The sequence below is a fragment of the Zingiber officinale genome, chromosome 7B, assembly GCF_018446385.1.
Source record: "Zingiber officinale cultivar Zhangliang chromosome 7B, Zo_v1.1, whole genome shotgun sequence".
In the NCBI taxonomy this organism is placed as follows: domain Eukaryota; kingdom Viridiplantae; phylum Streptophyta; class Magnoliopsida; order Zingiberales; family Zingiberaceae; genus Zingiber; species Zingiber officinale.
In genome coordinates, this window is record NC_055999.1 from 58,056,002 (window position 1) to 58,107,745 (window position 51,744).

Genomic DNA, 51,744 nt, shown 5'->3' on the forward strand with positions numbered 1-51,744 from the left:
AAAGTACGCTTAATTTTCCAAACCTACTCTTGAACTAAAATTTTCAAATCTCACCTCCATAGTTATTTAAGGATTTTTTTTTTTCTTTTTTTGTTTTTTTGAAGTGTTTTGATTTTACAAACTTTTGACCAGGTTAGAGATGCTCTTACTCTTATTTGTTTCTCTCATTTACATGCAACATTTAATCTTTTTTATTTCCTCTCTTCTAATTTTTCTCTCTTCTCTTTCCTCTAACATTAAGTTTAATTTTAAAAGTTTAATAAAAAATTTTAAAAATATAAAATAAAATTAATAAATATCAAAAATAATTTCTATTTTTTAATATCTAATTATAAAAGAATAATAAAATAATATTAATAAAGCTAATTTTATTAATAAACATAATAAAATAATAAAATAAAGATGACTGGTGTAGATCTTTAGAAACCATCACTACATCTTAAATATTAACATCTCATTGGTGCAGTAGTGTTGGTTTTTGAAGACCAACACCGCAGTGTCATAAAAGTTTTAAATTATTTTGAGCATTATTGGGAGGATCTTAAAATAATAAATGAGAGATTATTTGGATTTGTTGGTGCAATCTTATTTTTGTTGGAATGTATACTGAAAGTCTAGCTTTTGTATAAATATTTACTTAGAAATAGGAATCATATTGGTCAAATATCTACATTTATAAGCTAAGTGTAGTTGTTCAATTAATTTATATTGTAGATAACATAGTGTGTGGTGTCACACACAGAAGATAATGTTATCAATTCCTTATAAATTATAAATAGTAGCTCACGACTGAGATGGAAAGGAACAAACCATTGGAATAGTCGTAGTGTAATTAGGTATTAGTTTATCTTGACTGATAAATTACACTAGTACATTCTGAGTGTATTGAGCAGGACCATTTAAGGTAAGTTCTTTTTATACTGACTTAATAAAAGAACAAGACCCTAGTTATTATGGAAGTATGTGTTCTTAATCCTAATATAATAACAAGCACATATATTTAGTATTTATTTCTTTGACTTATCAAAGGGTGAGATTTAGTTCGATAAATCAAAATGCCCGATAAGTTGGGAAATGATATTACTTATGGTGTGTGTTGTTGATTATAGAAGGAAACTATGTCCTAGTAATCTAGGTTGAGAATATCCCCAAGAGGAGCTCATAAGGATTGTCATGTTAAACCCTGCAGGTGGACTTAGTCCGACATGACGATGAGGTTGAGTGGTACTACTCTTGGACTAAGACATTAATTAAAATGAGTTGTCAGCAACTCAATTAATTAGTGGATATTCGATATCTTAAACACAGATAGATTAACACACTCATGATAAGAAGGAGCCCATAATTTAATTTGGGATTGGTGCGGTAGTGCAATAATAACTTTCTAGTGGAATGAGTTGTTATTGATGAACTTGAGTTGTGTGTTTGGGGTGAACACGGGATACTCAAGCTCGTCGGGAGGCCAAAACCAATTTCTCCTCTAGGTCCCTGTCGTAGCCTCATTAATGCCTCATATACACTCATGAAAAGTCCAACATGATGTCCAAGAGGGGGCCGACCCAAGGCTTGGTGACCAAGCCAAGGGTCGGCCACTATGTTCTCTAAAGGGGTCGGCCATAAGTTTTGCAAAGGGGGTCGACCACTAATTCAAATTATGAGGGGTGTTTTAAATTTTTAAAATATTCTCTTTGTAGATATCTACAAGTTTTAAAAGAGATATTTTAAATTATAAAACTTTCCTTATTTGAATTAGGCCACATGGTTTAAAAGAAAGTTTAAAAGTTTTAAAATTTTCCTTTTTTAACCATCCTCATGGTTTTTAAAAAAGGAGTTTTAAATTTGAAACTTTCCTTTTTTGTCACCATGTTAAAAAATGAAATTTTAAATGAGAAGTTTAAAATTTTAAAACTTGTTTTAAAATAAAGAAAACTTTCCTTTTTTAAATATTCACATTAGGAGATTAAAAGAGAGCTTGTAAAATTTTATAAGAGCTTTCCTTCTTTGCTTATAAAATTTTTACAAAATTTTTATTTCCTTCCTCTTAGGGTCGACCACCCTTGCTTGGTGTCCAAGCAAGGGGTCGGCCAATCAATTGAATCAATCAAAGAGGAGAAAAAGGAATTAAAAAGAAGAAAAGGAAAAACAAGAGGGAGATTTTAATTTTTTGTAAAAATCTTTCCTTGTATGTCTTGGGCAAGTATTATAAAAGAAGAGGAGGAGAGACCTCATGATGTAACAATTCTTATTCTCTTGCTTATGATTTCTATTGTGGCCAACCCTCTCCCTTTCCCTTTCCTCTTGCTCTCTTTTGTTCCTTGGTGGTGGTGGTGTCCGAAACTTAGAGAAGGAGGAGGAGTTCTTGGGTGGTGTTCATCTTGGAGGATCGTCGCCCACATGACGTCCAAGAGGAGGCGAGGAATACAGCAGAAGATCTCGAGGTTATTAGCATACAAAGAAAATGTATAACTAGTAATTATTTTTCGCATCATGCTAGTTTTTCTTTGTATAAATTTCAAACACAAGAGACATATGATTCTAGAGTTTCGAATTTGTGATTCGAGTTTGTGTTTTTTTTTATTTTTCGAATTTGTGATTCGATTGTTCCTTTTGGTTAAACCTAGAGTTATATAAGGAAATTAAATATTAGCTTTCCTTAAAAGGCTTTGTCTAGGCGGTGGTGGATGATCCCATACCCAAGAAGGACTAGTGCCTCGCCATGCGTCCTGAAAGTCAATTTTAGAAATTAATATTTAATTGAATTTATAACATAGGTGGATTTGGATCAATAATGTTAAACATCGTTTGCGATCCAAATCTAAACCATTAAGAACAGATAAGTTAAATTTGGAATCAATAATGTTAAGTTCCGTTTGTGATTCCTAATTTAATTTCTAAAATACTCAATAAATAATAGAAAATCAGCTAATCTCTTAGTTTTGCAAGAGTCTATGATGAGAAAATACTGTGATGAGCTTGAGGATCTTGAATCCGAGACTTTGATAAAGGAGTGCACCACTTTAATTCCATTATCTCCTAATATCAATGATCTAAAAGAACCTTCCCTTCCTACATCTGAACCAATTTATAGTCATGTTGCACAAGAGTCACAAGGACATGATAGGGTTGAACCTTTGAAGGATAGCTTATTTGTTGAAAAACTGAGAACCCTTGGTAAGAAGGTTCTAAAATATCTTATCCCTCCAAGAGCGAGATTTAGATGAATCTAATGAGGTGGTTGAGCTAATGACCTTAAACAAGCGCTTCTTGGGAGGCAACCCAAGTTCATTTTCTTTGTTTTCATTCATGTCTTTAGTTCTTTCTAGTTTCATTTCTTTATAATAAACATATATCCTCTACTTAATTTTTGTTGTCTACCTTCTTTTATAGGACTTAAAGATTAGGAGTCATGCAACTACGTGATGGAGAAGTTCATGAAATGGATAATTAGCACGCATCATTTGGTAACTTCTTTTACTTTTAATCTCCTACACATTGTTTTTAGTTTTCATTGGGACAATGAAAAGTTTAAGTCTGGGGGGATGCATTAGATGCATTTGGTTTAGTTTGCTTATTTCTTTTGCATAATAAAATTTTTGCTAGTTGCATCTTACATCACATCATGATTGTTTGTCCTTATTGTAAAATACTAGCACGTTTGTTCTAGATTTATGTGGTTTATTGGTTACTTATGGTGCTAGTATGTTTAGTGATCTATCTTTTTTCTATCTATATAGCATGAAGTGAGCAATGTTTTACTGTAAGAGTTTAAGTATTGACCTTATTTTAGGATCTCTATATACTATGCCTATTTTTGATGGTTGATAACTCTAAAATAGTCATGATTTATAGAATTGGACTAGGACTTGTGATTCTATGGTGACCTCTCAATTACATTTTAGTTATTGGATAAACTCAGATCATGTAAGCTCATTTGGAAAAATCAATCCCATGAAAAAAAATGAAAGTTTGTTCAAACTTGATACTTTGAAAACATTCAAAGAAAAAAAATAAGGGATTAAAAAATGGTTGTCGAAAGTGGAAGCTAGTAATTCACCCCTTTGAGGCCGAGTTAGGTTACTGGGGAAATGAATGATATATTTATCTTGATACTGAGTATTCCTTTGAGACCTTGTGTAGACGATGCATAACATTTTTGAGGGGAACGAACCTTGCGTGTGGTAGGTAAGTGCCTATCACCGGAAGCATAAGGAGCACAATTTTATGACGACTTGACTAGACTTAGGGATTGAAACTTGATAAATTTAGGCCACTTTCGCACTGAGCACGGAGGACTACTACTTAGGTCATACTCAAACTACTTTTGTATCTTGCTCACCAATGAAATCATTTGATAGGATTAGATCGATTTGCTAGAGATTATGATGCACTATTTAACCACATGAATCTAGATTGCGGGTTTTGCTTGAGAACAAGCAAAGGTTTAAGTCTGAGGGTGTGATGTGCGTAGATTATATACACTTTTATGAATGTTTTGACGCACATCTACTTGTATTTCATTGGCATATTCTATGTTTATTGCACCCTATTTCATTATAATGTCATACTTCCATTATATTTTATTCATAGATATGCTCTTTGCTTGTTTTGATTGACAGGACACTATTTGAAGAAAAAATGGAGCTAAAACGCACACAGGAGCAGGGGTCATGTAGGACACACGGCCGTGTGGCCATTATCATGCCTTGGTCGTGCCAAATGGCACGGTCGTGCTCCTCCACCAAAGCCAAAGCAAGCCACGGCCGTGTGACCCACACGGCTGTGCCAATATTCGTGGCCAAGCAGCACACGACCGTACCAAATGGCACGATCGTGCCAACATTCCAGTGACCCGGAAGGCCACGGCCTTGTGAATCCACACGACCGTGTGACCCTGGCAGAGAAGAAGAGGGCCACGACCATGTGAGCCACACAGCCATGTGAATCAACCCGGGAGGGAGCCGTGTGAGGCCGTGTGGATTCCACACGGCCGTGTGGCGAAGAACACGGGTCGTGCCACGCCAAAAACAGATCTGTGCTGAATTCTGGCAGATTGCAGACCGTTCGTAAAACGACCATAACTTTGTGTTACATTGGAGTTTTGGGTTGTTCTTTATACCAAAACATAGTTGATTTCAAGATCTACAATTTTCTTCAGGTCCAATAGAGAGAGAGACTTATCTGCCCGTGCTAAATGGCACGGCCGTGCCTCCCAACTGCGGGTTCAACTGGACCTCCGCCCAGACTGCAGACCAAACTTTGAACCACCGTAACTTTCGGCTCGATTGGAGCCAGGGCTCGATCCAAGTATCAGATTAAAGATAATTTCAAGAGATACAACTTTGGTTCTAGGTGAATTATGAGAAAACCTAGTTTAGTGGGTTAAAAAGCTGGTTTACCGGACCCCTATTTTCCTGATTTTCCTGGGCAGTTTGGAGGAGGTATAAATGGGTCAAGATCCTCATTCTTTGACTCATCTTGGGTTTGGGACTTCGTCCCTCTCCTTGGGGAAGGGTTCTCCCCTTAGGGGGAAACCCTAGATCTTCATTCTCCTCCATCCCTTGGCGATCCATCCATTTCCGGAGCAAGGAGGCATCCCCAAGACATCGGAATCATCGGCAAACATCTCTTCTTCCTATTCTTCTCAAATCTAGGGTTGTAAGTATATTTTTCTTTATGTTTTGGGGATGTTCTTCCTTAGCAATGGAGTAGATCTCTAGATCTAGGATATAGGAAGTATTTGTAATGTGATGGTGATGTAAAACTATGTAGATTTGCCATGTTTTCTATTCAATAACTTGTTGATGCCTTGTTCATGTTTGATGTAATGTGTGTGTGAATCTTGTTTATATCTTTTGCATGTTTTATCAAATGGTTGTGTAGAATTGTTAATCTCGTAGGGGGGATACCCTAGATCGATTATCCGAGGGACGTATCGATTATCCGAGGGACGTACGTGACAGACATGCCCGTGTAAGGACGATTTAGGGTATCACCTTGAAAGGAGAAGCAAATCTCCACAAGGAAGTAGGGGATCGGGCATAATCACTATTTCTATTTCTATGTTATTGTGTGTTAGTGTGTTTCTATGTTGATTATCCGAGGGATGCACGTGACAGACAAGCCCGTGTAAGGACAACATAGGAATCATTCCCATTTAGTAGCATAGGACATGGAGTAGGAGATCATGTCGGCTTATCCATTGCAGGGGAGAGTCGGTAATGAATCTAACTTCCTACAAGAGCATGAACATAGAGGATAGGAACTAAGCAATCTATGTAACATCACCTAGCATTACAAAGAAACCGAAATCCTAGAATCCATCATCCACCATCCTCTAAGCTCAATCCCTCTTAAGATCCATTATCTCTCTTTTCTCTTCTCTTTCTCTTACTCTCTTTTCTCACCAATCTTAGGTTTGTCTAGATAATTCGTTGTGCGAAGTTGACTAGTGCTTAATCAACAGTCCCTATGGATATGATATCTTTCTTTATTACTGACGACGTAACCGTACACTTGCGGTTCATAACACCTGTACAAAAATTTATACGAGCACAGAGCCTTTCCTAGCAACCCACATGCTAGATCAGACATATGTTTGACCAATCAAGCAAGTTCTTGATTGATTAAAGCGCACCTTGATCGAAGCACAATATCGCTGGTATCTTGTGTTGGTATTCAAAATCGATATGCAAAATCGATACAAAGAAAAATGAAACTAGTATGCAGTGGAATTAAAGAACTAATTGTACCTTTCTTCGTATCTAAAGACCTCAAGATCTTTTGCCATATTCCTCTCCTTTTCTTGGACGTCGTATGGGTGACGATTTACCAAGACAACACCACCCTCTTTTCTTCTCTTCCAAAACCGCCGACCATAAAAGAATCGCTAGGATGGGGTACCTTCTAATCTCCTTCCTCTCTCTTCTTCTTCCTCTTCTTCCTCTTCTTACTCTTCTTCCCTTTCTTCAAGCCGCCGCCCACAAGTGGATGGGAAGGGGCGCCGACCACCAAGTGAGAAGGGGCTGCCAGCCACCAAGGGAGAAGGTGGGAATAAGGGCGCCGACCCTAAGCAAGGGGAAGGAGACTGAAAGGGGGGAGGAGAATAGGTTTGTGCCGCCGACCCTAGGAGGAGGAGAGGGGGCGGCAACCACAAGGAGAGAAGGGATTACGAAGAATAAGAAAGTTAGGTTTTAGGGGTCACATCCTACTCATTTTTATAGACTTGCCGTCGGTTACAAGGAAAGAAAAATTAACAAAATTTTGTTTAGAAAAAATCTAAACAAACCAAGTTAAGTTAAACTAAACCCGATTATGGAAAGGTGGATGCGAGGCTTTATATATTGAGGCTACAACAGAGACCTAGAGGAGGAATTGATTTTGGCCTCCTGATGGACTTGAGCTTCCTGTGTTCGATCCGAATGTCCAACTCAAGTTCATCAATAATAACTCATACCACTAAAGGGTTATTATTGAACTACCACATCAATCCCATATTACAATATGGGCTCCTACTTATCATGAGTGTGTTAATCTCCCTGTGTTTAAGATATCGTATGTCCGTTAATTAAATGAGTTACTGACAACTCATTTAATTAACATCTAACTCCAAGAGTAGTACCACTCAACTTTATTATTATGTTGGACTAAGTCCACCTGCAGGGTTTATATGACAATCCTTATGAACTCCTCAAGTGGACATCATCAACCTAAATAAATAGGACATAGTTTCCCTTTATAATCAACAACACACCATATAAATGGTACTATCTCCCAACTTATCGGACCTTTTGATTTAACGAATAAATCTCACCTATTGATAAGTTAAAGCAATAAATACTAAGTATATGTGTTTGTTATTATATCGGGATTAAGAGTACGCACATCCATAATAATAATAGAGGTTCTGTTCTTTTATATAGTCAGTATAAATTGAACAACCTCAAATGGTCCTGCTCAAGACACACATAGTGTGTTGGTGCAGTAAGCATCCGACGATCGAACCTCAGTTTTGATAATGGCAAAGGGATTCAAAGTTAAGACTCCTTGTTATCTAACGTGGTTAAATAAGGTTTCAGGAAAGTCCTAACTGCGGTTAGGCAAGGGAAAATCCTAAGGGGGGGGGGGGGGTAACCTTAGGTCCTAGGGGGTGGTAACCCTAGGTGAAGGAAAATCCTAAGGGGGGGTAACCTTAGGTCCTAGGGGGTGGTAACCCTAGGTGAAGGAAAATCCTAAGGGGCGGCAACCTTAGGTCCTAGGGGGCGGTAACCCTAGGTGGAGGAAAACCCTAAGGGGCGGCAACCTTAGGTCCTAGGGGGCGGTAACCCGAGGTGGAGGAAAACCCTAAGGGACGGCAATCTTAGGTCCTAGGGGGCGGTAACCCTAGGTGGAGAAAAATCCTAGGGGGCGGTAACCCTAGGTCCTAGGGGGTGGTAACCCTAGGCGGAAAGTCCAGTCGGTCTGGAGGACCGGACTGGCAACAGGTAAATCTCCTGAGTGGAGTAGGTGAGGACGCGTTCCCCGTAGAGGGAACAATAGGCGTCGAGTCGACCTAGGGTTTCCGGTTGGAAACCTGAAGTCAGACCCGGACAGTTCGAATGCTGTCAAAACCTTTATTATTATCATTCATTATGTTTCTGTGCTAACTTTATTTTGCAGGGTATGTGTTTGGGACTAACACATTTTGCAGGAACAAAGGAGCAAGTTACAACTCGGATGAACAGTGTCCGAGGCGCCTCCATGGAGCTTGGAGGCGCCTCGGGTGCGAACCAGGAAAAGCCAGCGCAGAAGGTTGGAGGCGCCTTAGATGAAGTTCAAGGCGCCTTGGGTCGAAGGTTGAAGGCGCCTTGGGTAGGCTGAAGGCGCCTTGAACTGGATGAAGTTGTACCAAGTCTGTGCTGATCTCCGCGGGTGACTCGGCCTGTTTAAGGTGCCTTGAAGGGCTTCAAGGCACCTTGAACACCCTTTATAAGGGGTCTCGAGCAGCAGCACCACAACAACTTCCAAGCTTCCATTCTGCTGTGTTCTGCTCAAGTGCTGCTTCCAAAGTGCTGTTGCAACATTCCGACGACCAGGAGCTCAGATTTCTTTTCTACTACTGTTGTCGGTATAATTTTAATTGCAGTTACATTTTGTAATTAATCTGTAATATTCATACGAAATTATAGTTGTTGCCCACGGAAAGCGATCAAGGATCGCGGGCCTTCGAGTAGGAGTCGACCTAGGCTCCGAACGAAGTAAACAACTGTGTTCTTGTGTTTGTTTCCTTTATTCCGCTGCTTTAATTACTCTACGAACGCTTTACGATTCCGATAATCGAACAAATAGCCACGAGTGCTATTCACCCCCCCCTCTAGCACGTCTCGATCCAACAATTGGTATCAGAGCGGGGTCGCTTTGAACTGGTGCAACCACCATTCAAGCATTTTTTCGTGGCTTTGTCGTTTGTATAGGTTAAAAACTGCTTTTGAAAAATTAATATTTTCATCTTTTCACCATTGGTTGGAATTAGCGAAATATTGCATTTTCAAAAACTTGTGGTAATATTTTTTTTAATATTATTTTAATAATATTTTATTATTTTTTTTCGAAATTCCTGAATTACTATCTTTATTTCTCTCCCGCACTACTAATCCAAGACTAAGTCTTGGAACAAGTTTTATTGTGTTTATTTTACGAGATTTCTTCTAATGGCCTACGAAGATGGGTACAACTCCACATGCCTACCATTGTTGTCTGACGAGAACTTCAGATACTAGAAAGACCAGGTGGAGCATCAATTAAAGACCGAAGTAGAAATATGGACCATAGTCCATATTGGATTCACTCTCCCCACCAAAGAAGGTGTACTCATCACCTGTGAGAAGTGGGATGCACAAACAATAAGGACATTCGAGGCAAATGCAAAAGCAACTTACATTCTCCTATGCGAACTAACAAATTCAGATCTTGATCGAGTTGGAAAGTTCAACAATGCCAAGGAGCTTTGGGAGAAAGTGCTCAAGCTTTATGAGATCCCTTCAGAGTTAGAAGATCGAATAGAACCTGAGTCCGAATTTGAAATTGAATCCTGAGAGTCAACCTCCGAACCAGACTCAGAAATATCAGAGCAAACCGATATCATAGCACTGATGGCCAAAGACGAGATATCTGAATCTGAGTCAGAATTTGAAATGGCAACGGTCAAGGGGGAGGATCCTATCACAGATCTAAAAGGTAAAATTGTAAATTCAAATTGTAAATCTCTCATAATCTGTTTTAAGTGTAGGGAGAGAGGGCACTATAGAAACGACTGCCCCACTCGTAAGACTCGACCGGCACAATCGGAGGAGAAGGAGAAAATGATCAGGAGAGGGAAGAAATACATCAAATGCTCCAAATGCAAACTAATGGGTCACTGCAAAAGACAATGTCCAGAAAGAAGACCCAAGAATCCAGAGGAAGAAATCAAGGTTAGTACATTTACATTATATGAAAATCCAGTTTTTGCAACACATGATCGCACTAGCTTAACTAATCCTGCTTGCTCTAGTATAGATTTCTCTTCAAAATTAGATATGCATGCTAATAATGTAATGAACAAAATTAATTCAAATAAAAATAAGAAATTAACTCTTAGAAAAGTAGAAATACAAAATAATATTTTAAAAGATAAAGTTGATAAATTAGAGAAGATTGTTAATAATTTAGTCAAATCACGAAATCTAGACTTGGGTTATAAATCTAAAGTAAAACTTAAACAGTACAAACCAAGTTATAATCAAGTACCTTTTATTTACTTAACTTAATAAAACGTAAATCAATAACATAGGAGGAGGCTCCAGAATAGCTGGCACCTCCGAAATTAATCCACCCGATAAGGGTAAACAAGAGTAGATTACCTGGCAGGGTAATTAAGGTTAGATTAAAATGGATTAGGTTTAACTTAACCAACGGTACTGGTGAAATTTTTGGATGATAGTACGTTAGGGAAGCTTGGGCATCGCATGTCTAGGAAGATATGGCTTCGACCTGGTGCATTTGGCCAAGTGGAACTGACCGAAGCTACCCTTAAATGGATCCTAACTAGTTAGACCAAAGTTTAGTATTAAGTTCAATGGGTAGGACTATTTGGGAAACCTCGAAGGCATGGTTACTTTAATGAGTTTCTTGTGACTCACCATAGCCCAGAAGTTTATCCAAAGAATGCTTACTTGTTGAACCCAAAGCTAAACCTGAATCTAACACAAAGTTAAAACCAAACCCTTAAATTGAACCTCAATTCATTTCACAACAATTATAGGATTACCTGATTGAAAACTTAGATGGGGTGAGATGACTAAGAAACTTAAAATTTCTAAATCAAAATTAATTTCAAAATTATTTAAAAATCTTCTCAAAATTAATTTCAAAATTATTTCAAAATCTTTAAAACTTAATTTCAAAATTCTTTTAAAATTTATTTGAAAAATCTTTTCAAAATCATTTCAAAATCTTTAAAACTTAATTTCAAAATTCTTTTAAAATTTATTTGAAAAATCTTTTCAAAATTATTTTAAAATCTTTTCAATATTAATTTCAAAAATATTTAAAAAATCTTTTCAAAATTCTTTTTCAAAATATTTAAAAAATCTTTTCAAAATTATTTAAAAAATCTTTTCAAAATTAATTTCAAAATTATTTAAAAATCTTTTCAAAATTAATTTCAAAATTATTTAAAAATCTTTTCAAAATCTATTTCAAAATTATTTAAAATTTTTTTCAAAATTAATTTCAAAATCTTTCCAAAATCTTTTTCAAAATTATTTAAAATTTTTTTCAAAATTAATTTCAAAATTATTTAAAAATTTTTCTCAAAATCTTTTTCAAAATTATTTAAAAATCTTTAAAACTTAATTTCAAAATTCTTTTAAAATTTATTTGAAAAATTATTTTTAAAATCTTTTCAAAATCAATTTCAAAATTAATTTCAAAATTGTTTAAAAAATCTTTTCAAAATTAATTTCAAAATTGTTTAAAAAATATTTTCAAAATTAATTGTTTAAAAATATTTTCAAAATTAATTTCAAAATTATTTAAAAATCTTTTCAAAATCTTTTTCAAAATTATTTCAAAATCGCTTTCAAATTTATTTAAAAATCTTTTGGAAATATTTGAAAAACTTATTTCAAAATCCTTTGAAAAATATTTGAAAAACTTATTTCAAAATCCTTTGAAAAATATTTCAAAATCCTTTGAAAAATAGTTGGAAAACTTATTCAAAAACCTTTGAAAAATCTTTGAAAAATTTATTCAAAAACCTTTGAAAAATACTTAAAAACTAACTTGAAAATCTTGCTCCCCGAAATTTACTAGACTTACAAGAATATGAAATTAGCGTTGAAGGAAATGGAGATTTGAAGTTTGAGCATGCTCATACTTTAGGGCTCTAATACCTGAACAAAACAATCTGGACAACTTAAAATCTAATTAACCTCATACTTGAACTCCTGAACTCAAAAATTTATTAAGGCATTGATTAAGGGGGAGTGATTTTGAGTCGGTTTTAAAATTAGTTTTTCTTTAAAAATTTTGACTTGACCTTAAAATTAAAAACTATTTTTGGCATATCTTCAAAAATTCAAGCTATTTTTAACTTAGCTTTAAAATTAAAATTATTTATGACCTGACTTTTAAATTATAACTCCTCTATAAGCTAAATGTTTTCAAAGCTGAGTACTTAATTAAGTTTTCTCTAACTAAACTTAGTTAAATTATTTTCTAAACTTAGCTACTTGGCAAGATATTTTCTCAACGCAATCATTTTTATGCTGAAAACATAGCTAAGTATTTTCAAATATAGCTAACTATTTTTTAGCTAAGTACTTTTTAAAGTGTTTAAAACAAAAAAAAAAAAGAGATTTAGCTAAGTACAAAAATTTGTTTAAAGACAAAATAACTTTATCTCAGCTAAGAGTATCTCTCAAACTAAAGGAAGAATTTTGCATTCAAAATTATGATTTCACCTATCTAAAAGTCTTACAAGAAAAACTAAGTGTTTATCAAAAGTAAATTAAAAGATTGGAAGATAAGATTAAAAATTATCTTTGAAAGTTAAGCTAAGGCCCAGATTTTCTTCACTCTCTTGGGTATTTTGATATATGGCAAAGGGGGAGAATAGGAAGAAATTCAAAGAATATTATAAATTAAAACAAAAATTTTGTTGTGAATTTGTGAATGTGCCTATGCTTTATGCCTGTGCTTATTTATGCGTATCTTTATTGCATTTTTACTTAACTTTGAATTTCGGTTGCCATAATCAAAAAGGGGGAGATTGTTGGTGCAGTAAGCATCCGACGATCGAACCTCAGTTTTGATAATGGCAAAGAGATTCAAAGTTAAGACTTCTTGTTATCTAACGTGGTTAAATAAGGTTTCAGGAAAGTCCTAACTGCGGTTAGGCAAGGGAAAATCCTAAGGGGGGGTAACCTTAGGTCCTAGGGGGTGGTAACCCTAAGTGAAGGAAAATCCTAAGGGGGGGTAACCTTAGGTCCTAGGGGGCGGTAACCCTAGGTGAAGGAAAATCCTAAGGGGCGGCAACCTTAGGTCCTAGGGGGCGGTAACCCTAGGTGGAGGAAAACCCTAAGGGGCGGCAACCTTAGGTCCTAGGGGGTGGTAACCCTAGGCGAAAAGTCCAGTCGGTCTGGAGGACCGGACTGACAACAGGTAAATCTCCTGAGTGGAGTAGGTGAGGACGCGTTCCCCGTAGAGGGAACAATAGGCGTCGGGTCGACCTAGGGTTTCCGGTTGGAAACCTGAAGTCAGACCCGGACAGTTCGAATGCTGTCAAAACCTTTATTATTATCATTCATTATGTTTCTGTGCTAACTTTGTTTTGCAGGGTATGTGTTTGGGACTAACACATTTTGCAGGAACAAAGGAGCAAGTTACAACTCGGATGAATAGTGTCCGAGGCGCCTCCATGGAGCTTGGAGGCGCCTCGGGTGCGAACCAGGAAAAGCCAGCGCAGAAGGTTGGAGGCGCCTTAGATGAAGTTCAAGGCGCCTTGGGTCGAAGGTTGAAGGCGCCTTGGGTAGGCTGAAGGCGCCTTGAACTGGATGAAGTTCGACCAAGTCTGTGCTGATCTCCGCGGGTGACTCGGCCTGTTTAAGGCGCCTTGAAGGGCTTCAAGGCGCCTTGAACACCCTTTATAAGGGGTCTCGAGCAGCAGCACCACAACAACTTCCAAGCTTCCATTCTGCTGTGTTCTGCTCAAGTGCTGCTTCCGAAGTGCTGTTGCAACATTCCGACGACCAGGAGCTCAGATTTCTTTTCTACTACTGTTGTCGGTATAATTTTAATTGCAGTTACATTTTGTAATTAATCTGTAATATTCATACAAAATTATAGTTGTTGCCCACGGAAAGCGATCAAGGATCGCGGGCCTTCGAGTAGGAGTCGACCTAGGCTCCGAACGAAGTAAACAACTGTGTTCTTGTGTTTGTTTCCTTTATTCCGCTGCTTTAATTACTCTACGAACGCTTTACGATTCCGATAATCGAACAAATAGCCACGAGCGCTATTCACCCCCCCTCTAGCGCGTCTCGATCCAACATAGTGTACTAGTGTAATTATATAGTCAAGACAAACTAATACTAAATTACACTGCAATCGTTCCAATGGTTTGTCCCTATCCATCTTGGTTGTGAGCTACTATTTATAATTTATAAGGAACCGATAACATGATCTTCTGTGTGGCACCACACACCATGTTATCAACAATATAAATTAAATGGACAACTGCATCGACATATATAAATATAAAATGCAAAAATTTGATCAAAGTGATTCTCATTTCAAAATATCTCAAAACAGATGTTCATACAAAAGCTAGGCTTATAGTATACATCCCAACAAATACCAATCGACTGATGTCTATGGAAAAGTATAAAAGAAGTTGTTAGAGTTTAGAAAAAAATAATTCTTTCATGCTAAAACATCCTTAAGCTCTCCAAGTAATCTCCAAGCTTTCATATTCTCAATCTCTTCTTCCCAAACTTATTCTTTCATCTTGTAAGAGGAAGAGATCATTTTGTAAAGGTTTCTTCACCTTCGTGCTTGATTCGAGAAGGAGAAGATCATAGTGGAAGCTTGATCGTGTGTGGCCTTGGATTAGTCACCTCAAGGAGGTGGAGACCAAGTAAATCAAGGAGTTAGCATTGTATTCTTGTTATTTCATTCTAGTACTTCCATTATATTTGCTTCTACTGACAAGTTGTAGGTAAAAATTGAAGAGAAGTTATTCACCCCATTTAACTTGACACAAAGGTCTTAACAAATAATATCAGAGCTAGGCTCACCTTAGAAGAACTAGCCTTCAACCGACGCTTCAAGATGACATTACAAGAGGGATATAGCACCGCTCGACCACCCTTCTTCAATAGCAATGACTTTGCGTATTGGAAAGGTAGAATGGAGTATTATCTAATGAATGATATTGAAAATACCCATAAAAACTATAAAAATAGGAAATTTATAGAATATTGCAGAACTGCTATTTTTCATAAAAATACAAAATAAACTCGTACAAGACTTCGCACGTGGCTCTGATACCACTGTTGGGATTTTCGTGCTGTGAAAACCGCTTTTTCGCGTCGCGAAAACCCCGAAACCCCTGTCACCGGATCCGTGCGAAGAATAAAATTTCGAAAAACCTTCGAGTACGAGTTTACTAACTCTAGATTTACATTAGAGTTCTAGATGGTTAAGAGTTTTTACCCTTGATGCGCGCCCTTCGCGAATCCCGCTCGTCCAAGGTGCCGGATCTCAAGATTGTCAAAGTAGACAGTCCTCTACACATATCCACACGAACAAAAGAGGAAGAAAACCAAACTAAAGTGTGCTAGCACCTTAGTAGGGTTCGACCAAGGTAGGATGAGAGGGAGAGAAGAAAGAGCTCAAGGAGGAAGAAGATAGAATGAATGCCTTGAGTGAAAAAATTCATTCTCATTCATTTTGAGTGGCCGGCCACAATTGTAACTCCCTTACAATTAATGTGGCCGACCACATTAAATGGAAAGGGGTTTGTAACCTCCATGATGTGGCACACACATGTGCTTGCTTTGATGATGTGGCACATCATCATTGGTTCTCCTAATGCCAACTCACAAATGAGGTGACAAATAGTCAAGTCAAACTTGACTCTTCCTCTTCCTCTCAAGTCAAGTCAAACTTGACATTATAACTCCCATGGTTGATCAAATCCAACCATTTGATTCAAGTCAATTTAATATAATGAATCTAATTCATTTAATTAAATTGATTCAATGAGTCATAATCTAAATTAGACTCATTGAACACATGAATCAACTTGAGTCCAACTCAATTAGCCTAACTTGGATTACTCTTAATCCAATTTGGTTCAATACATGAACCTAATCCTCTTGGTTCATCATATGAACCTAATCTCCATCTAATTGTCCTTAGTGTGTGACCCTATAGGTTCTTGTAACGTTGGTAATGCCTCTAAATCCATTTAGGAGCATAAGTAATGAGCGGTATCTAGCAACACATCATTACTACCCAAGTTACAAGAATGTTGAGATCCAATATCACCTTGTGACTACTAATTGTGACTCCTCACAAAATATAACAAGTGTCCTTCTATCCTAGACATCTAGATTGATCAATGTGAGGCATAGACCGTGTCATCCTCTGACCAATCTAAATCTTGAACTCCAAGTAGACTCACTAAATCAAATGAGCTCAATATCTCATATTGACTCATTTGGGCATGATCATGCACTTTGTGGTCTCACTTTATCAAGAATATCGATGTCGCTCCCGTCATATAGGAGGGATAGATCCCATGTACATCACTCACATCCCTCTGCATAATTCATTACATACCCAGTAATCGCCTTTATAGTCCACCCAGTTACGGGTGACGTTTGACGAAGCCAAAGTACGTAACTCCTTATGTAGGGATCCATGGTGACTTCAGGTCCAAGGAGTAGTAGTCATACTAATAGCTACATGAGAAAGTATATGACAATCATATAACGTTCCATGATACTTTCTCATGGCGGGTCATTCAGTATACATTCTCCAATGCATACCCATGTGTCAACTTGATATCTCTATATCCATGACTTGTGAGATCAAGTCATCGAGTTGACCTACATGCTAGTCTTATTGCATTAACATTGTCCCTGAATGTTAATACTCGACTAGGAATGATTAAGAGTAGTGTTCCCTATATCATCTCACTATCAGTTCAACTAACCGATTGATATAGGTAAGAACTCTCTACTCAAGGACGCTATTATACTTAGTTTATTTGGCACCAATACAAGTAAGCATAATAACAAAAACAAATGCCTTTATATATAAGAATATGATACAATGAGTCCATACAACAATCATCAAATGATTGGCTCTAGGGCTCTAACTAACACGAACCAAGTAACTCTTGGTGTTTGCGATTGTGCTCTTTGTCTCTTTACTTTCCGCTGCATTTCTTACTCTGTGTTTTCCGAAACGAACGTGAAAGCCACGTGTGTTATCCCCCCTAGCACGTCTACGATCCTACATGCATGTCTAGGAAGAATCATATGTATTCGACCTGGTGCATTTGTCTTAGTAGAACTAAGTGAAGCTATCCCTTACTAATCTAAACTGGTTAGATGTTTTGTATTAAGTTCTTTGGACATGACTATTTAAAAATTTTTAAAGTACGTGGTTACTCTAATGATGTCCATATGATTCACCACAACCTAGAAATTTATTCAAAGAATGTCTGCTTAATTAACTCAAAGCTAAATTTGAATCTAACCAAAGTTAAACCAACTCCTAAAAGTTCAACTTAACTCATCTCACAAAATGATAGGATACCTTTGTCTGAAAACTTAGACTCAATGAGATGATTAGAAAATTCAAATTCAAATTAAATCAAAATTAAATTAAATTAAATTAAATTAAATTAAATTAAATTAAATTAAATTTAAATTTAAATTTAAATTTAAATTTAAATTTAATTAAATTAAATTAAATTAAATTAAAATTAATTTAAATTTAAATTTAAATTCAAATTTAAGTTAAATTAAATTACAATTCAAATTCAAATTCAAATTAAATTACAATAAAATAAAACTTAAATTAAAAATTAAAACTTAAAACTTAAATTACACTTAAAATTAAAAATTGAAACTTAAAATAAACTTAAAATTAAAACTTAAATTAAAATTTAAACTCAAAATTAAAATTTAAACTTAAATTTAAACTTAAAGTTAAAACTTAACTAAAAAAAACTTATCAAAGGCGCCTTTCATACAATAGTAGGAGCCCTTGGAAGGGCCACAAAATTCCTGCCCAATAGACTGAAAGTGCCTTCAACGCATTTGAAGGTGCCCTCTATAATGCATGGAAGGTACCTTCTGTTGGCCTGAAGGCTCCTTCAACCCAAATTTCAACAGTGAACAACGAAGATTTTTGTTTGCGAAAAAACCTCCGGAAGGTGCCCTTGAGCCACCTTCTTTCACTTTTTTCTTCACCTTTAAAACCCCAATTATGCCTCCTAGGTACCGTCTAACTCGATCTATCTAGTTATTTTTTCTATATTTATGTGTTTTTTCTTGAATATTTGCATGTATATACTACTTTAGGAAGCGACGGAATGTTATTCCGTCCCCGGCTAGTTCTAGCAGTGTCCCATCTGCCGATGCCAAATTCCCTACTGAGCGTTTTAGGTTAGATTTCCTAGATCGTATATATATTGCATTAAAATCTAGATTCCTAAGTAGGACGTTCTTTACCTGTTATTGTACCCCAATTATAGAAGTTATAGACTTATAAGTTAGATAGATTAGTTTACCGTAGTCATTCAATAAACTTAGACATGTGCCCAATTTTATAACAACTTAGTTAAGGTCGATGACTTGACATACTCCCCCAAAGTAGGTGATAAGGATTTTAGGTTCTCACCCACTCTACTATAAGATAGTTTAGGAGTTAGGCGGTTTGCATGCCCATTTTTGTGTTATCCTATTAGGGATTTGCCATTTGGCAAATTCTAATCTCATATTACATTGGATACTACCTATTTGTATTTTTTTGGGGAGAGAGTACCCATTGTGACTGACTTCAGATCTTTCTCTCTTAGGATTCAAGACTTTGTCCTATATAGAGTTCTTACCACCTGCATTTTGTTGATCACATCTCACGATGTTGCGATGATTTGACCCTCCCACTCTTTCTTCCTTTATGCATTATGCTAGTGACTAGATATCGATATTGCATTACATATGTTTTAGAATATCATTCAAGCATCCAGTCTCATCACTATGAGATAGGCTCATCTACCCTACTGTCACATTTTGACTTTTATATTTTTGACCAGAAGGGTAGATATAACCCAGAGTACACTTACTTCCCTTAGTGCATATGATGATATTGGTCAGCGTCAGCTTACATTATTACATATAGATATTACTGCTCAGGGGCAACTGGCTTAAAGAGTGGGTTCTTAGCTCGATGTTCCAAACGAGGCCAGGGAGGATATCCCACCAATCATTCTAACCGAGGTCAATGAGGCGGCTGTAACCATGAGGGAGGAGCCATCATTTTACTGCTCGACCTTGCTTCACCTCTGGAAATCTGGCACAATCGTGTGAAACCACAAGTCCTGGACTTGCTTCCGCTCTGGTGGAGTGGCACGACCATGTGCTACTTGCCCATGGGTGTGGAGCCACGACCGTGTGAAAACACACGGCTAGGCTCTGCTCTTCTTCTTTGATCTCTCCAAAGCATGTCTTAATACCGTTTTTACTCCAAAAATGCATCATATCAATAGAAAAGCAAATAAAGAGTAAATCTCCAACAAAAAAAATAATTATGCTGAAATATGATAAAGAGGGGTGAAATTGCATAGAACATACACAAAGAAAGTAAGTGAATGTATGTTAAAGCATGCATAAAAGTATATATAATCTACACACATTAAAGATCATAGTAGAAGCTTGATCATGTATGCGGACCCTTGGATTAGTCATCTCAAGGAGGTGGAGATCAAGTAAATCAATGAGTAAATCAATGAGTTAGCATTACATTCTTGTTATTTTATTCTAGTACTTTCATTGTTTTTGCTTCCGCTAATAAGTTGTAGGTAAAAATCGAAGAGAAGTTATTCACCCCCTTTAGCCGGACACAAAGGTCCTAACAGGATTCAGGTTCACCTAATAAATACATACGAGTTAGAATGAGTCTAATCAAAGTTTTATAAGTTCATCAATGAGTTTTGACCAAAACTCATTGATAGACCTAGATGACTTAGATTTCTGAATTTTTTTTAATAAGATGGAAGTGTGGAGTGTATAGAAGGTAGATATGGTGAGAAATTTTGGTTCTGAGTCTCCTATATGAAGTTATAGGCCAATGCCAATTGACACAAAGTCTGAAACTTTCTAAATTTTCTGAGCAATGCTGAGAATTTTTTACGATGATAATGGAGGACACCCTTAGACTCCTAGGAACTATAGAAAGCTACAGGAGTTGGAATGAGTTCAATCAAAGTTATCTAAGTCCATCAATGAGTTTTAATCGAAATCTATTGATGGACCTAGATGACTTGAATTTATGAATGAGATGGAAGTGTGGAGTGTATAGAAGGTATATATAGTGTCCAATCCTGGTCATAATACATGTAGGCTAAGTTATGATCGTGGGTCAACTAGTACAAATTGTAGTGTTGATTTTCTTTTATATATATTTTTTAATTTTTATTAAAATTTTAAAATTAAAATTAAAAATAAATAAATTTAGAGTAAGTTTAAATTAATTTTAGAGTAAAGAGAAGAGAGTACAATTAGGAGAGACAAGAGAAAATTGATTAATAGGATCAAGTAATGTCGAATTTATTGTGATCGGTGAAGCCCCACAGAAGTTTTCCATCGGTTATCAGGATAAATCGGGAAGCGTTTGTGACGGGCAGTCTAAAAGCCCAACATCCTTTGATTACGCGTCTCATTTGAAGGAAAATCTATGGAAAAATGTATCACAACTAGGAATCAATCATGAATATCTAGATGATAACTGGACACCCTTAACTGAGGGCAAGAGAAGAGTAAAGAGATTATATGTTGGATGAAAATGAGAGAGGAAAGAAAAGAAGAGAAATCAATAACTTTTGGGGAATAATGGAACTTGGGTACGTGTTTTTGGATAAAACCAAACTTGAATTATGTCCTTTTGAATTTGCCGCTTTCCTTTCGTTGGCATTCTCCTGTTGCTAGCTCTTTTGTTTTCTTCCCAGTTTGAATTTTAGTAAGTGCGTTCGATTGATGCTTAGTTGTAAATTAGCGAAGAAGGTTCAGTGTCACTTTCGATTTGAAAGATTAGGAAGTTGTAATGTGTGCCACTTATTTGAGATCACCGACACTTGTGTTGATATCGCTCTGCTAAATAGGAAAGGTTTAGAGACGTGTTCAGAATAAATTTCTGTTTTTGTTGCGATATGAAAAAAAGATTAGGAAAGTCGTGTCGTTGCAAAACACTGAAAGAGTGCAAACTGTTTGAGCCCTCTAGCACTTGTTGATATTGCACCACTAATTTGCATCCCTAATGGTTTCGACACCTTTTTAATGTAAAGGGAACAACTTTTTCTTTGTGTAAAGAGAAATGAATGGCGAAGAGACTAGAGAATTAGGTTCTTCCTAGAAAGTGCCTTTTTAAATACCACGGCACCTACTAGCTTTGCTTTGCCACCTATGAAGAGTAATGCAAAGAAAGGTGTGGTCTTAGGCTTTTCTAGGACGACATTTGTTTGTTAGAATCGATATCTTGTAGTGGGGAAAAAGAAAGCTAGATACGATGTAGTTTGATTCATAAACAAAGCCAAGGAGGAGGCTAAGTTTGTGGTATATCGACATTTAAACTTAGCAAATGTCAAGTGGCTTTAAAACCTTCTATTTAGTAAGAAACAGTACTCAATTGATGTGGCATGAGTCGATAATCATAGTCAATATAAGGTATAGTACTTGTCCCCTCTAACATTTGCTAGCTAGCTTACTAGCACCGGACTCTTGCGTTAATTCTGAACCTATTGGGGCTGAATTTGACTCTTTTCGTGTTTTCTTAATTAATTGTCTGTAATGTTCTTTTAGCTTCTTTAGTTGGGCCATGAGTGGATTTGGTGGCTAGCAGCGGATGATGACAACTATTCCAGTGTATATACAAAAATGATTGACAAGTGAAAGGGATGTATTATATTTTCTTACTTCACTTTAACACTAATTTGTTGCTGTTGCTGGCCTCTTAAGTTATTAGGCCTCGTCGATATGATCAGTGTAGATATGAGCCATAACAGTTATCTTTCTCAAGGAGTAATATTATGCTACAAGAATATTTCCTACTCAAACCACCAATTTGAGTCATGAAAAATGTTGAGGAATGGTGATGTTAGGTAAAAGGGTGATTGATATCTGCTGCTGGTATTTAAGACAGCTAAAGGCCATATATAGAGATCATAAAGAGCTTTACAAAGAAGGGGTTTGAAAGAGCCACCTCAGTGAATGAATAATTCAGAAATAATTACCTCTATACTCCGAGTTGAGTGGTGTATTAGATCTTGACAGACAACGCCAAAATCTTGTGAGCATGCGTCTTAATCGTATCCTCAATGGTCGTTGTGTTGTGAAAAACAATGCAAGCAGCAATAATTAATGAATGGTGAAGTTAAAGCTGCATGTGTGATTCTTGCATTGAATAATTTAGCAAGCAGATATATAGTCGGTGAAGATTCATCACATTTAGGCTTGCCACATATTATTGACTAGTTGGTCCATCACCTTTGCGTACATTGTTTTTTAAACTAGGATTTTTTTTTTTTATTTATTTTTGTTAAATGAAGAGTTGCTGCATCTATAAAGATAGCCCTTTTCCACCCTAAATTTTCAGGGTAGTTCCACAACTTGCAAGACATGGGTGAGAAAGAGCCCAAGGTACTCCATTTCCCATTTCCCATTTCCCATATCCCTTATTATGCTGATTTTTCAACAATTCAATTTACTATGTTGTTCTGTAAAAGATAGTTTTCTCTTCTTTATTATGTAATCTGCATTTCTGAATTGTCTCTCACAGATCGCCACAGTCATCATCAAGGTTGATCTCGAATGCTGTTGCTGCTCCAAGAAGATCAAGAGCACTCTGTGCAAGCTCCAGAGTTAGAATTTATTTCTTTAGTTACTACTTTTTTAAGTTTCGGAGTAGAGTAGAGTTAGATAGTAACAGGTTTTGTTGTGTGTTTTAGAGCGATTCAAGGTCAATTCCATCGTTTTCGATGATAAGAAGGGCACGGTCACCGTCTCCGGCGCTTTCAATCCGGACTGCTTCATCAAGAAGCTCTGCTGCATGGCGCACAAGGTGATTAAGGACATCCAAATCAAAAAACCAGACCCACCTCCGCCGCCGCCGCCGCCCGAGCCAAAACCAGCTCCTCCCCCGCCCGAACCCACCCCGCCGCCCGCACCCGATCCGCCACCGCCACCCGCGCCGGAACCACCTCCGCCGGCCCCAGAGCCGCCGCCCCCTCCCGCACCGGAACCCCCGCCAAAGCCGAAGCCGAAGCCGAAGCCAGAGCCGGCGCCTCCGCCGGAGGTGCTGCTTAAGTTTCCGATGTGGGCGTTCCCGACCCCGGTATGGCCCTGCTGCTACCAGCCGTGTCCCTGCTACGAGCCGCGCCACGGTTGCTGCCGCTGCTGCTCCTGCGGCCACGTCTCCGACGGCCAACCTCCACCGGCGGCCGTTCCTCCTCCGCAGCCAGTGTATTACGGCGGCTTCCCCTGCTTCGAAGAGCAAGGCTACAAGATAGTGTGCGAAGACGAGCCTTCCTATGGCTGCTCCGTCATGTAATCTAATAATTCTCTAGCGATCGACAACAATAAGAATAACAAGCGAGCGCATGTTTTCATTTACAAATGCATCGACTTTGTGTGGCCCATCCATCGCCGGCGGTGGATGCTACGCCGATTCGCCGAAGGTGCCGATGCGCCGTGGTGGTGCACGAGTGGGATGGGTTACCTACCGGTTGGCGACGACAAACGTGAATGACGCATGGGGTCCCACTAAGTAGTTGTGCTGTGGACTGTGGCATGTGGTCTAGTCACCGGTATGGGAAGGAAATGGAAGATTCCTCTATTCTTACGCTATTAGACTTTTTACACCTTGATAATTATAATTTTGGATTTAGTAGTTCAAGGTCAACTTTTCTCCATCCCTAAGTAGAATCGACATTGAGATAATAGTTCACCATGTTTGAGAATTAGTTTAGGGCGCAAGTTAAAGGCTTTGCTTAAGGCTCAAATTGATTCCATAAAAAAAAATCAAAGAAGGAAAGTAGATTCTCTCGGCTAAAGTTTATCCTTTTGGCTTTATGTCAAAGGAATATATATATTCCTTATCACATTCAAAGACTATTTTTATTTCATTTTTCACTCTAATCAATATATACTCAAATATCAAAAGCATATCAAGTCAATTAATTGAATGGGTTATGCTTAAAATGAGCCCAATGACCCAAGTCATCTGGGAAAGCTAATTGAGCGATGTCAAGTGGGAAATACTCATTAGCCTCATTTGAATAATTTAAATATAGTTTCCACATGAATTGGACCACTATGTCAATGGGTCGACAACTATAGAGACGTATATAAATGGGATGTTATTATAATATTAAATAAATAAAAATAAGATTTTATCGGGTCAGCATCTATCTATTTTGTTCGCTGAGATTAAGACCATTAAAATAATTAATTCTTTTTAAAATAAATAATTTTGAAACTAATTCAAAGTTTTATGAACATCCATGCTCGACCCACTTGCCGCGTCTCAACCAATCGACCCCACAAAATCCAAAACAAGTATGTGTACTCGACCAAAACTGACCCCTATGCCCACCGTCCATTTAACCGGAGTACTTGCGCATTCCGGGCGGGACCCGCAACAGGGAGTTTCGATTTATAAAAGGTGGCTCCCAGCTGGTGCGGCGGGGTGGACTCGCCACGTCGGCTGAGGCAACGAGAAGCCGCCCGGCGTTGGTGGTGCCCGCGGCTGAGCTGGCTTTATTGGCCTCCTCCAAAAAAAAAGTTGGAAAAAAAGAAACATCGCCATTTCTGCACGACCTTTTTTGTTTTCCCCACCTCTATTCCCGGCGACGCGCTCACTGCTCCGGCGAAACGCCTTCGATCTCCCCGTCGCGTCGCACGCTGGACGCGCTGGTCCCGCCTCCCGGTCCCCTAGTCGGCACTGGAACATTCGTAGCTCCAGGGATTTGGATCGGAAGGCAGGAACCACGGCCGCCGGTGGCGGCGCCGGCGGATGGCGCTCTTTAGGAGGCTCTTCTACCGGAAGCCGCCCGATCGACTTCTGGAGATCACCGATAGGGTCTACGGTAATTCATCTTCCTCAGTCTTTCTCGAATCTTCTTGGTCGTCTTCTTCTTCTTCGTCTGTTACTTACGATCGATTTGGGGGTGGGTTTCAGTGTTCGATTGTTGTTTTTCTTCGGAAACGATGGAAGAAGACGATTACCACAAGTATGTAGAGGAGATCGTTTTCCAACTCCGCGAGCATTTCCCCGACGCTTCCTTCCTGGTCATCAATTTCGAGGGCGAGGTGGAGAGCAACATCTCCCACATCTTGTCCCACTACGACATCACCACCCGGAGCTACCCTCGCCATTACGAAGGCTGCCCGGTTCTTCCCCTGGAGATCATCCACCACTTCCTGCGGTTGTGCGAGAGCTGGCTGCCCTTCGAACGGCAGCAAAATGTGCTGATGATGCATTGCGAGCGAGGCGGGTGGCCGATTCTCGCCTTCATGCTCGCCAGCCTCCTGCTTTACCGGCGGCAGTACAGTGGCGAACAGAGGACGCTGGAGATGGTGTACAAGCAGGCGCCCAAGGAATTGCTTCAACTATTGTCTCCGTTGAACCCTCAGCCTTCCCATATCAGATACCTGCAATACATTTCCAAGATTGGTAGCGATTCATGGCCTCCTCAGGATACTCCCTTCACCTTGGATTGCTTGATTCTGAGAGTCGTGCCCAATTTTGATGGACGAGGAGGTTGCAGGCCCATCGTCCGTGTCTATGGTCAGGATCCTCTCTTCCCTGCCGACAGAAGTTCCAAGCTTCTTTTCTCCACGGCCAAGACAAGGAAGCATGTTCGCCATTATAGACAGGTCAAAATGCTTGGAGAAATAATGCCATTGTTCTTACTTAATTCCATATCATTACCTTCTCTTTTTTTTGTTGTTTTTTTAAATTGAATCGCAGGCTGAAGATGCACCAATAAAGTTAAATGTCCGCTGTTGTGTTCAAGGAGATTTGGTCCTCGAATGCATCAACGTGGATGAGTATCTGGAAGAAGAGGTGATAATGTTCAGGGTGATGTTCAACACGACCTTCGTTCAATCTTATATTTTGATGCTAACTCTTGAGGATATTGACATCGCTTGGGATGCTAAGGAGCGCTTTCCAAAGGACTTCAATGCAGAGGTACGATCGATCATCTTTGTTTTTTGACTAGTGTGATGGGCACTCTTTTGCCTTTGCTTAGTATTTTGGGGTTGAAAGCAATTCATCCCTGAATCAGGTACTCTTTTCAGAGTTTGAAGCCGGTTCCGATAGTTCCACCGAAATGGGAGTTATAGTTGAGGATGAGATGGAAGTTGGCTCGGCAGAAGAGTTCTTTGAGGCAGAAGAGATCTTTAGTAGTCCTGAATGGCACGATGGGCAAAGGGATCTTGATATGCAGTCAGCTATTTTTTCAAACACATTAGAGGCTTTAGTTCCTGACAGAAACCAGTTGGAATCTTTTACTCCTGAACAATTTAGTCTTTTGGACGATGGGATTATTCTGCCTGGAGAGGGATCTATAGAAGGAAACATGGATAGAGCCTATGCCAAACAAGGGAAAATTCTCATGGATAAGTTGATCCACAAAACAAACTCCAAAAATTTCTCATTTGAAGAGAAAAGGAGATCAGAAAAGTCAAGAAAGAATTCAGAAAGTTTTGAATTAAGAAAGACTTGCGGGGATGCGAATGAAAACGAGAAAATGGAACTACTTCTTGTCCATAACAAACAATCGCTGTCTTCTTCTTTATCTGATGACGAGATTGGCAAGCAGGGAAGTATGGGGAATGCCATTGAATTTCTAAAATCAAAGCCACACTTGTTCCATTCCAACCAAAGCAGTGATTCAAATTTGGTACATGAGCCATCACAATCTCACATGCTGTCCAAAACTCGTGGATTTTTTGAGAAGGAAGATGCCGAAGAAGCTATACGTGCAGTTACTGCTTCTACAGGCACCACTGTAACTTGTGGATCTCAGCTAGTGCCATCATCATCGCTTAAAACGAAGCAAGTTTCAGAGGCAATGCATACATATGGACGGCCTGCTATTTCAGATGCTTTGCCTCGCTCATCCCCACCACCTCCTCCACTGCCACCACGGCCACCACCTCCACCTCCATCACCATCCTTATCTCTTGCCAAATCTAATATATCTTCAACAAGTGAGAAGATAGTTCCTTCCCCAACACTGCAGTTTACAAACTCTCGAACATCATCATCTGTATTCTCTACATCTCCACAGAATATTGAAACATTGGAAGCTTCTCCTCCCCCAGTTCCAGATCCTCAGATGCTATGTAATTCTATTGCTCTGATCGCGGCTTTATCTTCACAATTGTCTGATCAACTTCGGTCTATGAAAATGGATCCTCTATTGCAATCTTCAGCTTTAAATTCATTACCTTTGAATTTAAATCTACCTTCAGTAGGCTCATCCTTCTCATCCCAACCACATACTTTTCAATCTCTTATTCCTTCACATGCCCGACCCTCTTCTTCTATTCATTCTGCTGCAGCTCCCATTTCTAATGCATTTTTGTCAGCACCATCTCATCCTTCTGATTCTAAACTTACTAAACCTTCTTATACATCATCAGTAGGTGGAAGAGGGTTAAGTAACATTCCCAAGGCCTCTTCATCTCCTCTGGGAGAGAGTGTTTATCATTCTCTACCTTTGAATTTACCTGTAGAGAAGGATACATTTGATAAAGAATATATTGGACTTGTCAATTCCTCATCACATCCAGGTGACCCATCTCTACTTTCTCCTCCAACAAATATAGGAGTTAAAATTTCACCTCCACCTCCACCTCCACCCCCACCTCCATGGATAAAATATACTAACAAGCATATTGCAGACACATTACCATCTTCTTGTGTTGAAGTTGACAATGCATCATCACATTTACCTCTGATGCCACAGATAGTGCAACCATCCTCTTCCCCAAGAACACATAATGTGTGTTTAACATCATCTCCATTAGGTTCTCCACCACCTCCGTCACCTCCACTTCCGATGTCACCTTCTGAAAGTGTTCAGAGAACATCTCTACCAATTTTATGTAGCAAGATAGATGAAGCTTCACATTCAGTGCAATCTATTGGAGTAATTGAAAAAGACCTAAGTCCACCTCCTCCTATAAGTAATTTGAAAGAATCTCAACCATCACCAACACCAACACCTCCTCCTCCTCTTCTTGGATTTTGTGGGTTACCTTCATCTTTGCCACCAGCAGTCCAAAGTTGTAAAACCCCACCTCCATCAACTCTCCTTGGAAATTATGAGGAACCTTCATCCTCCTCACCATCCTCCCCTAAAAATTCCACACAACCTCCAATGTCATTTCCACCACCACCACCTCCACCTCTGCCTGTTTCCCATCAAGGACGTGTAGAACTAGCTGATTCTCTTTTATATGGAGGAAATGATAAAGTTTTATTTTCAAAACAATCAGAAGCATTTGGAAAAGCTTCTAGTCCACCACCTCCTCCTCCTTCTACAAATTATGTACAAGTTTCAGCATCATCATCCTCACCACTATTGCCATTACCGTCGGTTACAAGTTGTGTAAAAAGTTCACCATTAACTCCACCACCACCACCACCACCACCACCTCCTCCTCCTCCTCCTCCTCCTCCAACTGCTACTACGATTTGTGTGCAAAATTTGCCACCACAATTGCCTTTACTTCCTCTTATAAGTTGTGTACAAGATTTACAGCTAGTGCCTACACCGCAGCTACTACCATCTCCTTCTACAAATTATGTGCAAGGTCCACCACCACAGCCATCGCCACAGCTTCCTCCAACAAGTAGTGAGCTAGGTCCCCAATCAACATCTGTCCCACCACCTCCCCCTCCAAATTTTGCACAAGATTTGCCGTCACAGACCCCACCATTGCCGCCACCACTACCACCTATAAGTTGTGTGCAAAGTTTACTAGTACCTCCATCGCCACCTCCGCCACCAATGCCGCCGCCACCTCCTACAAATTGTGTGCAATATTCACCACCACCACCATATAATTGTTGTGAGCAAGCTCAACCACTATTTCTATTTTCAAATACACCTCTAGCACCTCCACCTCCACCTCCACCTCTTATGTATGGAGGTTGTGCTCAATCTTATCCTCCACCTCCTCTATTAGAAGGTTGTGTTCAACCTCCCCCTCCCCCTCCACCAAGAAGCTATGAAGGATCTTCTCTACTCATTGATAGTTCTGGGGAAACTCCAGCTCTAGTTTCATCTCTTGGAGGATTAGAGCAAGTCTCACTTCCCCCATCAACCACAAGTGATCTTGGGCATGTTGCACCTCTACTACCACTTCCTAAAAGTTCTCAACAAGCCCCACCATCATCACCTCCTAAAGAATTTGGGTGCCCTCCTACACCACCACCACCACCTCCTCCTAAAGAATTTGGGTGCCCTCCTACACCACCACCACCACCTCCTCCTAAAGAATTTGGGTGCCCTCCTACACCACCACCACCTCCTCTTAAAGAATTTGGGTGTCCTCCTACACCACCACCTCGTCCTGGATGTTTTGGGCAAGTTGCACCACCACCACCACCACCACCACCACCTCCACCACACTCAATAGATTTTGAGGGCTCTCGTGCTCCGCCACCACCATTCGGAGGTTCAGAAGCTCCTCCTTTACTGCCGCTGCCGCCCCCTGGAAATTTTGGAGGAGCTCCCCCTCCCCCTCCCCCTTCACCCATTGGAGATTTTGGAGGAGCTCCTCCTCCACCACCACCACCACCACCTGTTGGTTTTGGCGGAGACCCACCTCCTCCTCCACCCATTGGAGGTTTTGGAGGAGCTCCTCCTCCACCACCACCACCCGTTGGTTTTGGAGGAGCCCCACCTCCTCCTCCACCCATTGGATGTTTCGGAGGAGCTCCTACGCCACCACCACCACCTGGAGGTTTTGGAGGAGCTCCACCTCCTCCTCCACCCATTGGATGTTTCGGAGGAGCTCCTACGCCACCACCACCACCTGGAGGTTTTGGAGGAGCTCCACCTCCACCACCACCCATTGGATGCTTCGGAGGAGCTCCTACGCCACCACCACCACCTGGAGGTTTTGGAGGAGCTCCACCTCCTCCTCCACCCATTGGATGTTTCGGAGGAGCTCCTGCTCCACCACCACCACCCGGTGGTTTTGGACGAGCTCCACCTCCCCCACTACCAGGTGGGGCTCCACTTCCACCGCCTATCCCTGGAGGTGGCCCTCCACCTCCACCAGGAGGCCCTGGGGCTCCACCACCTCCTCCAGGTTCACAAGGAATGAGAGGTTCGGCACCAAATCCCTTGGCGGGAGGAAGGGGACGCCCTATGGGACCCGGTGCAGCAGCTCGAAAGTCACCATTTAAGCCATTGCATTGGGTGAAAGTTACTAAAGCAATGCAGGGTAGCTTATGGGCTGAACTACAAAAGCATGCTGACGCTCAAAGGTATACATTTTTTTCTCTTTTAAAATACTATAATCTCTGATTTATTTTTATATAGATTTGCATATATATTTTCTTAAAACTTAGAATGAATGACTTTTAAATGCAGCACTTCTGGGTTTGATGTATCAGAACTTGAAACTCTTTTCTCTGCTGTTGCTCCGAAGCCAAATGGAAAATCTGAAGGAAAAAACAAAGCCGCTGCCAAGAGCGACAAAGTTCACTTGGTAATTTAATTATGTTTCAATTGACACATTATCTCTATTATAAGAAATGAGTGTTTATAAATTGGAAATTTCCTTACTACTTTCTATATCATAATTAAAAATTTGTAGGTTGACCTAAGGCGAGCCAATAATACTGAAATCATGCTAACCAAAATCAAGATGCCATTGCCCGAGATGATGGTAGGTTCATCCTTTGTTGACAAATTTTGTAATTATCATATTATTATTATTTGTTAGGCCAATGTGGGGATGGAACAATTGTTCTTATATTATTTTCCATCCAGGAAACAAAAGAAAATAATAGATATATAAATGTATCATCCACGTATACACAACATAGTATGCGGAGTGGACCTTGTAGTTAACTAATCTTTTTCAAATTCATCAGAAAAAATTAAACTTATTTTTCCTATATGTTTCCAATTTTTAGAATGCTGTTCTAGAATTGAATGAATCACTTCTTGATGGCGATCAAGTAGAAAACTTAATAAAGTTTTGTCCCACAAAGGAAGAAATGGAGCTTCTTAAGGCATGTATATATCGTTGTGCCCTTTCTATCTATTCTTGTACATTGTTGTGGCAGAAAAAAATGTTTTTTTTTAATAATTTGAATGTGGCTTATTTGAGAGAAACCTCATTAAAATTGTTATTGCAATTCTTTGGTTGTTAGGGTTACACCGGCAATATTGAAAGTCTTGGAAAATGCGAACAGGTATATATATACATACCCATCTTTCATTGATAATTTTTTAATTCATAAATTCCATGATGTTTGCTAACTGATTGAAGATAGTTTGAATTGCATGCGTTTCTATTATCAGTTACAGCTAAATTGTTTGATGACAATATTCTAAAGAAATTATTTGTGTATTTTCGTGACTTCTAATAGGAAACTATAATAAATCAAAACTCTTCCCTAGAGCCTTAAATTTGGAGGAAATAGCTTCCCATCTTAGAAGAACAATATGTATATCTGTGCAAATTTGCTGAAGTTCCCTTATCTGAAACTCTAGGTTTTTAATGGAAGCACACACTATCTATGCATATCTAGGTAACCCATCCCACATAAATAGATCACACATCTATGAGGTGCTTTCCTCTATGCATTATAGCTCATTCAAAACTCCACTGTTCATGAATATTTATCTAATCTCTATCCAATAATATAACTTTAGATGATATATATTTTGAATTAGAAAATAATTAATGCTCAATTGTAATGCAGTTCTTTTTAGAGTTGATGACAGTGCCACGAGTTGAATCCAAGTTGAGAGTATTCGCATTCAAGATTCAGTTCAATGCACAGGTCCATATATAATTTCTTTATTTCTCTAATCTCTTTGCATATCTAAAAAATTCTTAATATTATTTTGAAAATTTTCCCTATCATTTTTCTTTTCAGATGACAGATATAAAGAAGAGTTTGAACACTGTTGATTCTGCTTGTGACGAGGTAAATCCTTTGAAAATGTTTGCATTTTCAAGTGCACCTGATGGATAACTCTTTTTTTCTTTATGGTGTTTCAGGTTCGCAACTCCGATAAGCTCAAGGAAATCATGAAAAAGATTTTATATCTCGGAAACACACTAAACCAGGGAACTGCAAGAGGTATACTTTCTTGTTTGTTTTTGAGGATTTTAATGTTAATTTTTTTTCTCATGGATTGTTGTTATCAATGTTGTATAGGATCTGCAGTTGGTTTCAAATTGGATAGCCTTCTAAAGCTTACGGATACTCGTGCAACTAATAACAAGATGACCTTGATGCATTACCTATGTAAGGTGTGGTCTTTTGTTAAAAAAGGATGAGGATTCAATATGCTCTCCGAGATTGTTACTACTTGATTTCAGATTGGAACTTTAAAGTTACATTTCATGCATTATTAATGAGTTCCAGGTCCTTGCTGAGAAGTTCCCACAACTTCTGGATTTCCACGAAGCTTTTGTCAGCTTGGAAGCTGCATCAAAGGTTTCTAAATTTCGATACAAGTTTCTTACTCTCTCAAAGCTCTTGGTTCTCATGATACTAAAGGGCTATATTTGTGTTTGCAGATACCATTGAAATCGGTGGCAGAAGAACAGCAGCAGATAGTTAAGGGGTTAGAAAAGGTTGAAGTGGAATTAAAAGCTTCAGAAAACGATGGCCCAGTATCAGAAACTTTTTGCAAGGTACGCGCTCCTACTTTCTGAATTCAAGCTGCAGTTGATTCACACTTGAGTTGCTGGTATCACTGAAGAAATTTGTGTCTAGACTTTGAAGGAGTTCACTTCGGTTGCTGCAGCACAAGTCGCATCCTTGACAGCACTAAATACTGCAGTTGTATGCCTCTGAAACGTGGACTATATGTTCATTGTAATATCCTATTACTTCAAATTTCTGATATGAACTATAAGATTTATCAATGTCTTTAAAATTCTGACAGGCTAAAAATGCTGATTCACTTGCGCTATATTTCGGTGAAGACCCTACGCGCTGCCCGTTCGAACAAGGTACTTTATTTTTAAACCAGAATCTCTATAGCTACTTTGATAAACCAAGGAGGATTTGTGAGAATTCCATCAATACATTGAACATGTAGTCGTCACTACTATTCTGAATTTTGTACGATTGTTTCGGCGGGCACATGAGGAGAACTGCAAGCAGGCTGAGCTCGAGAAGAAAAAAGCTGAGGACAAGTCAAAAGAGGCAAAGTGAAACACAGGAAAGAGACTCTGAAGCTGACATATCCACATCCAGGCATTGCTTTTTCAGCCCTGCCTACTGTTGTGTCCGAGATGTACATACACGATTTGGCCAGCGAGCAATCTGAGATCTTTGCACGGTCAGATGACTAAGAAAATTGCAGACTGGACTCCACCTCCTGCACAACCCCTTAGTGGTAAACTGCTTTCAGTTCATCTTGTTTAAGAGGGGCAGTATTTTTGAAATCCCCTTTGGGTTCACACTTTTTTCTGGGAAATTTACACATACAGTTTTGGGTAGGGAGATAGGGTAGCCTCTCCTCGGTTCGCCCAACCGGTTGAATTGACTAATCCAGTCCGATCTATAAACCACTGAAGGCGACTTACTAAACTTCTTGGCTAAAACAGCCTCCAGGCCTAAAATCCCACATTGTGAAGAGCTAACCTGAAACGTCACATGATTTATTATGTACAGTTTAGCTTTATGCCATTGTAATATTTTTTTTTTAAATTTTTCTAATCAAATAGTAGGTAGTAGATATGAGTGTAGATAAAGAAGTGTTAATTATATATTGAGGGTGAAACAGGCCTAAGATTCAGAAATTTGTATCATCTTGCTCTTCTACTCTTTTTAGGAATTCTTGTGAAAAAATTTTGTAATTAAAGTCCTATTTAAAGAGACAGGTTTTGTTGGGTAGAAAATATGTTCTAAATGCATGATAGACGAATTAATTAAATGTGATAAAAACTTACGGCGATCTCTCGCAGATCCGTAATTGACAATGACGAAACTCGCTGTCGGAAGAGCGATCACAGGATCGGAAAGCCCTCCGTAATTCCACAAACCAAATCCCGCCGCCTTGGATGTTCTCCTCTTACTCTCGTCGCACACTCGCAATTTCACACACCCTGAGCCTTGGACGGACCCCCTTTATATAGGGAAATACATTAAAGGCATAATGGACTTTTCCATTATGAGTAGTGGGGAACATGGGCCACGTTCCCCACTATCCCCATTTCTAACATCTCCCACTCGTCCAAGGTAAGTCACTAAGACTAGTTCATTCAGGTAAGTCACAAAGACTTAATAAGTCACATAGACTATTAGAGAGTTTGGTCACATAGACCATATGAGAACATCCAATCCATACTTAGAGAAAATGGTTCGTGCGACAGCAAGCACACTGAGCGATAGTTGCTAAGAAGATTGTTACACCTTGACTTAGCCGCTCGTTGAGCAATCAATGCTAATAAAGTTGTTACACTTTGCTTAGCTGCTCAAATAAATTAGAGACACACTCTTCATGGCACATAGCCTCTTTCCTGGTGGCACATAGCCTTTATCCAGAATCCATCCAATCTTCAAGTGACACACAGGCATTATCTTGAAGATATCCATGTCTTGCTATTTACCCAGATTAAATAATTTTCATTTACATCGATATGAACATCTCTAATCCCTTATAATGATCATTATGTCATGAGCATGTTCCTTATCCAATATTCACATTCATTTCCGTACATAACAGAAATGGGTCGACCAGTGAATAACAACAAAAGATGTAAATATATTTAATCTTCCTTTTTAGCTAGAATCAATTCATTTTAATCAGTCACTTTCTTAGTTATGCTCCATAGACCGAATCATCCATAGCCATAGGATACACGCTAAAGTAGCAGACACTGATTAAAACTTCAAGTAAACAGCTAAATAGTCACTAAGGCAAAAATTGAGATTAACATATAATCTCAAAGGTCTCACATAGTAGAGAAACAGAGATTCATTCTCCTACTACCTTTATTGTCGCATTAGTGTTAGGTTTTTTCGGGCCGAAAAAACCACTTTTCGCGTCGCAAAAACCGCTTTTCGCATCGCGGAAACCCCGAATCACCCATGCCACTGGATCCGTGCAAAGGAAAAATTCGAAAAATTTCGAGTACGAGTTAGAAAACTTCGATTTACACTAAATCTACAAAGGTTAAGATGTATATACCCTTGATGCGCGCCCTACGCGAATCCCGCTCGTCCTGCCGGATCTCTAGACCGTCAAGCGTACGGTCCTCTAGAAGTATCCACACGGACAACTTAGGTGGAGAAGACCTAAACAGGTGTGCTAGCACCTTGATAGGCCACGGCAAGAAGAGGAGAGGGAGAGAGCAAGAAGAACTCAAGGAGGAAGAAGAAGGAATGAATGAGAGAATAATTTTCAAAATAAAAAGTTATTCTTCTCATTCAAGTGGTCGGCCACCATCATGTGTGTAACTCTCCACATTAATGCATTAAGTGTCATTAATGTGAAGTCATTAAAGAGAATGACTTTGTAACTTCCATGAGGTGGCACCCAATGATGATGTGGAGTAACATCATTAGTCCACATCAATGCCAACTCACCAATGAGGTGGCATAAAGTCAAGTCTAACTTGACTTTTCATCTTCCTCTCAAGTCAAGTCAAACTTGACCAAATCTCTTCCATGGTTGATCTAATCTAACCATTTGATTCAAGCCAACTTAATATAATGAATCTAATTCATTAAATTAAATTGATCTAATAAGTCATAATCTAAATTAGACTCATTGTATACATGAATCAACTTGAGTCTAACTCAATTAGCCCAATTGGATCCATCAAATGAATCAAGTCCTCTTGGTTCATCATATGAACCTAATCTCCATCTAATTGTCCTTAGTGTGTGACTCTATAGGTTCTTGTAACGTTGGCAATGCCCCTAAACTCATTTAGGAGCATAAGTAATGAGCGGTATCTAGCAACACATCATTACTACCCAAGTTACAAGAATATTGAGATCCAACATCACCTTGTGACTACTAGTTGTGACTCCTCACAATATATGACATTGTCCTTCTATCATAGACATCTAGATTGATCAATGTGAGGCATAGACCGTGTCATCCTCTAATCAATCTAAATCTTGAACTCCAAGTAGACTCACTCGATCAAATGAGCTCAACATCTCATGTTGACTCATTTGGGCATGGTCATGCACTTCGTGGTCTAACTCTATCAAGAATACCGATGTCGCTCCCGTCATATGGGAGGGATAGATCCCATCTACATCACTCACATCCCTCTGCATACTTCGTTATATACCCAGTAATCGCCTTTATAGTCCACCCAGTTACGGGTGACGTTTGACGAAACCAAAGTACATAACTCCTTATGTAGGGAACCATGGTGACTTTAGGTCTAAGGGCCAATAGTCATACTAATAGTCACATGAGAAAGTATATGACACTCATATAACGATCCATGATACTTTCTCATGGCGGGTCATTCAGTATACATTCTCCAATGCATACCCATGTGTCAACTTGATATCTCCATATCCATGACTTGTGAGATCAAGTCATCAAGTTGACCTACATGCTAGTCTTATTGCATTAACATTGTCCCTGAATGTTAATACTCGACTATGAATGATTAAGAGTAGTGTTCCCTATATCATCTCACTATCGGTTCAACTAACCGATTGATATAGGTGAGAACCGTCTACTCAAGAACGTTATTATACTTAGTTTATTTGGCACCAATACAAGTAAGTATAATAACCAAAAACAAAATGCATTTATTTATATATAATATGATACAACAAGTCCAAAATACAATCATCAAATGATTGGCTCTAGTGCTCTAGCTAACAATCTCCCACTAGCACTAGTGCCAATCAGTGTAGGCTCTAAGCCCAAATGACCTAGTGTGACCATCATGCTTCTTCTGTGCCAAAGCCTTGGTCAAGGGATCTGCGATGTTAGCCTCTGTAGGTACTCTGCAAATCTTCACATCTCCTCTCTCGATGATCTCTCGAATGAGATGGAAGCGCCGTAATATGTGTTTGGTCCGCTGGTGTGAGCGAGGTTCCTTCGCTTGTGCTATAGCTCCATTGTTGTCACAATAGAGCTCAATGGGGTCAGCAATGCTAGGAACCACCCCAAGTTCAGTGATGAACTTGCGAATCCAAACTGCCTCCTTTGCTGCCTCTGATGCAGCAATATACTCGGCCTCTGTCGTAGAATCAGCTACTATGTCCTGCTTCGAACTCTTCCAGCTCACAGCACCACCATTAATGCAAAATACGAACCCCGACTGTGATCTATAGTCATCCTGATCGGTCTGGAAGCTAATATCACTGTAACCCTTTACAGCTAGCACATCATTGCCTCCATATATCAAGAAATATTCTTTAGTCCTTCTTAAGTACTTAAGAATATTCTTGACCGCTATCCAGTGACTTTCACCTGGATCTGACTGGTATCTGCTCGTCATGCTCAAAGCGTACGAGACATCAGGTCGAGTACATAACATGACATACATGATCGATCCTATGGCTGAGGCATAAGGGATCTGATCCATACGGTCTCTCTCCTCTCTAGAAGAGGGATCTTGAGTCTTCGAAAGACTCACGCCATGTGACATCGGCAGAAATCCCTTCTTGGAGTTCTGCATGGAAAACTGAAGGAGTACCTTGTCAATGTATATACTCTGACTTAGGCCAAGCAATCTCTTAGATCTATCTCTATAGATCTGTATTCCTAGAATGCGGGATGTCTCACCTAAGTCCTTCATTGAGAAGCAACTCCCTAGCCAGGTCTTGACAGACTGAAGCATAGGGATGTCCTTCCCAATGAGTAGTATGTCATCCACATACAATATGAGGAAGACAACTATATCCCCTACAACCTTCTTGTAGACATAAGGCTCATCTTCGTTCTTAATGAAACCAAACTATTTGATCGCATCATCGAATCGAAGATTCCAGCTTCGAGAAGCTTGCTTTAGTCCATAAATGGATCTATGCAGCTTGCATACTCTGCTAGTATGCTTTGGATCTACAAAACCCTCAGGTTGTGTCATGTACACATCCTCGAGTAGGTTTCCATTCAGAAACGCGGTTTTGACGTCCATCTGCCAGATCTCGTAATCATGGTAAGTTGCAATAGCAAGCATGATTCGAATGGACTTAAACATCGCTACTGGAGAAAAGGTTTCATCATAGTCAATACCATGAATCTGCTTGAAACCTTTAGCTACCAAGCGACCCTTATAAATAAGTCCATCCATGTCAGTCTTTCTCTTAAAGACCCACTTGCACCCAATGAGTTTTACCCCTTCAGGTGGATCAACCAAAGTCCATACTTGGTTGGTGTACATGGATTCCATCTCGGATCTCATGGCCTCTAGCCATTTCTCGGAATCTGGTCTTATCACAGCTTCCTAATAGGTGGTAGGCTCATCATCTATGAGCACAACGTCATCATGGTCAGACAAGAGAAATGAGTATCTCTCAGGCTGACGACGTACCCTATCAGACCTTCGAAGAGGTATGTCTACTTGAACTGGTTGTTGTTCCTCAACTCTTTGTGGAACAACATCATCCACAACACTTTGTGGTTCCAGTTCAATTTCCATCGAGGCATCAGTGCTATTGTTCGCATCTTGAACTTCTTCAAGATCGAACGCGCTCCCACTAGTCTTTCTAGAAACAAAGTCTCTTTCTAGAAAGACCCCAGTCTTTGCCACAACTACCTTGTGCTGACTGGGAATGTAGAAGTAATATCCTTTAGTTTCCTTGGGATATCCAATAAAGTAGCACTTGTCGGATTTGGGTCCTAACTTGTCTGAGACTTGACGTCGAACGTAAGCCTCACAACCCCAAATCCTCATGAAAGACACCTGGGCATCTCTCCCAGTCCATATCCTATATGGTGTCTTTATCACGGTCTTGGATGGAACTCGGTTGAGTATAAAAGCTGCCGTGTCTAGAGCATAACCCCAAAGGTATGTCGGAAGATCTGTGTGACTCATCATAGATCGTACCATATCTAATAGGGTACGATTCCTCCTTTCGGATACACCATTCCACTGTGGTGTTCCAGGAGGAGTGAGTTGGGATAGGATCCCACACTCTGCTAGATAGTCACGAAACTCATGGCTAAGGTATTCTCCACCTCGATCGGATCAAAGTATTTTAATACTCTTGCCTAGCTGGTTCTGTACTTCATTCTTGAATTCTTTGAACTTTTCAAAGGATTCAGACTTATGTGTCATCAAGTACACATAACCATATCTACTGAAGTCATCAGTAAATGTGATGAAGTACCTATAATCGCCTCTAGCAGCAACATTGAAAGGGTCACATACATCACTATGTATGAGTCCTAACAAATCAGTCGCTCTCTCACTGTGCCCACTAAAGGGAGTCTTGGTCATCTTGCCTTGTAGGCATGACTCGCATACCTCATATGATTCAAAATCAAATGAGTCCAGCATACCATCCTTATGGAGCTGGGATAAACGTTTGTCATTTATATGACCTAAGCGACAGTGCCAGAGGTAAGTTTGGTTCATGTCATTTGACTTGAACCTCTTGGTATTTATGTTATAGATAGGGCTCTCAAGGTCTAGAATATAGAGTCCGTTTATCAGAGGTGCACTACAATAGAATATATCGTTTAAATAGACGGAACAACATTTGTTCTTTATAGTAAACGAGAAACCTTTCTTGTCCAAACAAGAAACTGATATAATGTTCTTAGTTAATGCAGACACATAACAACAATCGTCTAACTCTAGTACAAGCCCAGAGGGCAGAGATAGAAAGTAAGTCCCTACAGCAACAACAGCAACCCGTGCTCCATTGCCTACTCGTAGGTCCACCTCGCCTTTTGTCAATGCCCTGCTATTTCTCAGCGCCTGCACATCAGTACAAATGTGAGAAGCACATCCAGTATCTAATACCCATGATGTAGAAATAGATAGATTGACTTCTATAACATATATACCTGAAGTGGAAGTCTCACTTCGCTTCTTCTTAAGATCCTCCAAGTATACCTTGCAGTTCCTCTTCCAGTGCCCGGTTTGACCGCAGTGGAAGCAGGTAGCATCCTTGGCGACCCCTCCTTTAGGCTTCAGTGCCTTGCCTTTTCCCTTGGCTTGGGACTTTCCCTTGCCTTTGGGCTTGCCCTTGCCCTTATGTTTCTGAACCATCAAAACAGTGTTGGGCTTAGCCTTCTTAATGTTTAGCTCAGCAGTTCTCAACATGCTAAGCAGCTCGGGCAGCGGCTTGTCAATCTCGTTCATATTGTAGTTTAGAACGAATTGACTGTAGCTATCCGGCAAGGATTGCAAGATCAGGTCAGTAGCCAGCTCTTGGCCAAGAGGAAACCCCAACCTTTGTAGGTTCTCAATGTACCCAATCATTTTGAGTACATATGGGCCTACTGGGGCATCTTGCACTGAAACAGTGCCCTTGAGATCTCAAATCTCTCATGCCTCGCTTGACCTTGATACAGTTGACGAAGATGTTCAACCATATCGTAAGCGCCCATTAACTCATGTTGCTTCTGAAGCTCAGAGTTCATGGTTGCGAGCATTAGACATGACACATCTAATGCGTCATCTTGATGCTTCTTGTAAGCATCTTTGTCAGCTCGCGGGGCATTGGCAGGAGGAGCCTCCGGAATGGGCTACTCCAGAACGTACAGTTTACGTTCCTGAGTGAGAACTATTCTCAGGTTCTTGTACCAGTCCAAGAAGTTTGCTCCGTTGAGCTTGTCCTTCTCAAGGACAGATCGCAGAGAGAAGGTGTTCGTATTCGACGCCATGGTAATCTACAACAGAAATAAAAGCAGAAATAAATACCATATTCTAAATCATTTAATTAGGCCTTTAAGTAAATGATGCTCCCACTGAATTCTATAATTCATATGGGACAAGATTCATATCATACTAACCCTTGAGTTAGCTTTGGCTAATACGCCCAAGACTTAGTATGATCGGTAGGTAACGATTACCAATTACATCTCTATGCAACTCTTGTTTATAGGATAAAATCCGCATTTATATTAAAACTCGAGTTGGCTTTGGCTAATACGCCCGAGAATCAATATAAACGTGATTTTGTCCTACCTTTCCAACCATTGGAAGAATGCCTATAGTTGTACTCGATCCAACCGAGTAAACTAGGAATACTCAATCTAATTGAGTTTGTATTCACCCATGCGTTGATAGGCGGGACCAAGATTGTCCCTCCGTACCCTACCAAGATAGTATGTGTTGCTCTGCTTTGGCAGATCCAACAACAGCATGCGATCGAGGTAGTGGTAGGTATCACGGCATGGTAGGCATTAGAGTTGACGTAATTTAGATCTAATCTAAACGTCGATGTGTATCAAATACACGATAGATCTAATCTATTTGATAGAGTGCATCTTGTACACGATGTAGATCTAATCTAATCGTAAGGGTGCATCTTGTGCACGATTTAGATCTAATCTAATCGTAAGGCACTAATTAATTACTAAATTATGCATCACATACACAAAATCAATTAATTAAATAATTTTTGTGATTTAGTCATGGCCCTACTACGATCTTCTCAAGCCAATGAGAAGATCGGATGGTCAACCTAGGGTCAACAGCTTCTTAAGCGCTTTACTTTTGACTACCTTGTGTTGCTCGCGCCCTCCTCGTAACTCCGTCTCGAGTGGACCTTCCACCGCTCCAATTTTGTACATTACAATTTTTGAAACTCGAGTTACATTCGAGTCTAAATCTAATTTACAACAAGAATATATAAAAGAGAGGCACGACGCGCAGGTCACGAATGATATATAGCACACGCAAACACAAATGACGGCGCGCATGTCGTATTATAAATTACAACACAATTTCCAAATCTAATTTGGGTCATTTGGGCCATGACTATCACAAAATTAATATATAATTCAAAATTATATATTTTCATAATTTTCTGTAATTTTTCATAATTTTACAATTTTATGGGTAAATTTTTCCCGGCGGTCCCGATTAGCGATTTCGGGCGCAATCGCGGAGCAAATCCCTTTGCGGGGTTAGGAGAAGTACCCCTACCCGCGATCTAACCATCGCGAGTTGCTCCTAAGTGATCCAATAGCGCCTAAACCCGCTGTCCCAAAACGTTTTGGGGTCGAAACTTTGCCTTTTCGTGAAAAACTTCTCGGTAGTCAAAGTCTACAAGTGTCTAAACACTTGTGCTTCGTTACTACGAGAAAATAACCCATTAAAACTATAAAAACATCAATTTACAGAAAGTTTACAGATTTATATTTTTCATAAAAATATGAAACGTAACTCGTACTCGCTTTGCACGTGGCTCTGATACCACTGTTAGGTTTTTTTGGGCCGCGAAAATCGCTTTTCGCGTCGCGGAAACCCCGAATCACCCATGCCACTGGATCCGTGCAAAGGAAAAATTCAAAAAATTTCGAGTACGAGTTAGAAAACTTCGATTTACACTAAATCTACAAAGGTTAAGATGTATATACCCTTGATGCGCGCCCTACGCGAATCCCACTCGTCCAAAAAATGTCGGATCTCTAGACCGTCAAGCGTACGATCCTCTAGAAGTATTCACACGGACAACTTAGGTGGAGAAGACCTAAACAAAGGTGTGCTAGCACCTTGATAGGCCACGGCAAGAAGAGGAGAGGGAGAGAGCAAGAAGAACTCAAGGAGGAAGAAGAAGGAATGAATGAGAGAATAATTTTCAAAATGAAAAGTTATTCTTCTCATGCAAGTGGCCGGCCACCATCATGTGTGTAACTCTCCACATTAATGCATTAATGCATTAAGTGTCATTAATGTGAAGTCATTAAAGAGAATGACTTTGTAACTTCCATGAGGTGGCACCCAATGATGATGTGGAGTAACATCATTAGTCCACATCAATGCCAACTCACCAATGAGGTGGCATAAAGTCAAATCTAACTTGACTTTTCATCTTCCTCTCAAGTCAAGTCAAACTTGACCAAATCTCTTCCATGGTTGATCTAATCTAACCATTTGATTCAAGCCAACTTAATATAATGAATCTAATTCATTAAATTAAATTGATCTAATGAGTCATAATCTAAATTAGACTCATTGTATACATGAATCAACTTGAGTCTAACTCAATTAGTCCAATTTGGATTACTCTTAATCCAATTGGATCCATCAAATGAATCAAGTCCTCTTGGTTCATCATATGAACCTAATCTCCATCTAATTGTCCTTAGTGTGTGACCCTATAGGTTCTTGTAACGTTGGCAATGCCCCTAAACCCATTTAGGAGCATAAGTAATGAGCGGTATCTAGCAACACATCATTACTACCCAAGTTACAAGAATGTTGAGATCCAACATCACCTTGTGACTACTAGTTGTGACTCCTCACAATATATGACATTGTCCTTCTATCCTAGACATCTAGATTGATCAATGTGAGGCATAGACTTGTCATCCTCTAATCAATCTAAATCTTGAACTCCAAGTAGACTCACTCGATCAAATGAGCTCAACATCTTATGTTGACTCATTTGGGCATGGCCATGCACTTCGTGGTCTAACTCTATCAAGAATACCGATGTCGCTCCCGTCATATGGGAGAGATAGATCCCATCTACATCACTCACATCCCTCTGCATAATTCGTTATATACCCAGTAATCGCCTTTATAGTCCACCCAGTTACGGGTGACGTTTGACGAAACCAAAGTACATAACTCCTTATGTAGGGAACCATGGTGACTTTAGGTCTAAGGGCCAATAGTCATACTAATAGTCACATGAGAAAGTATATGACACTCATATAACGATCCATGATACTTTCTCATGGCGGGTCATTCAGTATACATTCTCCAATGCATACCCATGTGTCAACTTGATATCTCCATATCCATGACTTGTGAGATCAAGTCATCGAGTTGACTTACATGCTAGTCTTATTGCATTAACATTGACCCTGAATGTTAATACTCGACTAGGAATGATTAAGAGTAGTGTTCCCTATATCATCTCAATATCGGTTCAACTAACCGATTGATATAGGTGAGAACCGTCTACTCAAGGACGTTATTATACTTAGTTTATTTGGCACCAATACAAGTAAGTATAATAACCAAAAATCAAATGCCTTTATTTATATAGAATATGATACAACAAGTCCAAAATACAATCATCAAATGATTGGCTCTAGGGCTCTAGCTAACAATTAGCACATGTGGTATGAATCACATGCTACGATGTTATTCTCTTTACTAAAAAGAGCGCATGTTGTCTTCAAATTTAACATCGTACAGATTTTGATCTAGATATACTTAACGTCTAATCCGGAATTCAACATATGAATTCTAATCTGGCCTTCAACAGGTTCAGTAAATGGTGGGTTCATTTACTTAGATCATTATTTACACATAAATAATCTCATCTTGACACAATTATCAAGGCGACCTCAACTTATGAATCTGTCTCTAATTTCATAATTTCAGCTACGTAAGTTATTTCATAAGTAACGGTCTTACCCCTATTTGTACTTAACAAACAGAGATGATTGTCCATGTGAGTGTACCAATCTCCACCTGCCAACATGCTCACCGAGATCTTATATGAATGTAACAAATACAACATATACACTGAATAAATTATGGCAAATTACACAATCATAACACAAAGTCTGATTGTTATTTCAATATTGTTACATTCTACGAAGTCCCAAAGACTTTATATGTTCTTTAAATGACTCTTTAATCATTGGCTTAGTAAAAGGATTTGCAAGCATAACACGTGTAGGGACATACTCAAGAATGACTTTTCTTTTAGCCACAATATCCCTTACAAAATTATATTTAATTTCTATATACTTGCCTTTGCTATGATATTTGGGATCCTTGGAAAAAGCTATTGCAACTTGACTGTCACAGTAGACAGTTACTGGACTCCCACTATCCTTAGCAATTGTCAAATGCTTCAGAAACCTTCTCAACCAGACTGCTTCTTGCACAGCTGCTGAACATGCCACATATTCAGCTTCCATAGTCAACAAAGCTACACAAGCTTGTTTCTTGCTGTTCCAGGAGATGGCGCCACCATTAAGCAAGGATGCATAGCCTGATGTGGATTTTCTATCATCCATGTCTCCAGCCCAATCTGCATCTGAATAACCTTTCAGACTCATTTCTGATCCTTGAAAACAGAGATAATAATCTGTTGTCGCCTTCAGATATCTGAATATTCTTTTTACTGCCTTCCAGTGTCTCGGTCCTGAGTTTGACTAGAAGCGACTGACCAAGCCCACAACATAGCTGATATCGGGACGTGTACACAACATAATGTACATCAAACTACCAATAGCACTGACATATGATTTTTTATTCATCTCAGCTATTTCCTCTGGAGTTTTAGGACACATACTCTTGCTCAATAGGTGTATGTTTTATGTTGCAATTAGACATGCTGAAATGATGTAACATCTTATTTATATAAGACTCTTGTGACAGACCCAAAAGTCTTTTAGGACGATCTCTTATGATCTTCACCCCTAAGATGTATTCAGCTTCTCCCATATCTGTTGTATCAAATTGTGATGACAGTCACTTCTTGACTTCATTCACATATCCTATGTTATTTCCAGCTATCAGCATATCATCAACATATAATGATAAAATGACATACTTTCCTTTTTCCAGTTTCAGGAAAATACAATGATCCTCATTGATCATCTCAAAACCATAAGATAAAACGACTTCGTTAAATCTTATGTTCCATTGTCTTGACGCTTGCTTTAGCCCATATATAGACTTTCTAAGTCTACATACTTTTTGCTCTTGGTCTTCAACAATGAAACCTTCTGGTTGAACCATATAGATTTCTTCGTCAAGATCACCATTAAGGAAAGCGGTTTTTACATCCATTTGATGTAATTCTAAGTCATAATGTGTCACAAAGGCCAAAATAACTCTTATTGATACAAATTTCACTACGGGAGAAAATGTCTCTTCAAAGTCAATACCCTCCATTTGGATATATCCTTTTGCAATTAAACGAGCTTTGTATCTGTTAATCGATCCATCTGCTTTCCTCTTTATTTTGAGAATCCATTTATTCCCAATAGCCCTTCGGCCCGGAGGAAGATCGACTAAGTCCCAAACATGATTTTGAATCATGGACTCCATCTCTTCAACCATTGTAGCTTTCCATTTTTCTCTAACTCTACATCCCAATGCTTCCTCAATGGATTGAGGCTCGTCGTCGTCAATTGGAAGTGTAATCAATGCCTCATTCTCAATATCAAACCTCTTCTTAAGTTTGATCTTACGAACACTTCTCCGTAAGTTGGGCTGTTGAGAAGTCAACTCATGACTCGGCATATCACTCCCACTCGGTTGACTAGACTCAGGTATTCCTTTTGACACCTCTCTTGTTGATAATATCTCATCCTCCTCAAATAGAGGAACATTTTTATCAACATCACCTCTGATTGGGAACTCTATTTCGAGAAAAGTCGCATCTCTCGAGTCTATTTCGGAGATGGTTCCATCTAGTTGCTCACCTATGAAAACATAACCTTTGGAGGTCTCATGATATTTTATAAAGATACATTTCTTACCTCTATGCCCTAGTTTTCCATACTTGTGAGAACTATCATGAACATAAGCAGCTGACCCCCAAAGTCTCAGATTACTCAAATCTGGTTTTCTACCTATCCAACGTTCATATGGGGTAGATGGAACTGACTTTGAAGGCACTTTGTTAAGTATATAGGCTGCAGTTAATAATGCATCTCCCCAATAGGAGATTGGCAAATTAGCTTGCGCCATCATAGACCTAACCATTTCAAGAAGAGTCCTATTTCTTCTTTCAGCTATCCCATTTTGCTGTGGAGTTGCAGGGATTGTCAGCTGTCTAATAATCCCTCTATCATTACATATTGTCTTGAACATATCAGACAAATACTCCCCACCACGGTCAGTGCGTAAAGTCTTAACTTTACGTTCTGTTTGATTCTCAACTTCGTTCATATAACGAATGAAGCAATCTAATGCTTCGGATTTGTGAGAAATCAAATACACATGACCGAACCTAGAGAAATCATCAATAAATGTAATAAAATAGGAAGCTCCATGTCTAGCCTTCACATTCATTGGACCACAAATATCCGAATGAATTAACTGCAATGTTGATTCAGATCTAATAGTCTTACCAAATGGTTTCCTAGTTGCTTTTCCAGCAAGACAATGCTCACATATAGACAATTGAATCTTAGCCCGAGTGCCCAATAGGCCCTCTCTAACTAATCGATTCATACGTTCTTGTCCTATGTGTCCTAATCTAGCATGTCAAACCGCATCAGTTATATCTGCATCACTAGTTAAAGCAATGTTTGAAAAATAACCATCAATAGCATAATTGACATCTGGTTCTATATTAAGAACCATAAAACCATTTGTTAAAAAACTATATCCGATTGACACTGAGTCAATCTTAAGTTCAACAGACCGACTGTAAAAATTAATACAATACCCTAAATCAAGAAGACACGTAACGGAAACAAGATTCTGTCGAATTTCAGGAGCATACAGAACATCATGTAGAAATAAAACTCTACCACCACGTAGGTTGAGTTTGCAAGTGCCGACTCCTTTGACTTCAACTCTTGCATTATTTCCCACATAGATCCATTTGTTGCCAGCTGGTACCCGACGGTACTCAACAAATGTAACTCGTTCCCGAGCTACATGGTTGGTTGCTCCCGAATCTATAATCCACAAAGGATAAGAATCAGCTAACAACACTGAACTAGCAACAAAATGCTCTTGAAAAGAAGACACACTTGGATTTACCTTTTTCTGCTCAGTGCACTCCCGAGCAAAGTGGTCCTTTTTGCCACAGTTAAAACAAGTCAACTTGTTTTTAGTTTTCTTTCCAGTCTTCTTGACTATCTTCTTGATTAGGCCTTGTCCCACAACAGCAGCTTCCCTCTTATTTCCCTTCCCTTTCTTGAACCATTTCTTTTTCTTGGATCCATATGATCCAGCAGAACCTACAGCCACAAAAGCTTGTCCAGAAATCCTCGCAGATTCAACTCTCTCCGCCTCCAATTCTACATGGCGTGAGACGTCAGTGAAAGTCTTGATACTCTCACTGTGAGTTAAGGTCTGCTTCATGGTCTCCCAAGAATCTGGAAGTGAACGTATAACTGCTTGAACCTATTGTTCATCAGTCAACTCATGACCAGCAGTTTTAAGCTCCCGAATCATGTTCGACATCTCCCTGAGGTGTTAAACCATTGATACATTCAGACGCTTTTTGTAGCTATCAAACTTGATTGTCAGCTGTCGAAGCTTGCTCAGACTTACTCCACTATATTTTTCTTTAAGGGCTACCCAGACTTCATGAGCCGTAAGATATGACTCATACTCAAAAGCTAGGTCGTCTACTATTGAACTAATCAATATACCCTTTGCAGTGGAGTCCTTTTTCTTCCATGCCTTATAGGCATCAAGATCTCATCTGTGTTGTGCAGTGGGACCATCTACAGGTACTTCCATAACCTGATTTACAGCCTCTAGAACTTCTTGTTCCTCAAGTACATATTGTATCCTGAGGTGCCAGATCTTGTAGTTATCCCCATTAAGTTTTTCACCTTTGTTGAGTTCAGCTATTATGTTTTTGGTTGCCATAATCTATCATAAATAAATAAATTATTTAGTATTCAGTGTATATCATATGTATGCAATTTATGATTGACTTAATATTACTTTGAGTTGGTTTACAAAATCAAGTGACAATTATGTTTTCACTCATCATCCGTATGACCAATCAAATTAATATTAATCAATTCTATTACATACATCCCAACAAATGAACTAATCATTTATAATATCATGAATTCATTAATTAAATGAACTAATCATTTAATATATCATATTTTTTTAAATTAAATGAACTAATCATTTAATACATTATGAACTAATCATGCATCATGTCAAGCAAACAACATAAATAAATGAACATATCATTAAAATTATGCTGCAAATTGTTAACATATAACTAACTGACATGAATGAAATGGACTAACTATTGTTCATACAAAACGACAATAAAAATAACATAACTCTAATAAACTAGATAGGCAACTACCACTCCCACTAGGACAGACACTAGTGCAGTGGCCAAAATAATCCCTCTCTGCCTGGACTCATTTGGGGTAATCCCAGGCAAGACAGTTTCAAGAGTTTCAATTGGATCCCACACACACTCTCCCAGATCCTCTTCAGATTCATCTGGATCTTCAGGCTCTTCTGAATGCTCTTCAGATTCTTCTGGATCCTCCTCTGGAGGATCTTCAGGATCTTCTGAATCCTCTTCAGATTCATCTGGATCCTCCTCTGGGTCTTCAGGACCCCAATAGAGATGAAGCAACTGTCTGCACATCTCTGAATACGAGATGTGTCCATCATAATCATCCCAAAGTTGGAATGCTATCTGCCTAAGGTTTTCTGGCAGTGAATAGACTAGAGCAAATCTTCTGTGTGTGTCTTCGACTGAAAATTCTTCTCGCTCGAGTTTCCAGAATAACCGATCGAGCCGACCAATAAACCATCCGAGTCCTTGAACAGGGTCGAAATCAAGCTCCTTAATCTCCTCCCAAAGGTCATGTTGTCGTAAATCACGACTAGCCATCTGAAAAATTGAAAATAAATAAGTTAGTACAAAACCGACTAACCAGTACAAAACCGGCTTATTTCAATTTATACAGGCATAGTACCAACATAATAAATCAAGAAAAACAAATCTTCTCGATTTTCAGGAGTTTAAGTCGACAATTAGAACTAATCTAATTGGTCAGACCCATTGGATTGATTGATTAGGGATCCAGATCCTAAGCTTGGTCCATTGTCCTTAATTAGAACAAATCTAATTGGACAGGGATTTTGTACCTATGTTCTGTTACTATTAATCTAAGTCCATTTCTACCAATTTTAGACTTATTGATCAAATTCAGGTCCGTTTGATCAAACTAATGCCCATTGGTTTAAGTCCGACCAATTAGAACAAATCTAATTATTTTGATCAAATCTGACCTAATAGAACAAATCTGGTCATTTGATCATATTTGGTCCAAGTCCAATTAATTAACCCAAATTGATTTTGGGTTTGGATCAAATTAGTTCGGTTAAACCAACTAATGATTTATACCTGAACCGGATCTAAGTGGACCAAAATTACACTTGATCATTTATCATAAATGACAAATTAATTAAACTTATTTTCAATTAATTATTGTATGCACTCAAATTGAAAATCATGCTACGGTACAGTAGACATGCATTAGCATATTTCAATGATGCATTATTTGACAAACAAAAAATTATACTTTAATTAACATGCATGCAATAATTCATAATGAAACATTATAATTTTTTTTTAAATTTAATTGCATGCAGCATGAAACATTATCAACTTCGCTCATGTTTTTTTTTTTAAATAAAACTTTTTCTCACACGAAGCACTGTGCTTCATTATCGTCGTTTTCTACGCCTTATGCTCCCACGTTCGCACGCTACTCAAGCCACGCACGCCACGCACCGCGACGGACACGATCGCCGGCCACGAAGGCCACTGACGCATCGTCGACCAGCCAGAATACTTTCACTGACCTTTGCCGGCTCCAGTAAAAATCATGAAATCATCACGATTTTCTATCTTGGCAACAGCAGTGCTAACGTTGGCAAAACGACTCAATCGCTGAAATTGCAACCCAGTTGCTAGTCTTCCTGTGACCTTATTGTCGGCAACCATCGGAGACAAACTTCGTTCCACATCCCTTCTTTCGAGATGGTGACTCTTACCAGCGACCCCGTCGCCGATGAGCAACGTTGTATGCTACGACACATTAGTCATGGAAAATAACGACGACATGAGAAAAAACATCCGAACGACTTTTTCATAATTCGTCTCTAAGCATTTAGAAATAACTACGCGCTCTGATACCAATGTAAAAAATATGTTCTAAATGCATTATAGACGAATTAATTAAATGCGATAAAAACTTACAGCGATCTCCCGCAGATCCGCAATTGGCAATGACGAAAATCGCTGTCGGAAGAGCGATCACAGGATCGGAAAGCCCTCCGCAATTCCACAAACCAAATCCCGCCGCCTTGGATGTTCTCCTCTTACTCTCGTCGCACACTCGCA

At 39.1% G+C, this 51,744-nt stretch overlaps 2 protein-coding genes across 13 annotated transcripts; both read left to right on the top strand.

The window, feature by feature from the left end:
• The first annotated feature begins 22,497 nt into the window (after positions 1–22,497).
• LOC122005781 (protein PYRICULARIA ORYZAE RESISTANCE 21-like) lies at positions 22,498–23,925 on the top strand. Its single transcript, XM_042560982.1, has 3 exons — positions 22,498–22,949; positions 23,089–23,170; positions 23,258–23,925. Exons 1-3 carry the CDS (start codon positions 22,929–22,931, stop codon positions 23,857–23,859), a joined length of 705 nt encoding a protein of 234 aa, XP_042416916.1. The 5' UTR covers positions 22,498–22,928; the 3' UTR covers positions 23,860–23,925.
• Positions 23,926–24,852: 927 nt separating this feature from the next.
• Positions 24,853–34,331, top strand: LOC122005783 (formin-like protein 20). 12 transcript variants are annotated; one of them, XR_006118543.1, is made up of 18 exons: positions 24,856–25,396; positions 25,489–26,186; positions 26,281–26,502; positions 26,600–30,822; positions 30,929–31,046; positions 31,155–31,226; positions 31,477–31,575; positions 31,717–31,758; positions 32,272–32,352; positions 32,449–32,499; positions 32,574–32,655; positions 32,734–32,823; positions 32,944–33,015; positions 33,099–33,215; positions 33,298–33,399; positions 33,470–33,536; positions 33,626–33,925; positions 34,030–34,331. XR_006118543.1 is itself a non-coding variant. In XM_042560984.1 (17 exons), exons 1-17 carry the CDS (start codon positions 25,324–25,326, stop codon positions 33,739–33,741), a joined length of 6,297 nt encoding a protein of 2,098 aa, XP_042416918.1. In that variant the 5' UTR covers positions 24,860–25,323; the 3' UTR covers positions 33,742–34,331. The 12 variants fall into 12 exon arrangements, 3 of the variants coding, with proteins under 3 accessions (XP_042416917.1, XP_042416918.1, XP_042416920.1); XR_006118540.1 differs by having other exon boundaries at positions 24,858–25,396; positions 32,574–32,828; positions 33,298–33,366; positions 34,020–34,331; XR_006118539.1 differs by having other exon boundaries at positions 24,858–25,396; positions 32,574–32,828; positions 33,298–33,366.
• Positions 34,332–51,744: the final 17,413 nt, after the last annotated feature.

Bases quoted from the DNA above. Each gene is read 5' to 3' on its own strand.
- LOC122005781 (XM_042560982.1), top strand. From the start codon at position 22,929: ATGGGTGAGAAAGAGCCCAAG. The intron at 22,950-23,088 runs GTACTCCATTTC...TGTCTCTCACAG, and splicing joins TGGGTGAGAAAGAGCCCAAG to ATCGCCACAGTCATCATCAA. The intron at 23,171-23,257 runs GTTAGAATTTAT...TGTGTGTTTTAG, and splicing joins CACTCTGTGCAAGCTCCAGA to AGCGATTCAAGGTCAATTCC.
- LOC122005783 (XM_042560983.1), top strand. From the start codon at position 25,324: ATGGCGCTCTTTAGGAGGCTCTTCTACCGGAAGCCGCCCGATCGACTT. The intron at 30,823-30,928 runs GTATACATTTTT...TTTTAAATGCAG, and splicing joins AAGCATGCTGACGCTCAAAG to CACTTCTGGGTTTGATGTAT. The intron at 33,367-33,469 runs GTATGCCTCTGA...AAATTCTGACAG, and splicing joins CAGCACTAAATACTGCAGTT to GCTAAAAATGCTGATTCACT.